This window comes from Ambystoma mexicanum, chromosome 11 (assembly GCF_040938575.1).
Source record: "Ambystoma mexicanum isolate Mex_15411 chromosome 11, UKY_AmexF1_1, whole genome shotgun sequence".
Taxonomy (NCBI): Eukaryota; Metazoa; Chordata; class Amphibia; order Caudata; family Ambystomatidae; genus Ambystoma; species Ambystoma mexicanum.
In genome coordinates, this window is record NC_090934.1 from 1,433,254,980 (window position 1) to 1,433,327,068 (window position 72,089).

A 72,089-nucleotide genomic window follows, 5' to 3' on the forward strand; every position below is an offset into this window, starting at 1 on the left:
TTCAGTACTGAGAGAATTGCTTTGCTGTCCTCATTGTCCATCCATGCAGCATTTGGCTCAGCTCCGACCCATATGCTCTCCCTGTTCCGACTCCTAAACTCCTCCTTCTGCTGAGTCCTGGAATAAGAAACAGAAAGACATGGGTGTGGTGATCTTTCATGCCTTGACCACATGCAACATATGTGTTCTCTCCCAACATTGCCAATAGGTCTGCCCCCAGGCTACTGGTATTTATGTGTTATTAGCTCACTTTTTCTTTCCTCACATATAATACTAAACTGCTAAGTTGGGTGGCATAAGTCATCAAGTCCTTTCCCCCTTGCTTTAGGATCAACAACTTGCCCTCTATGGCGAATAAAGAGGACCTATGTTACAAAACGATCCCAAACTTTTTGGAAACTGCCGGATTGTACAATAAGGAAAGAATTCAATTTATCATGGGTGTCACCTATATAGCTATATCTTTGGCTAAACCGACTCCGCAAAAGCCATGCTGGCTTGTGCCCAAGCTCGGACTGGTCTCTAGGTCATTGCCCGAATTCCATAGCCAACATGCTAGAGTGGGCCAGTTTTGTTTGTCAAAATGGACCACTTTCTTGGCCAAAGTGGGCCACTTTGATTAGTTGATTCCCTATGCTGCTAGTGGTGTTTAGCAGTGTTACTGAACACATATCCTTTGAAATGCAGAATTTACAACATATTTGAACAAAAAACTCCTCCGGCCAAACTACTAAAATAGTAGTCTGTCACAAAAGGAATTAATTGCTATTTTCAACCGTGGGCTCTTTTTTATTTGTGTCCAGGCCAGTTTTATGCCCCTGGGGACCATGGTGCTGCCACAGCAAAAGCAGTCCTAGGTGAGAAAAGGAATGGGTTGTATTTACCTAGATCTCTGAGATGCCATTCAAGTAGAGCCTATGGAACCACAACCTCATGAACATCTGTATAGATACAGGGGTTGCCTGAGCTGCTGGGAATGAGAATGTGGCTGGTGAGCCTGGGAATCTACCATGAAATGGCAAGTTCTGGGTAAATGGGGCCTGTTCCTGGGCTCAAAGGCTACTTTGTCTCCCAGGCTGCTGCTAATTCCTCGGCAAAGCTCTGCAACCCATAAATAAGACAGTCATGTCGGCTTGCTGGGTCCATAGATATTTCCAAACCTCAGCAACGGCCGCTTGTGCAAGGGTGGAAATTTAAGATTGCTAGCGTTTAAGGCGGAGACAGGACAAGTGTGGAAATGATAGTGGGGCTAGATGGTGAAACAGAGGACTCTAATTATGTTTGGCCAGCAGGATAGTGCGTGTGCACCCTGCCATTACTGTAGACTGCCACGTTGCTGTCCTCCTTCTCCCATGCGCTGTCTGGCCCAACTACTGCCCATGTGCTGCCACAGATGTGACTCTTGAATGTCTGCCTCTGCTAAATCCTGATGTTGTGACTTACCTTTTCCTTTCTATTCTGCTCAGAATGCTTTTGAGGTCATGGGTGCCTAGTTGTGCAATGTTGAGTGAGTGTTCCTATCTGAGTGCTCTGGGAATGACACCCTAAGTGAGGCTGGCTGAGAGACAGGTTAATAGTGGATGTGTCCCTCATGTACCTGTCTTGTGGATTGTAACTAGTTACCGGTAAACTGAAACTAAGTAAATGTTATTCCGTTTAGCTGGCAACGAGAATGGGGTCAGAACTCAGGGAGTGTTTGGTGCCAGGAAGTAGTCATATCCCCATGCAGTTGACTTGTGTCCCGCTATCCTAAAGAGGAGTTGATATGCAGAGACGTTTTGGAACTGCTCCAGGTTGTGGATGGTGAAGGTGCCAGGGGACAGTGTGAAGAACAGACTGCTATGTCGAAAGTTAGAGGGACTCTCAAGAGGCACTGTGCGGAGTACATTGACTAGGAGGAGTTCCTTCCTGTGTCTGAAAAGGAAAAGGAGTTAGCTCCACATTAGGGGCTCTGCATTTTGCGTGAGCCGTATTTGGAGGTTTCAGAAATTCATGTTTTAAAAGCTTTGCAATAGATGGATCCTCAGTTGTTGGCTTTCTTTGAGGGTATTCAGGTTTAGGCTAGAGAAACTTGACTTACAGGGGCTTCATTTCCAGTATAACCTGTTAGAATGGATTCCTAAACTCTACTCTGGTGAACAGATGTTTAGGAGGCCTCCCTAGTTAGTGTGTAGGAGAGGGGATGCAGGGATACTGTATATGAGGGGCAGGAAGTGAGCCATGACATTATATTCAGGGGAGGCAGTAAGATGAATACAAACATCAAATAGCTGGAACACAGACAGCAAATGGAAGTGCCCATTCACGTTTTAAAATGATCCACTTCATGGTCAATAGGTCATCTGTCCAGTTTGCACTGTGTATATATTAACCCAAACTAACCCACTAACACTTTCCCATTAATTGATAATTTACCTTTAACAAAGCAGTGCAAAATGCTTGAGAGAGGACATGTTAAAAGTAATGTGCTGTTCTGCAGTGGGTTGAAACATGCATGCAGTTTGCTGGCTGTGATTTCATTGCACAAACTGTGAAGGAATATATGTGCTTTGGTGAAAGCACCATTGTACCAAAGGAAATGATTGTTAAAAAACTTTATTTATAAAGTTATGCTTCCAGAGAAACCAGCTCGGACGATGTGTACACGTCAGAATAAAAAGGTAGGTTTTAGTTAGAGTGACAGGGCTAGCATAAACATTTTGGAAATAGAAGGGGTGTGGGCAGATGTGATTCAGAGAAGACCGGGAGTGCAGCTGACAGAAGGGAGAGCAGCAGGCAGAGAGCAGAATCATGTAGTGCAAGATCTTCCAGGAAGCTGGGGCCTTGATGCTGTGTCCTTCGTGGGTGGCTGAGCTTTTGCAGAATCTGCGATACTCCTGCATGCTGATAATCACGTTCATAGGGGTTTCCCATGATAACACCACAGACGTCTCACACATTGGAAGTGAGTATTTGTAAAAGTGAGGAGCATGTATGGATAATTTAGTTTATCTTCATAGTCAGTCAGGATTAAGTGGTCACTTTATGAACAGTGTCTTTTTAGCATTTGAAAACGATAAACGCTGAAGTGTAAATGGAGAAAAGGAAAGTTGGCATGCAGTCATGCTTTTGTTTTTGTTTCTTCTCTTAGACTGTGCATTCTGCTAATTGTGTTGGGACCCAAGGTCTGGGTAAGATAGGAAATGCAGATATTTTGTCATGAACACAGGATGGTCATGTAATCTAATGTAGAGGTGCTATATTGTATTAATGTTCATACTGCATAACCTGTTTTCAGACAATAGTGCACATTATAGAAACATATTTTTAAAACTGAATCAGTTGGGTTGCGTTTTCTGTGTCTAAGTGTATTCAATAACAAAGAAGGTGTGAACTTGCAGGAAGAGCCCCAGTGTGTCAAAATCGGTAACACATTTTAGCATGGTTGGTAAAACAGGAGGTAAAGTTTGGGGTCTTAGCAAGCAAATTTAAAAACGTATGATGCATGTGTGACTGGGGAATCATTCATAATGAAAAGTGTCCTTTGAACAAATCTGTCCAAGACAGTAGTCCAGTCTCGTAGATAAGTGACTGGAGTGACAGTTAGCACTGTTGAGTTCCCACATGTAAAAAGCCCATCATTCTGTGTTTAGAGTTGTCCCTAAGTAGAATACAGGTATTAGAAGGGAGTCTTGTCACACCATATAGGGCATTACCATAACCACTCTATACCACCATTTTACCATGATAATAAAATATCACCAAACTAGGTATAGCATTGCAGAAGGAAAATCGAGAACAAACTCCTGCCCACTCACCCCAGGCACATCAACAGACAGAACAGCAGGAAGAATACGGAGCACACTCATCATTTGCACCAGGATCCAGTACACCCATCGGTGACAAATATGCTGAAAGACACCCACTTCACCAACACTGCAACCTACATGCTACATTAGCCTCAATGCAGAAATACCAGAATCTACAAAACACAAGATTCCTGTTTAAAGGCTTGCAGATGCTCATATGAATTAACCCAATCTAATGGCACAGTGTAAATCCATGTTTTAGGAAAATTATAGCCAAGTACACTTGTCTCACTGAATATCAGCCGCAGTGGGGATTCGTCCTGACTTCAGCAATGTGCCTTGCAAACCCAGCAGCAGCCCAAGGTCTCACAGTTTGATAAGATTCCTTTCCTTGAACAACAGTAAATTCTGGCAGACAAGCATTTTTAATTCTTCACAAATACGAGTAAATCAGAGCAGAACACCCAGGGCCCAGTGTTTTTTCTCTGGGAACAAAAGACATTTTCGCAAGACCCACACATCATTTGAAACATAATTGTAACAAGAATGGCTCAGCTCTGGCCAATGAACGCTGAGGGCCAAGGGGCGAAAAGCCTGTTCAAGCTAAAACTAATGGGAACAAATTCACAATGCAACAATTTTAGAATTAAGTAATGAGGGAGATGCAGTTAAACCAGCCCACTGACACCAAAGTCTAGAGGTCCAATGATCAGGTGTCCTATAAGGAGACTATAGGTTACCTATCAGCTTAGCAGCCAATCTCAGAATGAGATAGGTTTCTGGGAGCTGGTCCAATTCTGTGATGTCAGCCTGCAGTGTGTTACAAAGCTGGCTTGCAAGCCAGCCACGGGGGAGACGGTGCATGGATTTTCTCTGTGCACAAAGCCCTCTGTGTGTTGTTTTTTTTTTTTTTGCCCAGAAATAAACGCAGTTTGGAACATGTTGCTGCCTGCTTGGAACTCTGCTGCATTTCTTTGGCCAAAATGGGAGGTGTTGGGGCCTCCCATAGCTGGGACCCCCAGAAGCCCTGGTGGTGGTCCAACTTCTCCCCAACAAGTTGGTGCCCTCTGTGAGGCTCATTGTAGGACATTGGTGTATGGGCATTGCCTGCACAAGCCCTGCATTGAACTTTCCTCCCTGCCGCTGACCCAAGGAAGCTGTGGGACCCTCGCCTGCACATGAAGACCACCGGAAGATGCATTTACCGGGTAAAGGCATCGGGGGGCCACTTGGAAATACCCCGCTTAAGGGCAAGTGGGAGCCAGGCAGAAGAAGGGGTCAGGTGAAGCGCCTTGATGAGGGGTCCGGTAGCAGAGCAAGTGTCAGTGCAACATAGGAAATGTAAGTACAAGTCCAAGCGACCAGCAACATGGGTTTTGAGGGGAGGGTGTGATTGTGTGGGGTAACAATGGGCAAATGTTTTAAGTATTAGGAAGTATTGTTGAACAGTATGTTGTAGAAGTGTTACATTGTTTTGTCTGGATAGGGACTGGAGCTTTTGTGTGTAGGGAGTGTTCGGTCTTCGAGGTTAAAAGGTTCTGGTGAATAACCAGGACTATAGACTTGACAGGCTTGGACTGCAGAAGTATGTAAATAGAGATATACCTGTGAGTCGGGCGTTGTAGTCTGGATCATGGATGATGTATTCCCGTAGTGATTGGTTAGCTGGAGCTATCCTAGATTGCGGAAGGTGTTTGACTGCTTAAGTCTCCTGGAGAGAGGCGTATCATTCGTGAGGCGACACCACGGGTGCAGTTTAAAACAAACACAAGGGAATAAAGAGGATACCCCATCCTGGTGTGTGGGAAGACAGCTGTGGGGGGAGGTATTGTGAATAGGGTGACGGGTGATTGTACATTGTCGCAAATGTCGGCGTATCGGTTGTGATCGGCATGTGAATTGTAGTTGGGACTGGAGCGGTGGTAGTGGTCCCTTCTTGTGTTTATGAGGATATTGGGTGGGGTAGTGACTCCCCACGTATCGGCAGAGTGCCGCGCTGGTTAGTCTGGATGGCAATTACATGTACGGGGGTGTGGCTTTCATACAAATTGATGTTGTAGATCAATGAGTAGATGAGGATCCCTACTGGTTGAGCATTTTAGCTCGGTGGGTAGATGATTTTTTCCCGCAGGAGGTAGCTAGATTGTTCCTGAGTGCGGAAGATAATTGGCTGGTTCAGCTCCCCTGGAGAGGGGGCATATCACATGTGAGGCGACGCAGCGCGCGCAGTCCGGTTATAATAAGTCATTGGTTGTTGATTACTCGACTCCAGACGAAGTGGGAAGACAGCTGTGGGGAGTGTGGGGTTTAATTTTGGGATCTTTGTGGGGTTTTGTGTGGGGTTGGAAGTAATGGGTTGTTGTTATGTGTATGCGCATTTGTCTGTTCATTTTTACTGTGTTTTTAGTTTGGTGAAGTCAACTTTAGATTGATGCATAGGATACAGAGTTTTGATGGTGAGGAGCTAGTGGTGTGGATTTGGAGAGGAAGAAGAGGTGACCCAGAGACGGTGTGCGCAAGCGACATGCGCAAGATTGAGGGAGTGTGCCGGAGAAGGCAATGGTTTGGTGAAGATGGGCTGTACATGTAGAACACTGGCTAAGGTGCAGAGCCAAGAAGGCTCATAGAAATTTTAAAATGTTAAATTATCTTCTAACTTTTGCTCCCTGAACAGCGGACTATCGAAATTCTCTACTTGAGGTGAGGTAAAAGGTATCATATAATAGAGAAACGACTCCCCTTTAAATGTTATGTAGGACACAGCCCCCAAGCCAAGATAAATTAGTAAAACATAGTGTACAATGGTTCACAAGTACTGAAGACAAATACATAAGACCATAGCCGCCCACAGGCAGCTTCTCCAGTAGCGTGCAGCAATTGCTAATGACACACATGCATAGCACTTACACAGGAAAGAAGCTGAAAAAGCGCATTGCTACGGTTGAACTGTGGCGCATGATGGAAAGGAAAGTGGTAAGGCGTCAGCAGATGCAGAACCAGCATGAGCAGAGGGAAGAGGGGTCTCACCCTTCTGCACATCAGGGAGTGTAATATTTGATGACACAGATGGTAAGCAAGGAATGCATTCCATGAGAGAACTGAAAGCAGCAGCAAGGACAGATACAGGGATCATTTCAGCAGACACCACAAGCACCAACACAGGCACTGTCACCACTACAGGTACAGACACAGACACAACAAATGACAGCACCGCTACCCCAGGACTTACAAGCATCACAACCCAGGGGCACGGCACAGCAGTCAGCACCCATACAGAACACTGACACAATAGCAACAGTACCGGTTACATGACTGAGAGGGGTCATCTTGGTGGGAAACAACCCTTTCAAAGGAAATGGATTGACATTATACTCTTAATAAGACAGCCCCAGACAAACTTGATTTGTCTCACTATTCCACACACACTGACACACACTCAATCATGCAGAGGACAATTGCATAGGGGTGGTGATAGGTAACAAAACATTTTCCTTTCTGGGTGACAATGGGGCGACTAGGCCATCCATTAGGGAAGGGACATTTGTGACATCATGAGTAGACTGGATATGACCATTTTATTCACAGACAAAGCCATAACTTGTTCAATACCAGGCATACACATGCTGAAAGTAAGGAAGATTGTTTAGGCATAGTTGGGGTGCACGGTACAAAGGGTGGTGCGTAAAGATAGTGCATTGAAAGAGAGTAAATTCAGCTACATTCTGAGCACACATATTTCAGCAAGGAGACTGGGCTCATGCATACACAAATAACACAGAACAATTCAATAAGACACACATGGAGGAGAAAGGTGCACTTGAGGGGGGAGGCGTGCATTTCATTGACGGTTCACTAACTATCGATCAGACTGATGGGGTCAAGAGGTTAGGAAATGCTGTAGTGAGACTGAGGGAAGGCAAGGCAAGTGAGAAGGTTATGGGCGCATGATTGCCAACTAATTATTAAACACACACAGCAAAATTAGTTGCTCTCACACTGGCACTAGAACACAGCACAGAAAACTGAAGGAGAGACACATTGCCCTGAGAGGAGTGAGGAACATGGTGATGTGAGTGGGGTACAACAATACACAAGAGACACACATCACGGAATTGCAGGGAGCTGCACCCCGGGAGGAGAGAACTCTTGGTAAGGGGTGGATGATCCATGTTCCCAACAGACACCCTATTGCGACAAAATAACACTGTGCAAGTAGTCATGCCACTAGCGCTTTTGAACACAGCACTGGCACAAATGCATTAGCCAACACACATAGTGGAAGAGGTCATTGCTTCACGAATTGGAGAATAATGTTGGTATTAAAATATGGGAGTAGATCATGAGGGGAGAAATATATTGTTTAACTGCAACAGTAATGAAAGTAGTGGAGCAATACAATACTAGACGTAAATGAGTAATTAACAGAGTAAATTTTAACAAGTGGACATGGGGTGGGGTACAGAGCATGGGAGTACATTTTGATGGTTAAGATTGAAAGAGAAAAAAAAAAGAAAAAAAGAGATATAAAGAGGGGGGAGATAGTGAATACTTGGTAGCAAATTTCATTAGTACCAGCTTAAAGTGCCTGCAGGTCACTGCGGGCCACGCCCTGAGAAGTTGTGAGAGGAGCCATAGAAGAAAGATCTAAAAACTCTGTGATTCTCTTAATTAAGGAGCATGATCCTTTTAATTTAGAGACAAAGCCACACTATATGACAGATTTACCACCCTGATGTTTCCCTGTTTAGCTTGTCAGCGCCTAATGCCCCCGGGACAAAGGCGCACACTATAAATAGCTTAAGGTAAAGTACAGTAAATACAAAGACTCAAACGCCCATTTGTACACCACCACCTAAATTACGTGTATATGATCCAAGTGTGTCATGAGTATCTTCACCTAAATTAAGTGCAGATGATCCAGATGTGTTAAGGATAGAGCTACAGTACAGTGGTTGTCTACCCATTTTCTGGGTAAATTTCAAATTGTGCAACAATTTATGGTCAGTCTGCCATTGAATGCCCACCAGGTGGTGACAGGATGGTGAACAAATGTACCCTTGGCTCCTCCCACTAGGACACTGAATAGTGTAAGAGTAGTGCAGAGAGGTTAGGTCAAGAAATTGAAGAATATGTCAATTCTCAGGTCTCAAGCGCTTCTTTATAATTTTTCGTCAGATACAAAGGACCCAGGGCAGGCCTGAAGACAACGGACAACTAAAATTCCAATGGCTAGGGACTAGAGTGGGACATTTTGTCCTCCTGACAGACTTTGTCAGATGTGTAAGGCGTCAAGCCCTACAAAGCAGTGGCCACCCTGGCAACGAGGGAGCAATGATCAACAGGGCCAACGCAACAGATTTTCATGAACTGCAAGACAGCACAAACACTCTCGAGTTAGGGAAACTTGGCCATCCTATGGTCCAACGCACACAAGCAGCTAGAATAGGGACCAACACTTTGTGAACACGACAGCTGTAACACTGTTTTGTTATTTCTCTTTTCATCGCAAATGCAGGTTGTTGCGTATGTATGCTGTTAGAATTGTGTAGGAAATTTCCTTAATGTTATCTCCCATTAATCACACTGAGGCCTACTCATTCAACCATTCTGAAGCCTTTCCCACTCAATTTGCCAACTTTGTCAGAAAACTCAGACTCCCTAGAGCACGTCTCTTTGAAGTATATTTCCTCGCTTCCATTGAACACAAAGCCCAAACTTTTCCCCAACTTGAATACAGTGCATATACTGTGCACATTGAGAACCCTCAACAGGAAATGTCCTTGGGGAGGTTTCAGTTTTGCCCTTAGTGATTGTTTAGTTTGCGAAGCTTGAGGTTACTAACAAGTACTAATGTATTAACGCCTTTCTTGCGATTTTCAGGCCGGCAACTTTATCATCTCATCAGCTGCAAGGACCCAGCAGCGTAAGTGGTTATGGGCAAGCCAATACAGACTTTTATCCTCATGATGGGACTGTTAATGATGAACGGAAAATTGTGGGGTGGTCATTTCAAAATAATATGTAATAGTGAGCATTACTGCTGTACCCCGTACTAACATTCCCTAACCCAAGCAGGAAGACTTACGGTGTCAGAGGGTGAGGAAAATACTGCTGCCAAAGTAAGGAGAGATAAGCGCAGTGTAACTGCAGACGCGAAGGGAGAAAAACATACACTTCTCACAAATAGCAGAAGTAACCAACAACATGCACACATGTACAAAATTGGAAGGGACACCACTGGGGAGAGCTGTCCTGACTGCTCTTTAATCACCTATGCCTTGAGTACCTTGAGAGAATTGATTACAATGGAAATACCTACAGCAAAGCACGATGCCCATGTATCTTAAAGTGTTCTAAACGTGAAGAAGATTGCAAGGGAAGACGGCAACATTGAGATTGATGTAAAAAAGAGGCAATCCCATATGAAAGAATATTACATCAAGACACTACCCATGATGAAAAACTACTGGCAGCTCATTGAAGAACAACTGTATGTAGCAAAGGGGCCAGCGAGAGAGAGAGAAGAAACAACTAGCAAATGCACCAGTGAGCAAGCTGCAAGAAAATAAATAAATAAATAAAAATATGATAAGTGCCTAACAGAGTGGGGAAAAAGTGCGAAGATTGTGACATGGGTGGAGAATGAAGAAGGACCTATACTCTGAAGGCACCAGCCTTATGTTACCAGCAAAACAGTGAAAAGAAGTGGACAAACATGCTGGATGCAAGAAAGTTGAGACAAGTAGGGAGATGAGAGCAGGAACATCAGTGCTTATGGACTACTATTGAGCATATGCATCTAAAGCTCAAGAGAAACTACCACCAAATTGGGGAGGCGACTGTTCGTTGGTGCACATCAGCATGCCCTTGTTGGTGATGCCCAAGGAAGATGTGAAGCATGACATATTCCCCAGGATGGAAAACAATAGAAGGAAGAAGAGGTGACTGAACAAAGCACCAAAAGCAGAAACAATGTAAGAAGAGAAACAGACAGAGGAGTGAAAACAGGGGGGAATTACTTCTTGAGCGAGACAGAAGCAACGTTGGATGAAGTACCAGCACACAAAAGACTGTTCAGCAGAAAACACATGTGAACAGAGAAAGACCAGAACTGGCTAGCGTTTCCATGGTCATGGATGCCATCATGACTGGCTGGTGGATTAAAGATGATAATTGAAGCACTAGTACCGAGTGCAGCATCATTGTGCAAGATCAAGATCCATTGCAAGATGCGAGAGAACAGCAGAAGAAGAAATCGGACTGCAAATAAGAGACATGGTGAAAGGAAGAGCCGGACTAAGGGAGAAGATAGCGGTGTGCAACATGTTTCCAGCAGTAATAAAGGTGGACACTCCCTGTGATCCGAGGAAGTACGAAGGGAAGTGAGTGTGATGGAACGCAGAAGGAGAACACTCCTACATGTACTGTTCATCGACAATTATGTGAACAATTATGGACACTTCAGAAAATTGACAAAGATATGCCGAGACAGAAGAAGGTGAATGTTGCTTGGTGGTGTGGTCGACAAGTCGACCAGAGGGGGGAATGAAGAGGGAAAATCGAGATCAAACTCCTTCCCCGTCACCCCAGGCACATCAACAGACAGAACAGCAGGAAGAATAAGGAGCGCACTCATCATTTGCAGCAGGATCCAGTACGCCCATGGGTGACAAATATGCTGAAAGACACCCACTTCACCAACACTGCAACCTACATGCTACATTAGCCTCAATGCAGCAATACCAGAATCTACAAAACACAAGATTCCTGTTTAAAGGCTTGCAGATGCTCATATGAATTAACCTAATCTAATGGCACAGTGTAAAAATTATAGCCAAGTACACTTGTCTCAATGAACACCAGCCGCAGTGGGGATTCGTGCTGACTTCAGCAATGCGCCTCGCAAACCCAGCAGCAGCCCAATGTCTTACAGTAAGATAAGATTCCTTTCCTTGAACGACAGTGAACTCTGGCAGACAAGCGTTTTTAATTCTTCACAAATACGAGTAAATCAGAGCAGAACACCCAGGGCCCAGTATTTTTTCTCTGGGAACGAAAGACATTTTCGCAAGATCCACACATCATTTGAAACATAATTGTAACAAGAATGGCTCATCTCTGGCCAATGAACACTGAGAGCCCAGGGGCGAAAAGCCTGTCCAAGCTATGAGGTTTGGTCCATGGGGGGCAAAGTTATAGGGAGGGTCCCAAAACTTCTTTTTTTCCCATAGACTGAATGGGGAAAAAACTTTGCTCATGCCTACAGCCCAAACCGCTGGACGGATTTTCACCAAATTTGGACCAGGAGCAGCGGCTTGGTCCCAAAAGCGTGCTTTTGCAAATTTGGTGAAAATCCGTCCAGAATTTTTTTTTAAAATGACCAAAAAGTAGGTCACAAACAATTAGTGATATCTATGTTCGGTCCGTGGACAGTGTCCTGATTGGCCAACCGGCTTGCGTCATGTCCGGTCCGCGGACATGCAACGTGTTCGATGATTGGACGGTGAAGAGCGTGAACTGCGTCAGATTTTCGGGAACGCCCACCATCTTGGATTTGCGGATGTCGCGGACAACGCAGTGAAACTTGGTGGAAAAAATACTATTTAGTAGAGTGTGTTGGTGTGTAAAAGTGTTTGGGGAGGGATGGGGAGTAAGGGATGGCTTAAATTGTGTATTTATTTAAGTGGTAGACCCGGCTGTTGTATTCGCTTTGTCCGCGGACAACGCAGATGTTCTAAAATGTTCTAAATAAACTAAATGGGGGTGTTCTCAGGACACTATGCCTGTACGTATTGTTCGCAAGCAAGCTGAAAGTGTTCTAAGAACACTCGCTGTGTCCTGAAATGTTTAAAAATAAACAAAATGGGTGTGTTCTGAGGACGGTAAGCCTGTCCATTTTTTTTTACAGGCAAGTTAAATCTGTTCTAAGAACACAATCTGTGTCCTGGGATGTTCGTCAATAAACAAAATGGGGGTGCCCTGAGGACGGTATGCCTGTCTGTCCTGTTCGCAAGCAAGTTCAAATTGTTCTAAGAACACATGAGGTGTCCTGGGATGTTTGTAAATAAATGAAATGGGGGTGTTCTGAGGACACTACGCCTGTACGTATTGTTCGCAAGCAAGCTGAAAGTGTTCTAAGAACACTCGCAGTGTGCTGAAATGTTTGAAAATAAACAAAATGGGTGTGTTCTGAGGACGGTAAGCCTGTCCGTTTTGTTCGCAGGGAAGTTGAATCTGTTCTAAGAACACATCATGTGTCCTGGGATGTTCGTCAATAAACAAAATGGGGGTGTCGTGAGTACGGTATGCTTGTCCGTACTGTTCGCAAGCAAGTTCAAATTGTTCTAAGAACACATGTTCGCAAGCAAGTTCAAATTGTTCTAAGAACATATGAAGTGTCCTGGGATGTGTGTAAATAAACGAAATGGGGGTGTTCTGAGGACACTACACCTGTACGTATTGTTCGCAAGTAAGTTGAAACTGTTCTAAGAAGACTCGCGGTGTCCTGAAATGTTCGAAAATAAACAAAATGGGTGTGTTCTGAGGACGCTATGCCTGTCCGTTTTGTTTGCAGACAAGTTGAAACTGTTCTAATAACACATGCAGTGTCCTGAAATGTTCGTCAATGGATGAAATGGGGGTGTCCTGAGGACGCTGTCCGTATTGTTCGCTGGCAAGATGAAAGTGTTCTTAGAACACATTATGTGTCCTGGGGTGTTCGTAAATAAACAAAATGGGGGTGTCCTGAGGACGCTATGCCTGTCCGTACTGTTCGTAGGCAAGTTAAAACTGTTCTAAGAACACTCATCATGTCCGCGGACATTAAAAGTGCCAATATGGCATAGTTAAAATGTTTGACTCTATGGGTGTGATATGCTGTGGTGGTTGTGGCCAGGGCATAGAGTCTTGGATTCATGGATTCATGGCCACATGGCCATGCACCCAAGACTCTATGCCCTGGCCACAACCACTTGTTGTACACCATGTGCAATTTCTTTTGTTACTTCTTCAAAAATGCTACGTTGCTCATTGTTTAGTTTTGAGTATAGTTAAGTCTTCTTTATCTTCATACTGACAGATGGTGTTTTCTACTTCTGTCATAGCTAATTCTGACTCATTTGTTATTAGTGGCTCTCCCAGTGGTTCTTGGCTTCCTGTTACAGAAGGTTGACTACTGTCAGGAGTGTCCTTATCTAGTTGGGCCTGGCGTTCTTCTTCGTGTTGCTGTTCATTGTGCAACATTGTTTTGTACTGTGTAAAGTTTACATCAGTTATAGTGCTTTCATTTGCTTTGAAAGCGTCTTCATAGGAGTCATAGTTATCTAGTATTTCTTCTTCTTTTCTCCATGGTTTAAAGAGTTGTAGCAGGGACATGTAATATAGTTCTTTATGTTGAGGAGTCTTTAAAGACAATTTGATATGATTAATTAAATTTGGTTTGGTGAGTTTTACTAAGCTGCCTTCACAATTTGTCAATCTGTATTTACCTTTTTTTCATCAGGTTTTATATTATTTTTGTATGTGAAGTTTTGGGCTATGTGGTATAGACACATGGTTTCCAAAGTGGTACTTCTGTTTGGGTAGTATGTGTCCAGTAAATTGTTTTTTAAAATGTCTTGGCTTTTGGGATGATGTTTGGCTATTGTTTCTATATCTTCGTATGATTTTAGAACTCTTTTTCTAGATTAACAGGACCAAGACTTAGCCATACTATATTTTCAGATTTTACATACAAAGCAGTACCAGTTAAACGATCTGCTGCTTCATAAGAGCCACATTCTCTATGGGAGAGCATTTTTATGCCCACGCTTTATAATTTCTGAGACAGTGGTTTGTCTGATGACAGGTCATTCGAGAGGTCTTCGAGCTCTGCTTTTTTCTGCTTTGGTTAAGTATGCTGTAACATATTGTGCAACTGCAGTGGAATTGTCTGCAATGTACGGCACATCTTTGTTTGCATTCAGTAAGTGGGCAATGATTGCATTGTAATCATTGATATATTTTTCTTCTTCTGTTCTTTTTATGTAATATGTATTTTAGGTGATTTACCATTAACACTATATCTAACTGAAGACATGAAGTTGTTCACTTGACCTGTTTTTGTAACTTGTCTAGGGAAACCAAAGCGGCATTTGGTGTAGTATTTCCCTTTGTTTTGTATTTGCGATGACAATATTTGCCACATTTGTGTCTTTAAAATTGTAAAATTTGTGCATGAAGATCACTATTTGTTGCTTCTGATGGAATTTCACAAGTGACATATTTTTCAATAAACTGTAAAACAGTGGCATCACTGTCTTGACCAAATTTAGGAGCATCTTTAATCCATAAAAGCATGTGGATATCTGGTACTCCTCTGGCTTGGTTTTCTTTTCTCCAAAAGAAGTGTTGCATTTCTCCGAGGGGGGGAGCAGTTTTATTTCAAATAAAGTGTTGTGTAGCAATGAAGCTATGGTGAAAATATCTTGAAACATTAACGGGATCTAGAGAACAAAGTTCTCCAGGTGTTAGTATATCTATGTTTGTTTTTTTTGTTTGATATGCGTAGAAAATCATGTATATCTTCCCATGCATATTCTGCACAACTTAATGTAACAAACCAAGTGGGTGGGCCAAGGTTTCTTATCATACAACATACATCTCCATGACAACGAAACCAGTACTCTTTAGTAACACGCATATTTACTAATAGATTTGTAATATTTGATTGTTAAACCTCATCTTTTTGTTGCACTTTTTGTAATAATTGTGTAGCTGACATATTTCGAAAGTGGGATCCTGATTTTAATGTGTGTGCAACTCTGTAACATAAAGTTGCTAGTTCACTTTCAAAGAGTAGGTGGAATATGTATTCCACATTTTGTCTAAATCTGGGATGAGCGGTATTCTGATGCTGTTATTTGAATAGGTCTATCATCGTACCTTCCGCCTTTGCCAGTAGGAAAGAGTAGAGGAAAAGCATGTGCTTCTATACTTTTTTCCCATATGCTGATTGGTGATCCTTTTGTTTGACGCATTTGGTATGTTTCTAGTGCATCTTCTACGGTGTCATTAGAGTGCAATGGGTGAATTGTGTAATGGTCTAAAGTATTGGATATTGTAGCAGGATCTAGGAGCTCAAATTGACCAGCTTCTGGTGTCTCTTGAATTATTTCAGTGGTATCCTTCAAGTTTTCTTCAATGTTAATTTCTTTGTAGTATTCATTATTGTCTTTTATAAATTGCAAGGCTTGTCTAACTTTATGTAAATCTACCAGTTGTTGCCAATTTTTTTTGTCTTTTGTAGGTACACCATTTACTAAGATAATTAAAGATTGCACCATTGGACGTTGCACTCCTAGAGTGTGCACATTTTCTTCTAGATCTAATGGCAAATACACTACTTTTCCCCTGAATACCTTTCACTAATTCAGAGAGGTAATTTTGCTGGTTTTTAGTTGATAGCGTATTATTTCTTGAAATGGGTGCTCTGTTTGAATTATGATGTGCTCATATAAATTGAGTTGCTGTAGGGGTTTTGGTAGTGGAAATAATTCCAAATTATTTGTGATAGCACGTGAAGGAGTTTGGTTGTTGTCAAGTTTTGTAGTGCAGTAACTGCAAAGTATTAAGGGGTCAGTTATTTCGTATTTGTTTTCTGCTATAAGGTAGAGAGCTAATTCAAACCATTTAGAATCTTCATTGTCTTCTATTTTGTATGTTAGGTCTACAGTTTTAGTGTTACTTTTATATAAAGTTCTACTGTAACACACACACACATGGTTTGGTATTTCAGCAGATGTACTTTTAAATTTCCGTATTTCTTTTTTGTATGTGTGTAGTAGAAGGATGCCATGCATAGAATTGTTGCTAATTTGCTTTAAAGCTATTTAATTCTGTAAGTGCCTTTCACTTCCAAAATATTTTTTCTGGATATAGTTGATTTCTTCAAGTAGGTCTTTTGCTGTACCATGTAGAAGAATGTTATTTAAATTGGCTAGTGCAAAAACAGGACTTTTAGCATAGTACAGTTTATAGACTAGATTTCTTATAGTTGAATGATGTGTTGATATCATTTTGATATAATGGAAGGTGGTTTTTCAAGCAGGCCCTGAAATGCAGGCCAATGAATGTCCTTGTAGTCCTGTGTACTTGCGCACTGGACAGGTATTCATATTTTGCAGTAGTTTAATTTTGATTTTGTCTTTGCCTTTCACATATTGATTGAGGAATTGGAATAAAGACTTGAACGATTCTTTGGGAATGTTACACATTGACATGCATGGCCATTTGTATACTAGACATTCTGATTCAGTTGAATGGAGAGGTAATTCTAAGTTTTCTGGGGAAATTTTGTAAGCTGTATTTCTTGTTCCATTATGGTATTATTAACTTTTTCATAACCTCGTCCACTGCTATGTATGTCAATTGTATTTGTTTGCTTTTGTTTGTATGCTTCTTCCTTAAAGTATGGTTCTGTGCTCCTAGTGTGACTCCATTCACCTCCACAGATATTTAAGAAGTTATTTCTGTTGACATTTCGTTTATTGATAAGTCTTTTTTGTAATTTAGTCATTCGTTTTGTTAGTGGTTTCATTTTGTTTGACACTAAAATAAATAACTTTCTTTTGAGAGGATTGCACTGTCTATAAATGCTTCTAAGATTAATTTCCTATGATAGGTTTCAAGGGCTGAGCTTGATTTCTCTCCTGTTTTTATAAGATTTTGAAGGACTCTGTGATGGAAATATTTGCTAAAATACTTTTTCTGGTATGCTTAGTTTGCACTATATCAAGATTTATAGGAGCAGTTTTATCTGTAGTGGTAGCTGATTTTTTGTTAATTGTTTTGTGGTTTGTTTTACATTTTGATAGAGGAGGCAAAGTTTCTGTAGATGAAGTTTATTTTTTTTTTTGCTAAATAACTGTACTAGCTGTTTTGTTTTAACTTTTTTTTACAAATTCTGCTCGAGGTGGATGCTTGTTTTGGACACTTCTATTTTCATTTGCTCCACTTCTCCTTTGCTTTCTATGGACTTGATTTTTGGTAGGCATTCTTTAGGGTCTGTTGAAAAAAACAATAAGGTATGGGTTGGGGTGTTCTTAATGTATGTGTGCTGTGTGCATGAGTGTCTGAGTAAGATGATAAAGATGTATGTAATGGTGTGTGATTGTGCATTGGGCAACTACAACTAGTTGGGATGGGTATTCTTGAATTTATGTGCTACTAAACTGGGGTTCAGATGATAGTAGAAAGTAAGCTGTGGTGTGGAGAAGTAGAAATAGTAAATCTAATGGTATACAATTAAAACAGTTGTTTGTTCTATAATATCAAAATTCTAGGGGCTGAGTTAGATCATTTGTGTGTCGAAAAATAAGAAATTGTGTGTCATTCTGCCTGTAAATCTCTGTTTAAGAAATGGGGATTTGTAGACAGAATGGTGCACAATGTCTTTTTTTAGGCAAAGAAATAGCATGAATTAACCTTACAGTGTGTTTGAATAATAGTACAAATAAAATGGTGGTATCAACTTACTTTTTTTTTCTAAAATGAGCAGGTTACTTCTTAGTTGTTCTTTGTACTTCAAATTCGGCTGCTTCTTTTCAGGAGAATGGTCTTCACTGCAATTGTAAAGAAAACAAATATGTAATTTTGTTTGTATATAGCAATGTTTTTAATTTAGACATTGATTTTTTTAATTGACATTGACCCTCAGAGCCTTCCTCAAAATCTTGAAAACTATCTTATTTACATAAGATGTGTCCCACCAGTTGAATACATATCATATGTTCTTAATGCATAAACTCTATAGTAATTACTAACTGTACCAACCAAAATATCATTTGTATGCATTGTGGAATTCATAATGTACCACTGAATACCACTATTTCCGTAACTAAGCTCTTGTAAGTAACAGCGCCTCAATGCCATGGGCTGCTTGCGCAGTATATAAATATAAGTAAATAAATGTTTATGTTTTTGTACAAGTATTGTTGTTTGATATTTGAACATGCTGTGTGCATGCAATTTTGTTTGAGTATGTTAACTCTTCATATTGTACTTTAAATATGTTAGTTCAACATGCTTTGAAAATGTGTATGTAAAAAGAAATTAAATAGCAGATAGGTTTGGAAGTGACAGTTAATTTTAGCAGATGGAAAAAATGACAGTAAATTAATTGTATAGATTATACAAGCTAAACGTCAGTTAATCTGTTTATATGAATCTATAAGAATTGTACATGTACTATATAGAACATATGCATACCTGTAGTTCGTGTTCATGCATATGGATATGCATGCAGCTGCAAGTAGAAATCTTGGAGACTTGTACAGTATTTCTGGTAGAAGGTGCTTTTCAATGATATGACACTTGTACTGAGAGAGATTAACAGTACATTTAAAGTGCTGATCTATGATGATGCAGTTAGGTGTAGAGGTCTTGGATGTGATTGGTGGATGTTCATCTGACTTCTTAGCTATATCCAATGAGGGACTGGCACAGAAAGTGAAATGTAAATGGTAGAAGGACTGTCCATGTTAAGATATGTCCGCGGACATGGCGGTAGTCCGCGGACATCGGGTGTTACATCCGGGGATTTTGGTTTGGGGAGCCATGCAAATGAGAATCAGCAGAGAAAGGGATTGGTCAGGAAAGTTTAGTGGGTGTGTTGTGCCAGGAGATAGTTTCTCAGATACTCTTTTTGCTGAGAGAAGAACAGATAGCTAAGGCTGTGTGTTTCAGAAAACAGATTTTTGGGATTTTGGGAGACTCGTGGATACATTGGTTGAAGGTGCATGCAGAAAGCTGTGGAGTAGCTGTAGATATTGGATTCCCACATGTGGAAGTACACTGGCATGGAGTACGTGGAATGAAGTGGTTGGACTTGCTACCTCTCTGTGCTACTTTGGAGACAGAGCAACATCCAGACATAATTGTAATTCATTGTGGAGAGAACAGTTTAGGACATGTGTCTAGAATTTCTTTGCAATTTGCAATGAAAGAAGGACTTGGGAAGGTCATGGACATGTTTCCAAATTCTCAAGTAATTTTTTCACGGATTGCGCAGAGACAAATGTGGCTTCGTTCTTCTTCATGTGGTCCACAAATGGAGAAAGCAAGGCACAATGTCAATAAGCCTGTTTGTGCCTTTCTAAGAGATTTTGGCATGTCCTCTTTTCACAATGAAAATATTATGTTTCGCAGTACATACATTTTTCGCAGAGATGGAGTCCATCTCACTTATGCTGGCAATCAGATTTTTCTGAGAAAGGTACAAAATGCATTGCAACCTTTTTTGGAATTACAGCATCCATTTTGTAGTCGGTGTTGAGCATTTCAGATTTTTCAAACACAAACACCACTAAAAGGCTCTTTTCAGGGCCACCACTTCCTCAAAGATAAAACTGCAATGGTTATGATAGGGTAGCACCCCACAATTTTAGATGTCCGCAGACTTCTAAAAAATACACAGGGACCTGCTTCATTTATGTTCACTTCTATTTCTTAACTGTGAAAGACAGCTCTGAAAAGAGTCTTTTTTTATTTTTGTTGTTTATATTTGTTTGTTTTTTTATACAAGACACACTAGGAGAGGAGGGGAAAGGAGGGTAAGAGGGGGACACCAACCACGGGGATAAGAAAGGGCAAGCTGAGAGAGGAAGATGTAAAGTGGGTTTTACTTGGCTAGTGAGCAAACCTTCTCGTGCTCTGAGACGATAGCCTCAAAAGCACTACGAAGTCTCTCCCCCCTGCACAGTAATGCATCGCAGTACACACACACAACTGTGACCCTTGAAAGGTAAGGGTCATCAGTATTGCGTATGGCCTGTGAGGCGGCTTGAGGAATACGCTGTCCCACAGGAGTGTTCCTTGTGGTGACAGGATCGGAAACAGAGGATGAAGTAGAGGAAGTCAACCTGCTACGCTCCTCGCAAGGTACAACCTTGCGAATGGCCCCAGAGTGGAATGACTTTAGGTGTCGCTTCATGGTAGTTGTCCCAAAGCTGTATGAACCATGCCTCCCGCGACTGAGTACCATTTTGCACTAGTTGCAGGTGACTTGGTTTGCACGTGCCTTAGGACCCTTACCACGAATGGTAAATAACCGCCACACCCAAGACTCACGCCGAGTGCAGGAAGTAGGGACTTCCACTACCTCATTTTCGTCATCCTCTTCATCCTCCTGTGCATCCTCACTCCTGTTCCCCTCTTCAGGCCCTTGGGAAGGTGGTGGTGGTGGAGGGGGTGGGGTGGTGCTGAGGCAGATGCAGCACCAGGTGGCATGAGTGGAGCCATGGAAGCCAGCAGCTTGGAGTTGAAAATCTGCAAATTGGCCGCAAAATTCGCTGTGCTCTGTAGGATAGCCAAAAACACAATGAGAATGAGCTCTAGGGCGTGGTCTTTTATAGGGGTGCTTGTGCGCGGTTCGCAGACATGCACGCTATCCGCGGACAGATCAAACAGAAAAAAGGGTTCAAAAAGTCACAAAAAGTATGTAGAAACTCAGGATTACTATGTGGGACTTGTTCTATGGTGAGTTTTTATTGAAAAATATTGTAGATTACTTGAAAATGTAGTTTTAAATTGTTTAGGGACACGAACAGTGTTCGCAATCAGAACATACACTGATCGTGGGTGCGGTCACATGATAGTTTCACGAACATGTTCGTGAAGGGAGCGGGTGTCCGCAGGACACCAAATGCACTGAATCTGTTTTGCGCATGCTTGTTAGTGTTCTACCGACACTATTCGGTTCCTGAAGTGATTAAAAGTGCATCACAAGTGAAACGAAGAGTTACGGACAGGCGTTTGTTCTTAGAACAGTTCCAACTTGCCCCCGAACAATACGGACAGGCAAAGGGTCCTCAGGACACCCCCATTTTGTTTATTTATGAACATCGCAGGACACTTGATGTGTTCTTAGAACAGTTTCAACCTGCCTACGAACAGTACGGACAGGCATAGCGTCCTCAGGACACCCCCATTTTGTTTATTTACGAACATTTCAGGACACAGCCTGTGTTCTTAGAACAGTTTCAACTTGCCTGCGAACAATACGGACAGGCATAGGGTCCTCAGGACACCCCTATTTTGTTTCTTTACGAACATTTCAGGACACCGCGTGTGTTCTTAGAACAGTTTCAACTTGCTAGCGAACAGTACGGACAGATATAGTATTCTTAGGACACCTCCATTTTTGTTTCTTCACGGACATTCCGGACACCCGCGCTCTCTGCGGACACCTCAACTGCTTTAAAAAAAAAAAAAAAAGAAATTAATTAGGACACAATATAATAATGTTACTTTATTTTACATGTATGTTAAATTTATGACAGAGAAGGTGAGGCAGAAACTGAAACAAAAACAGAAGAATTGGGGGTTTCAATAGGATTTATATGAGGTGAAGAAGGGATGGAAGTCTCATCAAAACGTTTTGGTTCATGGAGAGGGTTTGGGGATAATTGAGTGGGATATGGTGAGGGGGACAGGTACGTGTGGGACAATGGTATGTAATTGTTTGTTTGAAGTGATCCTCTACAAAGTTTTTTAAATTATTAAAATTTGCCAAGAGTAGGTCAATTTTTTCTTCTATGTGCTGAAGAGTCTTATCCAATACTGCTTTTTCTTTAGTATTTTCAATTTTTGTATGGTCTGCACAAAAAAAATATATATGTTAAATGTATATAAAATAATATTTATTAATTGGTTTATATAGTAAAGTGTCTACCATTAGGTTCACTATCTTCTGACATTTCCTCACGTGGGAAATGCTCCTCTAGCCACTCCAGAGTACTAGACATTTCTGTGAGAAAAAAAACATAATATCATTTTTTTTGTATCTAATACAGAAATGTTTTTTATGAGTAAAATGCAGTAAACTTACTATTTCAGGTAAGGTGTGTTCTGAGTGGTCTGTAGATCTGCTGTTGCTCTTAGTTGTGGAGTTTCTGTGAGGTAATCATGTTAGAAGCCTATCTTTCTTCTTTTGGTATATTCCATTTTAGAACATATTTTATTTAAATGAATGGTTAATGTGTTATATATATATGGGTTACAATTCTTATTTTTTACTACATATGTGCTGGTTTGTGAATTCGTAAAATGTTCATATGTTCTGATATAACAATTAAACATACCCCCCAGACTTTTTGGGTATGTGGTGCTGTTGTCCGCACATGTCCGCGGACATTAAAAGAGTTTGCGGACATCCAATTCAGTAGAGGGGGTTCAGTATGTTCTATGTTACTTGTACATAAAGTCAGAGTTATTATTGTTAAGTTGCGCTATTAAAAACCTATGAAATTCAGTAAAAAAACTTTGTTAAAGGACGTTATGGTTAAGTTGCGCTACTAAAAACCTATGAAATTCAGTGAAAAAACTTTGTCAAAGGGATGTTATGGTTCCAAGTAAAACCGAAAAACCCATGAAATTCGCCAGTTATGGAAACCTAAGCAACCATAACTCGCGCCACCACCGTGAACTGCTAAGACTAACACCCACGACACCCACGACATCAAAGATGACATCACAAATGTCATTGATGACATCACTGATGACATCACATATGCATTTACTTTTCATGAAATGTCTGTATAAGGGATTCTTATTATAATGTTGAGAAAAAAGTGTCAAGGACCATTGGAATAAATATCATGAGCTAATTAGTGCATTAAGCAATGCATTGATATAATTAGCATTCTATTATAATGTTCTATCCAGTATACTAAGCTACTCATGCAGAAACCTAGGCATTGTGTGCAGCATACATGAGGAAGGTATAATAATCATAATGTTGATATGTTGAATAATTTAATGATAACTGTTTTTTATTAGAGTTTTATGTACTGTGAAATATGTAATAAGTAGCTAATAAAACCCACGTATTACATAATTGCATTATTACAGACAAAACACAAAGACACAATAACACATACCAATATGTGTATATACAGGGAAAGTGAAGTAAGCAAAAAAGCAGAAGGAGTAGCAGAAACAATTCATAACCTAACTGATTATCTTTATGCTAATAAATAAATGATTACTCTGTTGCAAAGCTGCTATTTATCCTATGTATATGTATCACATGATGTGACTGGACCCTAAGGAAAGTAGTGTGAGTACAATGTATACAAATATGAACATATACAGGGAAAGTATAGTATAGTAATTTAAAAAAACAACAGAACTATCAGAAAGTGCTGATAACTCTACTGATTATTTTCATGCACAGAAAGGATTGCTGCCTTTCAAGATTTTGTCTTCCCCTATGTATATGTTTCATATGCTATGAATGGACCCTAAGAGAATTACTGTAAGAACATACTTGAAGGATAAGTCTACAAATATAGTATGTTTCCAATTTTTAATTCCTGACTGTTACTGAAGTAAACCATGTGGCCTAGATGTGTCAGTAAAGGAAAAAAGAGGGAGACAGACATGTGATATCATCAGTGATGTCATCAATTACATTTGTGATGTCATCTTTGATGTTGTTGGTGTTAGTCTTAGCAGTGCACGGTGGTGGCGCGAGTTATGGTTGCTAAGCTTACCATAACTGGCGAATTTCAGGGGGTTTTCGGTTTTACTTGGAACCATAACGTCCCTTTAACAAAGTGTTTTCACTGAATTTCACAGGTTTTTAGTAGCACAACTTAACAATAACATCCCTTTAACAAAGTTTTTTCTCATTACAAGTTGGGTGGTGTGGTACAAAAAATAGCAATAATCCATTTACCACTTTTTTTGGGTGGTTACGAAATTACCACCAGTTTTACTGCACCTTCAAATTCTGAATTTGATCTTGAAGTGGAGCATTTAACTCCACCATCATGCCGGAGTTAAATCTACAACTTTAAGGTAAACATTCAGCAGGATTACCCTGGATGAATTACACTTTGCAGTCATTCCCCCAAATCCCCCATTGAGTCGTATGAACTACAAACGTGGGGATCTGCACCGCCCTACTACCACTGATAATCCTGTGGTAAACCCACAGGACTCAGTGGCAGTAATGGATTTACCGCCAAACTAGTATTAAGGCCCGGATTTTCTAAGAAAGATATTATATTTTCAAGATTCCTTAGTTTCTATTAGCTTTTTTTGCGGAGTTTCACGTTGCTAGCAGAGTATTGACCCAACATTTCAGAAAAAAGTCAGTGCAAGGCCCTCATAACTGAAGAAAGAATATTGTTGGATATTTTGTGTAGATTTGGGGTCTGGCGGTATTTTCTTACCACCAAAAATAATGGTAATTTGGTGATGACTACTCCTTGCATTTAGATTGGGTTTGGCCTTATTTCCTTTCAGTGACCATTCCTTATTACATTATATGGAATGATTTAGTGGTATACATTATTGTGGGTGGTTTAGTAGTGAGCATAATTTTTCTGTTTTATTTGTGGCCCCAATATACACAAAACCCTTCTTATTCTTAGACTGTACTTGTGATCTATAGAGGCCTCGGACCTCCATTCAGAAACACCACAGTTTCACATATAGCATTCTCAATAACCTGTGGTATTATCACTAATTTATATACATTAGTGAACTATGTTTCCATAGGCCTCTTTGCTGGTTCATGGACCCCCAGCAATATATATTGTATTAAATTCCACTCAGACACCATGCACTGAGTGGACACAGGCACACAGCTATTTATCACTGCTAGTGCTATTATTCCATCTGCATGGGAAACATGACACATGTATTACCTAAAAATCTTCCCCCTTTTCCGAGATATTATTCTAAATGCACCAAGAAAAGACAAAAGCAAAAACACTCTACACAATTTGTGTACATATCATTTGTATTATAAACAGTTGCATTTCAAAATAACATCTTACCCTCTTTACTGCCGTATTATCTATAATAAACAGAAGAGAAAAAAATACAGAAACAAGAAGAAATTCACTCTGCATTATTTGTAACAAGAAGAAGAAAAAATTACAGCGACAGAACAAACTTCACTTTGTCAATTAAACACAGGGGATTCCCTTGGCTACTCTCCCTCCCTGATATTTATAGAAGGTCATCCATACAGCACACAATAACCTCAATTCACTTGGATATTTGCCAATTTCCTGTCCCCCACGTGACCTCCCTTTGCTCGCCTCTGAGGAATGGGCACAGGGTTGTCTTCGTAATCTTGAAAGCTTGAGGTGCACAGCGAGAACATGCAGTTATCTGCATGTTCTCGAGCTGGTGCTAAGTGAGACTGGGAATTCCTCCTCACAGCCCAGTATCAGATGGTCCGTGTCAGCAGCTCAGCAAAAAGTAATCTGAATTTATTTTCTGCCATACTTTTCCAGCAAACCTCTATTGCTTACGTGGAACCACTGTAGATACTTTGCACCAATCAAATTAAAAAGACCGTATCACCCTACCCTTCCTTCCACAAGAGCTCAATGTTTACAATAAGAAACTGTAACTAAAATCATTTCCTGGCATGCAGATTCTGCTTTCTGCAAACAAAGTGAACAAAGAGAGAAGAAAAAAAAAACAAGTGCACGTTTGAAAAACAAATTTCAGAACATGTATTTCTACCTCATTTTCCACATGGAGAGCACATTATACTGTTAATGAGTTAGTACTAATGATCAGTATTTGTTAATTAAGTCAGTCAATTAGATAGCTAATGTAGTCTCCTGTGAATGAGGCATTTCAAGTAAGAGAACAAGAATATATATATATATATATATATATATATATATATATATATATATATATATATATATATATATATATATATATATATATATTCTGGTGTACTTTTAAACCTGCAGTCTGTCTCCGTTTGCATACCCATATGTTATGCTAGCAACATAGGGCTGGCTATAGGTGTCCCACATTATTGCTGGCAATTGGTTATCACATTCAGTGAAACGCTATAAATTATACTACATTATCCCTCCTTTTCTGAGAATTTGGCAGTGGTCCAAGCCACAATTGGAAGAAACCCAACTTGCGCCCCTTTTTTTCTTTTTCATCATAGCAATTCAACAAAATGAATATTCACACATTTCACAATAAATCACTGTTCAACCACCGTAACATTGAAATTCATCCCTGAGTCCATCAGTCCTCATAAAATATTTTACATATATCTTCCCAATTGAGGTGTTTATAGTCCAGTGTCTTGATCTTATACTTGAAGTCAATCATAAAACAATAAAATAAAATAAATAATTAAAACAAATAATTAACATAACAAATTAAAATAATTAATTAAAACAATAAAGATGTGGAACTCCATACTCCAGGACACATCGGAATTCATGCACCAACAATGCTGCAAGTTCATTGTTCTTCTACTGTTGTCTGCCTCTGAGACGTCCCGATCAGCAACATCCCATCATCTGGTTCATTTGTGGCACTCTTTCATCCTGACACTCTTGGATGCTTTTTCCATAGGAGTCATCTCTTTTGGCATCCCAGTTACTTTGTCTTCACCTCCACCCGGAGGCAGGTATCACTTGATCTTCATCCAGGGGACTCCAGGACTCCATCGTCTCCCGTGTCCTCCAGTCCCGTGACCTCAGACCAAAGATTTGTTAGTGTTCTAAATCAAATAGTAAAGAAACAAATTAAGTATATAGCACAATACTAATTTTACCCTTTTGCCAAAAAAAAATATCCATGTGCTTTTGCAAAACCTTTTGCCCTTTTCTTTTCGCCTTCTGAAATTAAGCACATGATAGAGAGAAAACAAACATACATGAAGCATCATTGATCATTTAACATATTTCAACTTTGTAAAAATAATATTACTAGTTTCAACCCTCTTTTAATGATCATCACATATAGTTTCTTTTTTACTCACATCTATTCTATTACAACCATCACGTCTATTTTTATTTCTCTGTCATTGCCCTATGAATAGACTCATGTATCCTCTTTCATGTATTTAAGGGGCTTTATCTGTTTCTACACGCTCAAGCCTTTTTACCTCATGTTTGTGGTGCCACAGTTTAATTTGATTTACGTGAACAAACTGTTCTGTTACTGTTTCACCTTTAGTTTTCAAAACTTTGTACACCACGGGAGATATCTTATCTATAATTCGAAATGGCCCCTGCCAGGCTGCCAGAAATTTAGAATTCTTCTGTTTACCTTTTCCAAAATGAAATTTATACACCTGATCCCCCACACAATATTCTTTCAACGATGTCTCTTTATCATAGTATGACTTTGCACTGTCAGCAGCCCTTTCTAGATTCCGCTGCACAAAATCAAATGCATGTTGTAAATGCTTCCTCAGCTCATCCATGTATTCATGAACTGTAGATGCACTTACAAGTGTCTGCTCATGTGTTCTGTATAGCAGGTATTGTGGCAACACCATTTTCCTACCTGTCAATACTTCATGAGGGCTAATACCTGTTGCTTTGGCAGGAGTTGATCTGATTGCCATCAAAACAAAAGGTAAATGCAAATCCCATCTGGAACCTGCCTCTGCTACGAATTTCTTTAATATATCCACAACAGATCTATTACAGCGTTCAACTTCCACAGAAGAAGAAGGTCTATATGCAATGTGTAATTTTCTTTTCACTCCCAGTATTTCCCATACCTTACTCATTAGAGCGCTTGTGAAATTACTTCCTCTGTCTGATTCTATTCTTTGTGGTAACCCAAATCTTGAAAATATATGATTTACCAGTAATGTAGCTGCTGTTTGCGCACTACAATCTGGTGCAGGAATGCACTCTATCCATTTTGACATTAAACAGAACACACTCAAAATATACCGGTTCCCCCTGCTCGACCTCTTTACAGGCCCTACATAGTATATTTGCAAATCTGACCATGGAAGAGTTAAGCCTCTTTTCATTAATAGGGCTCTATGCATTGGTGAAGCAGGTTTAAATTGGGCACATACTAGACATCCTCTAGTATATAATTCCACATCTTGGGACATATGTGGCCAGTAAGCATAATCTTTCAGTATCTCCAATGTTTTTTGTGAACCTCTGTGGCCTGCAGTTACTGCATCATGTGCATGGTGTAGCATTAGCCCTCTGAATGAAAGGGGTACCACCCACTGTATTTGTCCTGTTATGGACTCTCCAATCATGAGCCCTTCCTGTAGTCTAATTCGTTTTTTATTCTTTAATAGCACCCTCAACTCTTCTTTTCCCACACAATCATTTTCTGTTAAAGGGTTTTGTTCAGGGTCTATCAAATGATTATAAAAGATTTCCAAAATTAGATCATCCTTTTGTGCCTTAATCAGATCTTGATCTGGTGTATCATAACCCTATTACTACTGGTTGATCCACCTCTTGTGGAGCTTTAGAGCGTGTTACTGCATCAATTTGTATTTCTCCAAGTAAATGTTCAATAGGTAGCACCTCTCCCATCACAGCCCCAATCTTAGCTAAGTGATCTGCCTTATAATTTCCTTCCTTATCCTCTCCTGGAGTTTTTAAATGACCACACATTTTTCTCCAGTATATTGTCAAATCATTCTCCGACACCAATTTGTCTATGGCTTGTATAATTTCTCCATGTTTAAGTGGCTTTTTATTGTATGTAATCATGACTCTCGCTTTCCAGCCAGGTAAATATTCCACAAAGCTATTTCGCACATAATCAGAATCAGCCACCAGGACAATTTCACTAAATTTATTATCAACTGCAGTAGTAATTGCTTTATAAATGGCTGCCAATTCCGCTACTTGACTGCTCCTAGCTCCAAATCTCATCCATATACTGGGAATGTCATTTCAACCAGACATTTCCTATTCCTGACACCAATTGTTTATTACTGTCATTTTCAATGTGAAAAGCACAACCGTCGACATATACAGTCGGCAAATCCTTGTATGTCTTTTCATAAAAAGCTTTGTGTGGTGATTGCCCAAATTCCTGTAAACTAGATTCCACTTCTACTTTGTTTGATACATGTTCAGCAGCACAGTCATGTAGATCTGCCAAACCTTGAGCAACTGGGCTCTTTTTATTTTGGCCATATCTCACTTCTACAGGAAAACCCTGTAATGCCAGTGTTCATGAAGTGATTCTGGACTGTGCTAGGTTACCTGACCTAATTCTTTTACTCTCTAAAAACTGCAAAGGTTGATGATTTTTCTCAATAATCACCTTTTCTCCCTGAACAATGGGGTGGAAATGCTGTAGCGCCCACACAGTGGTCAATAGGGCATTTTCACATTCACTGAATTTAATTTCAACTTGGGAAAATGCCTTACTTGCATAAGCAATGGTTTTGTGATTCAAATCATGTTTTTGTGGTAATACTGCTGACATACAATGTTCAGAGAGACATATTTCTATAAAGAAATCCCTATCCTTTATGGGGAATGCTAAACATGGTGCCTTTACAAGACATTCCTTTAATTTAGCCACTGCCTCAGACTGTTCTTTTTCCCATTTCCAGGGTGTATTCAGCTTTAGCAGTTTAGTCAATGGTTGAGTAATTTCAGCATAATTTTCAATGAACTACCTGTTATAGCCCATCATTCCTAATAAACTTTTTAACCCTTTCACACTTTTAGGGTCTTTTCGTTTTTGTATCGCTACTACTTTTTCTTTTGTGGGTTTTTATTCCATGTTCAGTCACTTCATGGCCTAGAAAATTCACTTTTTTCTTGCACCATTGTGCCTTTTGTAAAGATACTTTGGCGCCTGCTTTTTGCAATTGGCCAAGAACATGTCTTATTTCGTCAAAATGGCTTTTCAAGCTTTCATTTTTTCTCAGGACATCTTCCACGTAACTATGGTTCCCCTTTCCGCTGCATCAGGCATGGCCTTTCTCAAAAATATTCCAAATTCACTCACACAATTGACATACCCAAATGGAACTCTAAGCCATGCGTATTGGGTCTTATCAAATGAAAATGTAAATAAATTCTGGATCTCCTCTGCCAATGGCACGCACCAATATCCAGAGGTGAGATCTAACGTGGTAAAGACTTTTGAGCCATGTACCTGAGCCAGAGCTTGATCAATGAATGGCAGTGGCCATCTGGATACTGGAACTCTTTTATTTAATTCCCTCAAATCTGCACATAGCCGCCATTGACAATTTGGCTTTAACACACCTAAAATAGGTGTGTTGGATGTGCTATGAATAGGCCTGATGATTCCCCGAGGCTCCAATTTTTTTATTATCTCTGCCAATGACTCTAAACATGGCAGTGGTAACCTATACTGGTGCACAAATACTGGGATTCTACTACATCCTTCCGGCAGCATGGCCACCTGTAAATCAGTTAGGCCGCAATCATAAGCATCTTTAGCAAAGACATCTTTAAACTCCATAAATATTTTCCTCAATTCATTTCTATCCTCATCACTGTCGCATGCATCTGCTGATAAAATCTGCTCCTCTACCATTTTTGAAAATTCTGGGACATCTTCCAGTGGAGGAATCTCTGTGCTTTCCTCTAACTGTGTGGCTGTGTCTCTCTATAATGCTGCCACTTTTAAATATTTTGGTATATCAGCTTCCACTTCAATGGGCTGATTTTCTGTTTCATTTTAATTTAAGTCAAATATTATATAATCCTCTTGATGACAGCACACTGTCTCATTTGAATCATACGGGTACACAGAATGAATTTTAAATATTCCTTTGGGCTGAGAATCCAGGTATTCTGGCAACTCACCCCTGGCATCCACATACTTTTCAGGGATATTTCCAATCACCATGTTATTTAGATCTGCAGTATAATGTGATTTTAGTATGGCCATTCCTAATGAAAAATGTTCCTCTAAATGAATATCTTGACACCCTTTATTATTCAGTTTTATTATTCAATATATAGACACAAAGAGGTTGAGGGAAAAAGGTGAGTTGCAAGCAAACCCTCACATAAAGGGCGGAACCCTTGTCAAATAACAAAACGGCTTGTGACTCCAAACTAAACCGCTATCTTAACAGAGAGGGAGTGAACCAGCCTTCATCCTCAAAATACAAGACCAACATCAAAAGTTCAGGGCAACAGAGTAGAAAAAGTCCCAAAGTTTCTATTTTTTACATAAAAAAGGTTTATTTCAAACACATATGCATTATATCAGTTTGATGCACAAGCAGTTCCATTTCCCTCTCATGGATTTAATCAAAAGAGAGAAAAAATGTAATAAAAAAGTTTAAACAGAAACATTACAAAAAGTCACATTGTGCGGGGCCGAGGTAGCGTGATTCCACAATTAGGTCCCGCACACAAGAACGGTCTACATGGTTCAAGGCCTCTACATAAATGATCATACAGTATCAGTAATTCATTAAATGTTCACCCACTCATGACATTCATACCACTCATGAAATGTTATTCATTCATCCACACAAAGATACATTTCAACATTTAATTTAAAACAAGTCTTTATTAGTCACCATCATTTTTACAGACCCTTCACCAACATCTATCAATGGAATGTATTCATAATCCAGGCCTTGCTGTTTTATGGATTCATTCAAGCACACAAATGCATCAGAATCCTTCATCTGCTGTCAATTTTTGCACTTAAGCGTTATTGCAAACTGCTTGGTGAATGCAGGGATAATAGTATCCTTCCTCAGCTGGAATTCAATTGCATATGGGACCAGCTGTGCGCAATGATAAGCCCTTCTTTTCTTTTCAAGTTCAGGTGTCGGCCCTCCTAGGCGTGACCATATTGTTTGATTAAGGAAATCTAACACCATACACATTCTGTGCATGATATCATGCTCATGTAAAAGTCATTTTGTGTCCCACTCACTATCCAAACATTATGGTGAATTGTTTTTTGTCCAATACTAATCTTCAGCATGCATCTGCCTGCAATTCGGTTTCAAAGTCTGGACTGTCCAAACCAGAGACATATTGGTTTTTAATTTTAAATTTCGGGATCTCCTGCCTCTCCCTTATTTTTTGCAGCAATTTCTCATTAATAAAGCTTCTTTCCTGTTCAAGCATGTGAAAATGATAGACAGGAGACAAAACTCGTGCTGCAGTAATCTTTATTATTACCGTATGGTTGATCAGGAAAGAGTCAATAACTGAGGTGTGGTAAATCAATAATAAACTGAAAGTTCTGGCGGTTGCTTCACCGTGGGGTTTTTCCTTCCCCAATTGCCCTTGGGATAAGGCTGTGGTCCTCTAACTCGGGTTATCTGGGTAGGCCCGCCACTCGGGGTTGCCTGCGTGCTCCTCGGTGTCCTGTGAAAATAACAGACAGCCTTGTTTAGAAAAGGCGGGCCTTTATATACTTCACTGGGTTCAAATCCCCACCAATGAGCAGACGTCTTGCCTAGCTCGTCTGTTATTGGTTGGGAAGGTTTGGCCCCGCCTCCCTTAAGACCGGGTTTCCCTGCCGTCAGTTTCGCCTGCCCCTGTAGCATGGGGACTGTTCCTGAAGCGTTTCCGTCAGCGGCATCCATGCGGCGCCGGGACTTGGGTACATAGGGGTGGCCTCTGATGTCGGGGTTCTTACTCCTCCTCGGCCGCGGGCCGCGGCCTGCATCCTGACAAGGTTCCCGCCCCCTACCCAGTCCGGGTCGGCGACTCCAGTAAGGTGAGTAGCTAACCCCGCTGTAGCGTTCATCTGGGCCGGTTCCGCTCCCGTCAGGATCGCCGAGTTCGTCCGATGTGTGCGAGTTGGTGGCTTTTCCCAAGGCCGCTGCCGGCACCTCTTCACAAAGCGCTAAAGTGGCTTTTATTATTTTAGAATAGTCATTTATGACCAATGTGTACCCATGGTTACTCATCTTCCATGTGTATTTCAGCAAGAGTGGTGATGTGTTTCTCTGTATCTGTTTTAGGAGCAGTATTCTGTTTGCATGTCTTTTCTTTTAAATAAAAACGTAATGTGTGCTCATCTATGGCAGTTTGCCGTTGTTTCCTTGGGTCTAAATATATTTGTACAGATTGTTTCTCCTCTTCACTCTGCATTTTATCTTGACACATCAAGCTAACAGTGACGCTAGGTATACCGCTATTCTGGAGATATACCTCCACTGCATCGTTTGTTTTGGCAACGGTGTGACATTAATTTATATTGCTGTTTTGTGATTTTAGTTTCTTAGGTCTCAATTCATTTTTGGTTAAGGACCACAGTACTCCATTCACCCCATCTATGAGAGGAGACAATCTTTTCAGGCAATCTGTCCCCATCAGAAATGGAATTTCACAAATAGATGTGATCAATACCTCCTGTTTCATTCTGTGTTTTCCTATTTTTATGTCAACCTTGGTAACACCTATAATAGGCACCTCCTCCCCGTTAAAATTATGCACTGGACCTTCATTTTGCTTTACTGTGATCTGATTCAGTGGGGATCTCCCTTCATTGATGCTCTTTACCAATTTGTTGGACATAATTGTGGCCTGTGCACCAGTGTCAATCATTGCAAATGAATTGCATTTCTCTTCTATAGTGATGGGAGCATAATACCTGTCTTCAACTGTCACGACCTTATCCCCTTCTTGGGGTCACGGGCCCTTAAGGACCTCATTTGGCTCGCCTCGGATTCCCTGGAGCCAGTCTTGGCGTTGCTGGCATAGGAGACGCTTGCAGGAACGGGGTTTCAATGAGCATTGGACCAGCATGGCCGCCCCCAGGTGGAATACAGGAAAACTGCATCCTGCGGTCTAGCTTCCAGGCTGGGGCTCGCCCCAAAGACACCTGGGAGACTGCCCTGCTATTTAAACCACGCCCGTCTTGAGGCACGCGCTTCGCGTTAATCTGCTTTAGCAGCGTGATGCTCATCTGGTCCTGTCCAGCATACCTCCGGCTTCGTCGACATCCAAGGCCCGAATCTTCTCCATCCTTACCTGCATCTCTGCATCCGTCAGCTAGACGGTGTCCCCCGGCTTCGTCGACGTACAAGACCAGTCTCTTCTTCATCCTTCCCTGCACAGCTGCATCCACCGCCTGGGCAGTACTCTCTCCTCACGGATTTTCGAGGACAATTCACCTGCGGGCCACCCTCGCCTGCAAGATAAGGCAAATCGCAGGTTAGCCATTTGCAAGGATGCTTCTGCGCCACTTGGCGTTCACTTACCTGTTCGGACTCGCCTTCGGCTACTTCACAGCATCATCACCTGCAACAATAGTAAAAAGGTTACTACCGGCAAATTCATCATGGCAAAACCCCCACCCAAAGACATTGTTCCATCAATCAAGACTCACCTGAATACTTACCTGGATAGGAGTTGCAGCGGCCTGAACTCCGGCCCTTGCCAGTGAAGTAACTCAGCGATACGGTGCCACATCGACGCGCCCCTGCCCATCGTGGCAGGATGGAAAGTGCATCTTTACATTATACAAGGTGAGAGCCGTCACTTGGGGGAAACTACAGGGGGAACCGGGTAGAGGGTCTCGAAGAAGGAGTAGTTTCTAAATCGCCCCTCCTGTCTTCCAGTGTTACCTCTACCGATTCCAGGGGCAGGCGAAGGGTTCCGAAGAACTTCCCGGTTATCGAGAGGCGCCCCCCATGGAGACACAAGGTGAGCATTACAGAACGCAAAGCCCTAACTTAATAATCCACCTGCGCGTCTAGGATGGAAACTTCAGAAACAGATCAGCTAGCCCAGTTGTTGGGACAGTTGCGTGAGGAAGTCCATTCCGCGCGGCAGGAGACCAATGCGTTACGAAGGGAACTGATTGTCGCCGAAGAGAGGACGGAGGACTTAGGGCGGCAGCTTCTTCAGTCCCAGGCAGGACAGGCTTGTTTCATCGGGGTCTTCGTGGAGAGCTAAAGGACGTATTGGCCCAAGTGGTGGACCCGCCCCAGAATTGTGCTGAATTCATCAGTCTGTTGGTACAACTGGATCGTCGCCTACAGGATAGGAAGAGTGACCGTGGGAGATCGGATTCGCGTCCCTTGTTCTTACGTCCCAAGGAACACTCCTCGCAAGGCCCTGAGGGAAACAGTGAACCCATGCAGATAGGAGGCACCAGACCACTGTTAACCAAGGCCGAGAGAGAGAAAAGAAGGGAGATGCAGTTGTTTTCTCTACTGTGGCAAAGCAGGCCACTTCTTGAAGGAATGCCCGGTTAAGCCCCCCAGACGAGCACTCGGTTCCACCGATAAGGAAACTCTGGAAGAGGAATCGGGAAACGACCAAGCCCGGCAATTGTAGGGGTCCAATTGTCGAGCCGAGAAACCCAGCTTCAGACCTCCCATTTTACGCTACCGGTGAACTTAATTCCCCACCAGCAGTCGACCAAAATGCATTCACTGGAAGCTTACCTCGACAGCGGGGCAGTGGGGAACTATATCGATCAGGACCTTGCGGTAAAGATGGGCCTAGCCCTGTGCTCCAAACCAACTGCAGAGACTGTTACCACGGTTGATGGCACCGAGATTGCTTCAGGCCCCATCTCAGAGTGCACCACTGAACTTACCCTTCTGTGCGAAGATGGGCATCGTGAAAGCATAGCCATTGATTTAATTAAGGTGCCCCAATTCTGGCTGATCCTGGGAATGCCTTGGTTAGTGGCTCACAATCCTCGAATTTACTGGCGAGCTCGGGAACTGGTTTTCGCCCATAGCTGTACACATACCTGTTACCCAAAGGGACGGAAGGCCAAACTCGCAAGTGCACCGGGTCGAGAGGGACTGGCTCACACCTTTAGAGGGGTCGTGACCCTGCCTGCTCATTACCAAGACTTCCATGACGTTTACCAGAAGGAACAGGCAAACACGTTGCCTCCCCATAGACCTTATGATTGCCAAATCGACCTGCTGCCCGGAGCCCAGATTACGTGTGGGTGCATTTATGTGCTCACTGAGCCTGAAATCAACATTTTAAGGCATATTTGAAGCAACACCTGGCCAATGGCTTCATCCGCCCGTCCAAGTCTGCAGCCACGGCGCCGTTATTCTTTGTACCAAAAAAGGAAGGTGAACTGAGAACATGCATCGATTATCGTGCATTGAACCAAGTGACTGTCAAAAACCGCTATCCATTGCCCTTGATTCCAGAGCTACTGGACCAGGTTAAGGAAGCCCATATTTACACAAAGTTGGACCTAAGAGGGGCCTATCATCTGGTGCGCATCAGAGAAGGGGACGAGTGGAAGACGGCATTCCGTACGAAGTACGACTTATTCCAGTACCAAGTAATGCCGTTTGGCCTCTGCAACGCCACAGCCACGTTCCAATACTTCATGAAGGAAGTCCTCCGAGAGTTCATTGATGTCTGTGCTCTTGTATACATTGATGACATCCTGGTGTATTCCACGTCCAAGCAGGAGCATATAGGGCACGTGCGGGCGGTCCTGACTAAGCTTCGCGAGCACCACCTTTATGCGAAACTGGAAAAGAGCTCGTTCCATGTTACGGAAGTGGAGTTCCTGGGCTTTGTTCTTTCCCCCAAGGCATTTGAATGGACACACATAAGGTGGATGGAGTCCTCAATTGGCCAGCCCCTACCTCAATCAAGGGAGTCCAAAGCATGCTGGGGTTTGCGAACTTCTATCGTCTCTTCATCCCAGGTTTTTCTCAGATCGTGCACCCAATCACCTTGTTGCTCAGAAAATGCAACAAGACTTTTACCTGGACCGAAGAAGCGGAAAAGACCTTCCAAGAATTCAAGACAAGGCTCATCTCAGCCCCATTTTACGTCATCCGCGTCCAGAGCTCCCCTACGTGGTGGAAACTGATGCCTCCAGTCTACCCATGGGGGCAGTTTGTCCCAAAGGGATCTGTTAACTGGTCAGCTACACCCAGTAACCTTTTGGTCGTGCAAGTTCACGCCGGCCGAACTCAACTACGCAATTACCGATAAGGAGTTATTGGCCATAAAGGCGGCTTTCAAGGCCTGGCGGCACTACCTACTGGGGGCCCGAGACACCATCACAGTGATAACGGACCACAGGAACCTCCAATACTTGAAAGGGGCAAAGGCCCAATCTTCACGGCAGCTCTGCTGGGCTCTATTCTTCACAGAATACGACTTTGTAATAACATATCGACCTGGTGTCAAGAACGGCAAAGCGGACGCTCTCTCACGCATAGGCACAGACGAGTTGGCACATACGCCGCCTGATCCAGTGGCTATCATACCAGAGAATCGGAACCTGGGCATTACTACTACTATGACCCAGAGTGAACTTCTGTATGAAATCCAACAGGTTCCCACCCAGGAGCAGCTACAAGAGTGGGCCTCCAGAGGAAAGAACTACAGTGTCAAGAACCAACTGCCATATTATCGTGAATGGTTATTCATCCTGGTGAAGGAATTACAAGAGCGGGTCATCTCCAGGCATCATGATTCCCTTATGGAAGGCCATCCAGAAATCGCCAAGACTCTAGCCAAAATCAAAAGGAACTACTGGTGGCCCACCTGGCGGAAGGATGTGATCGAATTTGTGGCCTTGTGTGGAGTGTGCGCCCAAAACAAGTCCAGCAAGCAAAGACCAGCCAGACTCCTTCAGCCCCTGGCCATCCCACCAGCCCCGTGGCACACATTGTCGCTGGATTTCATCACCGACCTTCCCCCGTGTCAAGGCTTCGATACCATCTTGGTGATTGTGGACTTATTTTCCAAAATGGCCCACTTCATCCCCTTTAAGGGACTCCCAACTGCCTCCGGTCTCGCCAAAGTCTTCTTGGAACAAGTCGTGCGCCTGCATGGATTTCCGTCGGACTTAGTATCTGATCGGGGAACTCAGTTCGTGTCCAGCTTCAGGAAAAAGTGCTGCTCCTTGGCCCAGATAGACATCCGTCTATCCACCAGTCACCACCCTCAAACCGACGGCCAGACCGAGAGGACAAATCAGACTCTTGAGCAGTATCTGTGCTGCATGCTTCACCAGGGAGAAGGGGATTGGAGAGAGTTCCTATGGATCGCGGAGTACGCATATAATAACTCGTTACACAGCAGCATGGGGCAAACCCCATTCTTCACGATCTACGGTTGGCACCCACGGACATCCGAACTAGACATCCCTACCACCCTGCAAATGCCAGCAGACGAGACTCTGCATACGACCATCACCCAAGCTTTCACCAAGACTCAGGAACATCTACGACAAGCCAAGGCACGCTAGAAGAAGTGCGTGGACCAGCATCGTTCAGAAGCTCCTGTCTATCAGGTGGGAGACATGGTGTGGCTTGCTTCCAAGCATGTACCAATCAATGGAAAGCTAACATTTCGTCCACGGTTCTTGGGACCGTACCCAGTGGAAGCTATCATTAATCCAGCAGCGGTGAGGCTGTCGTTACCAGCCAACATGCGTATACAGCCAGTTTTCCATGTTTCTCTCCTGAAACCCTTAAGACTGGGAACCCGTGTAACAACCCCACCTGACCCAATCATCATCCAAGGAGAACCCAAGTACGAGGTAAAAGACATCCTGGACTCCAAGGAGGTAGGGTCAAAGCTTTACTACCTGGTGGACTGGAAGGGGTATGGACCTCAGGATAGGATGTGGGAGCCTAGTGAGCATGTTCATGCCCCTCGTTTGCTCCAACGCTTTCATCGGACATTTCCCTCTAAACCCGGACCTGGCCGGAGAAGTACCCTGAGAGGGGCCTTAGGGGGGAGTGCTGTCACGACCTTATCCCCTTCTAGGGGTCACGGGCCCTTAAGGACCTCATTTGGCTCGCCTTGGATGCCCTGGAGCCAGTCTTGCTGTTGCTGGCATAGGAGACGCTTGCAGGAACGGGGTTTCAATGAGCATTGGACCAGCATGGCCACCCCCAGGTGGAATACAGGAGAAATGGATCCTGCGGTCTAGCTTCCAGGGTGGGGCTCGCCCCAAAGACACCTGGGAGACCGCCTTGCTATTTAAACCACGCCCGTCTTGAGGCACGCGCTTCGCGTTAACCTGCTTTAGCAGCGTGACGCTCATCTGGTCCTGTCCAGCATACCTCCGGCTTCATCGACATCCAAGGCCTGAATCTTCTCCATCCTTACCTGCATCTTTGCATCCGTCAGCTAGACAGTGTCCTCCGGCTTCGTCAACGTCCAAGACTACTCTCTTCTTCATCCTTACCTGCATCTCTGCATCCGTCGGCTAGACAGTGTCCTCCGGCTTCGTAGACTTCCAAGACAAGTCTCGTCTTCATCCTTCCCTGCACAGCTGCATCCAGCGCCTGGGCAGTACCTTCTCCTCCTGGATTTTGAAGGACAATTCACCTCCGGGCCGCCCTGGCCTGCAAGATAAAGCAAATCACAGGTTAGCCATTTGCTGGGACGCTTCCGCGCCGCTTAGCGTTCACTTACCTGTTCGGACTCGCCTTCGGCTACTTCGCAGCATCATCACCTGCAACAATAGTAAGAAGGTTACTACCGGCAAATTCATCACGGCAAAACCCCCACCCAAAGACATTGTTCCACCAATCAAGACTCACCTGAATACTTATCTGGATAGGAGTTGCAGCCGGCCTGAACTCCGGCCCTTGCCAGTTAAGTAACTTGGCGATACGGTGCCACATCGATGCACCCCTGCGCAGCGTGGCAATACGGAGAGCGCATATTTACATTATACAAGGTGAGAGCCGTCACTGGGGGAAAACTATAGGGGGAACCCAGATGGAGGGTCTCAAAGAAGGAGTAGTTTCTAAATCACCCCTCCTGTCTTCCAGTGTTACCTCTACCGATTCCAGGGGCAGGCGAAGGGTTCCGAAGAACTTCCCGGTTATCAAGAGACGCCCCCGTGGAGACACAAGGTGAGTGTTACATCAACTTCCTCTAACACACAGAAGAAGTGCGAATTCTTACTCATTTCAGAACTCACCTTTCTCAGGCCTTTTTCACTTTGGCTAAGCACATTGGTAAATGGAAAGATATTTTTCCCTCCTTTCTGTCCATTTCTGTGTGAGAGACTTGTGTGAGAGACTTTATTCATTTCCCCATGTTAAGAGGTTTTTTGGAGTGTGGCCACTGTTTGCCCATCCATCCAGGTATCATCAGAGGTCACATTACAATCCTCCAACTGAACATGTATAACAACATCACTTGGCAATTTGTCATTGTCTAATTCTGTGTATTTATAGTTACTTAGTATGGTACCAGTCCTTTTAACTTCTTCAAAAATATGTGGCTCAAAGAATTCTTCAGGTGATTGATCTGTACCCTCCTTTTGAGTATTTCTTTTTTCCGCCTGTGTTTGGTTATTGTTCTGATTGCCCAGGGAAGGAGTTATAGCATCCCCACTTACTCCCTGTTCACTGGTATTCCCCATGCATGAGTCATTTTTCTTAAATTTGTCCCTTTTTTCTTTTGGAATTTTAGGTTTTCCTGTTTCATTTGTACAAATCTCCAATGTTTGATTTTGTTCTAGGTTAAACCGAACTTCTTTTTTAAAGGCTTTCTGTCACATGTTCATATCTTTATTTTTGAATCTTTAGACATCTGAGAGTCATTATGGAAAATCACATCAGAACAATCTGTTTTCTTGGCACTGCAGGTATTATAAGTACTTTTCACTTTTCAGAAACCACCCAGTCATTGCTTTGGCCTTCTGCCCCCTCCTTTCATGACTGTTTTTGTGCTGTACAGAGCTTTCCTATTTGCTCAGCTAACATTTTCTCTTGGGCCTCGAGACACTCTCAGGGGAATGATATCTACTGGGATCGTTCCTGAACTCTGGATTCATATGTGGAAGGGAGCGGGGTGCACCCATACTTTGGTTGTAGTGCTCTGGTGGGGAATCATTGTACTGACGTGGAGCGTAATTCATATTCTGCCTCATGTCCTGTCTCTCATGTTGTGGGTACTGACTCCTATGTTGATTCCCATTATCAGTAAATCGATCCACATATCGGGGTCTATCCTGATTAGCATATATCATGGTGTTGGGATCAGATCTGATCTGTGTCCCCAATGTCTGGTAGGGACCATTATTTCTTTGATCCTGATTTTGTCTCTGGTTCATACCTGACATATCTGGCCGATATCCTGCCATGGTCTATCTCCTAAATACCTAAGGCTGATGTAGCTCTCCCTTATTACTAGGATCATGTGATTGAAACATTGGTACAGGAAGTGACAACCTTTGTTGATTACCCCTTTGTTCAGGTGTCATATTATTTTTACCTGGACTTTGAGCAGACTCAAGGGACATTTTGGCTGACCTGATTTCCATCACTGTTGCTGAGGGTTCTTTAGCTTTTGGTCTAGTGTCTTTCATTTTATCACTTTCTCTACCCTGACAATAGAGTACTTCATATAGTTTTGTGCTTTGGTGTACAATCCACTCAAGGGACTTGTCACGATCAAATTCACGGACCAACTGTGATATGATGTCTTTCTGTAGCCCATAGAAGTAGGCAGTTTTAAATTCATTAGAATTGGGGTCAAAAGATACATCAAAGCGAGAAAATGCTCTTTTTAAGTCTTGTAAAAACTGGCGAGGGGATGTATTAGGCCCAGCAGTGATTGTGTTAGCAACTTTCTTTGCCTCCTGCAATGACTGGAAAGGAGAAAAATGACACCTAATCTCTTTTTCAAACTCTGCCTATGTCATATTCTGCTGTTCATTCAATCCCCTTATGATACTGGCTGTGGGAGCATCTAGAGTTAAATGAAAATACTCTATGTATTGTTCCTTAAGTATCTGGAGGGCTTTCAATATGTCCTCTATACAACATTCCCCTCCCTTTTTAAATGGTTTGATCAGGGCTTTCATGATGGATTTCATTATTTTTATGGGGCTACTTGTTGCTATATATGAAATTGCACTACTTGGTGATTCAACCCTGGTTCCAGGTATATGGTATTGGTGGCGGCCCCCAATGGGTGTATCAAATCCGCCAAGGGCGCTGCAACCAATTTCAGTCACCGGCCCAATCACTAGGGCACTAGCTCTTTGGGTACAAATAGGATTCACCTCAACTCCATTGAATGTGGTGCCCTGCCGTCTATCCTGGGACCTGGGAAAGCACATTTACTGTTCCAAGTCCTTACACTTCTTAAGGAGCCTGTCTGCCTCATTTTGCAAATAGTTGCATTTGGCATTCATTGAATTATTTGTTTCTCTTGTCTCTTTCTTGAAACATTGTAACCATTTCCTGTTCTGCATTTTGGAGATCACTTTCTTTTTCATAATGTTCTTTTTTGTAAAATCTGCATTTCCGAAACAATCTCATCTTTATCTTGTCTAATGTCGTCTACCAACACTTGTAAGTGTACCAATTCTTGTTCAATGTCCTCAAACTGTTTCTTGCTTTTGGACAATTGAATATCAAGATCTCTATATTTTAACTGCATGTCTTTTTGACATCCTTCTATTTCTGCTCTTAACATTTCCTCCTTTTTACTTGCCCCATCTAGGTCGGCCTTTAACCTGTTAATCAGCTTAGCATCATTTTCTTGCATTCGCAGGGACCTATTCAAAATAAACCACGTCTTGGCGCATAGCCGTATCAGACAATCTTTCTCTGCATGTTTATCAGCTGCATTTAATAATTTCAGAAGGCAGACCTGAATTATGCTGCCTTCTGCAAAAATGTTGTCTAGTGGTTCTTTCTGCACTTCACCATAAATGCGGTTGTGTCATTATGTGGCATTATTCGATGACCATGTCACATGTGCATATAACTTTGCCTCTGAATATTGCACTAGTTCTGAGAATGTAGCTTCTATTTGAGACATTCTGAAATTCGTTTTTAGTGACACACTGCTATTATGAAATGGGTTCCCTCTAATGTACAGATGGTAGTGTGAGACACACTTGCCACACCCAGTAGGTGCTCTATGATCACTTTCCCGGCCTGCAACGCACCACAAATATGTTGGATATTTTGTGTAGATTTGGGGTCTGGTGGTATTTTCTTACTGCCAAAAATAATTGTAATTTGGTGATGACTACTCCTTGCATTTAGATTGGGTTTGGCCTTATTTCCTTTCAGTGACCATTCCTTATTACATTATATGGAATGATTTAGTGGTATACATTATTGTCGGTGGTTTAGTAGTGAGCATAATTTTTCTGTTTTATTTGTGACCCCAATATACAGAAAACCCTTCTTATTCTTAGACTGTTCTTGTGATCTATAGAGGCCTCGGACCTACATTCAGAAACACCACAGTTTCACATATAGCATTCTCAATAACCTGTGGTATTATCACTAATTTATATACATTAGTGAACTATGTTTCTATAGGCCTCTTTGCTGGTTCATGGACCCCCAGCGATGTCTATTGTATTAAATTCCACTCAGACATCATGCACTGAGTGGACACAGGCACACAGCTATTTATCACTGCTAGTGCTATTATTCCATCTGCATGGGAAACATGACACATATATTACCTAAAAATCTTCCCCCTTTTCCGAGATATTATTATAAATGCACCAAGAAAAGACAAAAGCAAAAACACTCTACACAATTTGTGTACATATCATTTGTATTATAAACAGTTGCATTTCGAAATAACATCTTACCCTCTTTATTGCAGCATTATCTATAATAAACAAAAGAGAAAGAAATACAGCAACAAGACGAAATTCACTCCGCGTTATTTGTAACAAGAAGAAGAAAAAATTACAGCGCGACAGAACAAACTTCACTTTGTCAGTTAAATGCAGGGGATTCCCTTGGCTACTCTCCCGCCCTGATATTTATAGAAGGTCATCCGTACAGCACACAATAACCTCAATTCACTTGGATAATGTTCTGTCCCCCACGTGACCTCCCTTCGCTCAAATCCGAGGAATGGGCCCAGGGTTGTCTTCATAATCTTGAAAGCTTGAAGTGCACAGCGAGAACATGCAGTTATCTGCATGTTCTCGAGCCGGTGCTAAGTGAAACTGGGAATTCCTCCTCACAACCCAGTCTCAGATGGTCCGTGTCAGCAACTCAGCAAAAAGTAATCCGAACTTTTTTTCTGTCATACTTTTCCAGCAAACCTCTGTTGCTTATGTGAAACCACTGTAGATACTTTGCACCAATCAAATTAAAAAGACCGTATCACCCTACGCTTCCTTCCACAATAGCTCAATTTTTACAGTCGAAACTGTAACTAAAATCATTTCCCGGCATGTAGATTCTGCTTTCTGCAATCACAGTGAACAAAGAGAGAAGAAAAGAAAAACAAGTGCACGTTTTTTTTTAAAACGAATTTCCGAACATGTATTTCTACCTCATTTTCCACATGGAGAGCACATTATAGTGTTAATGAGTTAGTACTAGTGATCAGTATTTGTTAATTAAGTCAGTCAATTAGATAGCTAATGTAGTCTCCTGTGAATGAGGCATTTCAAGTAAGAGAAAAAGAAAAAAAAAAGAAAAAAAAAAAAAATATATATATATATATATATATATATATATATATATATATATATATATATATATATATATATATATATATATATATATATTCTGGTGTACTTTTAAACCTGCGGCCTGTCTCCATTCACATACCCATATGTTATGCTAGCAACATAGGGCTGGCTATAGGTGTGCCACATTATTGCTGGCAATAGGTTATCACATTCAGTGAAGCGCTATAAATTATACTACACCACCAAACTAGTATTAAGGCCCGGTTTTCTAAGAACGATATTATATTTTCAAGGTTCCTTAGTATCTATTAGCTTTTTTGTGGCGTTTCACGTTGCTAGCAGAGTATTGACCCAACGTTTCAGAAAAAAGTCAGTGCAAGGCCCTCATAACTGAAGAAAGAATATTGTACATCATTAAGAATGTGGCAGTGTAATTGTATTACCACCACTTTACCGCCACATCACCGCACTGCCCTCCTGCTAATTTTTGCAGTAAGGTGCAGTACATACCTCCAGCAATAAATTGCAATTAAATCATCCACCTGACTCCCAAAAATTGACGGATTTACTGTCCACAATTGCTGCGCACAATACATCCAAGAACCCCCATGGAGTCTACTGGACTACAAAACTGGATTTACAATGCCATATCACCACTAGTAATCCCGTGGTGAAACCATAGGCCCCAGTGGTGGTAACATTAAACGATTTTGCAAGTAAAATGGCAAATTTACAGCCGATTTACCACCAAACTCGTAATAAGGTCTACTTGTTTTTTTTTATTTCAAATATTTATTGTAATTTATAAAAGTGCAGTGGTGTTTTATCGAAACACGTGCAGATTATGTGATGTGCCAGAATAGAAATATAGGGGTTCATTACCAGTTATGCCTGGGTATATAAAGGGGCAAATGCTAATGCAAAACATTTGCCATTCTAATCACCTGCTCTGTTTCCAACTTGTGTGACCTCTCGATTAATTCCAATAGGATAGCTCGCAGAGCAGCAAAGGAATAGAAATGAAGATTTGGGGGTGACTTACTGATAATGTATTCAAAAAAGGAATCAAAAGCAAAATGGAGGAGGGAACAAGTGAAATAAAACAATAAACGCTCCTACTCGTCATTCTGACATTCGGATTGTGCAAGTGCAGTAAAGAGTAGTGCAAGATGAGGAGGAGGGAAGGAGGAACAGCATACTGGGCAGAGGGCCGGGGGACGGGGGTCCCAGGGGCTGGGAAGTGCTGAAGGGTGCTCAGGGGGGTAAGTGCCGGAGGTGAGATCACTGACTAAGTGTGAGGACAGGGGAGGACTAGACTCAGGAGGAAAGCTGGTCAGGGAGGGGGTCTCGGGAGGGCAGTGGTGGTGAGGAGTGCTGGTAAGACTGGTCAGGGAGGGCCTGGTGACCTGTAAGACTCATGAGGGGCCAGGCACAGTGGCAGAAGTGGAATTAGCAGTAGCAACCTACCGGTTGTACACAGCCCCTACCGGCAAACTCAGAGTGTGCCAGTCTGGTAAAAATGCCAGAGGCAGTACTAGCAGCATTTTTACTGGACTAGCACACTCAGTAATGAGCCCGTGGGACTGGCTACTGGTATAGTATATCAGCTGCCTTTTAGGCTAGCAACAAAGCATTCATATGGAGATTTGTCCAGGCAAAAATAAACTGTGTTTGTGAGCAAAAGCACAGAGCTGGAGTAATCAAGCCGAAAGAGAAGGAGATTGTCGGTGATAGGCTGAGATCTAGCCCACCTTTCCCTAGTGGTACCAGTCAATGCATTGTTCAGGAGACCTCCTGGGCTAACTGGGGTCATTGATTTCATAACCAATGTGGATATCGGTGCGCAGGTTCCGGGAGATGTTATATTTGCAAGGTGTGGAGTGATAATTGCAACAGCCAATAGGGGCAATTGCTGTTTTATGTGTACATAAACTACACACGATCTGGTAATCCGTGAATATGGTTATAGCTAAAACTTTCAGTAAAACTAATTTGTGGAAAATGACATGCTGATTAAGAGAAAAATGTGAACAAAAGATGAACTAAGGTTCTCATGCCATTTCAAAGAAAGTCTAGTTTAGAACTTGTTTGGGACAGATACACTATTCACCATTCAGAAAAGTAGATGCTGCATAGAAGATAATTCCCTGCAAAGCTGAGAATGTTAGCACCGGATGGAATACAGCAGATCCGGTTTTGGGCATTCCTCCTATGTAATTCTCATGAAAACATAATTTGCAAATGTGGAGGAAGTTGTTGGTGGCAATGCTGGTTCTTTTCAATGGGGAAGTTGGGCAAGCGATAGGTTGAGACGTGCATTCCTTAGACGTTCTGTCATTGATGGACCCTGCGCAGCCTCCACAGAGCCACAGAGCTGCACCACACATCAGTTTTACCGTTGCTGCGTCTTCTTCTGCAGTAATACTGAATCTCTAGTGGCTTCTGTGCTGTCCTGGCTGATTAAAGAATGTCCAGAAGCTGATCTGACACTGCTATGGAGAATCAGGCCTTGCCATCGCTGACTCAAAACCTGGTTATTCCCTACAGCAACTTGAAGAACGTGCCTCTCGCTCACTTACCTCATGACACCTAGGCATGGTCACAGTTGGTGTCCCCACAGTTTACTCTATGGAGCAAGGTAAAGTGCGATTCCTGGAGCAGACAGGATGACTCAGAACATGCAGCCACACCAAAGGCAAAGCTTCAATCTGAGCCTCAAGGTACGTAGGCAAGCACCACTTTGGTGGATACCAGTCGCAGGCACGGCTACCCACTTGCACGCATTCACATCCATATACCAAACTAATACATGAAGCACAGCATCTCTGCCATCAGAATGCAGCAATAACCTATGACAACATTTGGTCTAGCTGGACACATAATGAGCCTCTTGCACTCACGCACTCTTCTAACCACCCCCAGGGCTGGACTGCCCGACACGGGAGCCCGGGACATCCCCAGGTAAGCCTCTGGGCATAGGGCCTCTTTCTTTCGCACAGAAGGATACGTGTTTAGTGTGAATCCGCCTGGGTGGTTTTGCATGAATTGACTGCTGCCACCACCGACGGCTGGCGCTGGCGCTGCCTGCACATTTCTTTTTTTTCAGAGCGCCTGTGCATGAGGGTCTGGGCTGACCCCTGGCCAGGGAACCGAAACCACACGTGTCCTGCACAAACATTGTGCAGCAGTGCAGGTCAGGTGCAGGGCAGGCTGCAGCGCAGGAGCCGGGCAAAGTCAAGTGTTTGCAATGCCACTGCCAGGGCAGCGGTGGTGAGGCCTTCGCTATGGCATGATCACTGTGATGTCGAAGGTAAGCAGATAAACCGGGGACCCTTAGTATTCTACTGCCTTCCCATTGCCCAGTAATGAGGTGCCAGCCAAAGTCTCACTGAACCCAAAGGAGTCTCCCTGAATGATTAACAGTCTCCCTGGTGCTTTTTCGATCCCCGAAGCCCCATAACGTCACTTTAGGTTGTAAATACCCATTGGGGGCTAATAAGGTAAGGTAAGTGGTCTTACATAGCGCCCTCTGCCAATAACACTGCCTCGGTGTGCATGGCTCTGTGAGAAAGGCAGGTGTGGTGTGCTAGTCGGTTACTGGGAAGGCTGAGGTGAAAACCTGTGGCTTAGCTTACATTAAACATGGGGAAATGATTGTTGTGTGGCGATGCGTAGAGTAGAAGAACACTAAACCTGAAAGAGCATAAAATACCCCATGCACCCGTAAAATATACATGAATATATGGAATGAGACAAAAGGTGCCTTGTCCAATGGGTGGAGTGGAAGAGTCTGTGGTACACTCCGGGAAAGGGGGAGGGGCTGGCTACTGAGCGGGGAGTGAACACTGCCACCCCAGGAGAGCTCTGCCAATGATATTGAGCCCCAAGCGGCTAGAAGGGAGGGGGGAGGGGTGGGAAAGAGTCAAAAATGTACGCTAGCTCGGCGGGTAGAGGCTGCTGTGGCAGAAATCTGCGCCCAACTTCTGGTTGGCAGGTTTGAAAAATCAGCGGCGCCAACTCCATTTTTTATTTTCTGAGATGTATGGGGTTCTTTGGATGTTTGAAACAGATGAAAGGTGGAGCCAGGCAAAAATACCTGCACTGACAAAAAATATGAGGGAGGTCATGGCATGCCAGAAAGAAATGGGGAGCCTGGCGGATGTACAGCTCCACACTTGTCACAAGCCATTGATGAGGAGGCGCTTCCACGTCAACAAGGGTCTGGAACCCGTGGAGCCGACTTATGCCTTCATCAGTTGTGGGTCCCTAATTTGGTGCCACAAACCTGAGTAATAATCATGGAAAGTCTAAACACCTGTTACCAAGCACTCTGAAGCTGTTAACTCAGGTATGAGGCGCTATAGAAAACGATAAATATTTTATTGTGTAGAGTGCCCTCAGCCCCTCTTCTTACCTTGCTCTGTGCTCTCTCCGGGGGTAACTTCACACCACCAACAGCGGGCAGCTTTCTTCACTTCCCCACACCCGCAGCTGACTAACAGGCCAGCCCGAAAGAATGGCTCTTTAAAGTGCTGAACCCTGAGCATATGCTGCCAGTCAGAGGAGGGCTTCCGTGTTGACCACCCACTCAGCCCCCACCAATCAAGGAGGCTGCAGTGCGTGGAAGAGTAACATGGGTCCAACACAAGGCCCCATTGAGTGCATCAAGGCGGAAGAGTAAAAAATACCCCTGTGGACAATGGGCTCAGGAGGACAACTGTGCCCCTCGCCCCCACTCCACAGTGCCAAGTTTCCATTGGAAAAATGCAGAATCCAGCGCCTTCCCAAAATATAGGCAAAGGAAGAGCATCATATGTTCCAAAGCAAAATGATACAAGGCCTGGATTTCCAGGTACAAAGCATGTGTTTGTTTATATAGCGCTAACAAGCTGCTTGCAGCGTCTTCTGAGCACTTTTAAAAACCACAGCACTCAGCAAAGGAGGAAGAAGGGCAATTTCCCAAATTAGTCAATTTCGGCTGCTTTCTCTCCACCTGAAACTTTCCTTCAAAGCACTTCCCTCAGCATTCAGGAGAGCTGGCCTTCATATAGCCCTGGGTTGGTCCAAGTGCCATAGATGGAAAAAAGACTCTGGATGTCTGTTTTCCCCTTTTTAAATATTTTCTCACTTTACAGATGCGGACTCAAATAATATGGGTAGTACAGCTACAGACAGAGAAGGACCAAACTGCAGAATGTGTGCTCAGAAGATGCCAGCTGTGACTGACTACCCCAGTAAAAAGCAAGGAGATGCTGCAGTAACAGGTCTATTGGAGATCCCGAGAAGTCTTGCAAATGGGAATAACTGGGAACACCATTCTGTGGAACCCCAGCAATGCGGCATCAGCCATTGGCAGCCACCGCTAACCACAAGGGATACCAGGTATCGTGAAAACTTGCATCGATCCGGCCCTCAAGGCCTGGAGTTGGACAACCCTGCTTTAGATCTACCACCATTAAAATGTTCGAGTATGCTTAGGGTCTGCATTTAATTGCTTACTGCATCTTTTTTCTGTGCATAGAGGATTTGAAACCTGTGTTCCATTGGGACTCATAATTCACAACGTGGCTTGTTCCCTGCAGACTTCAAGTGTAATTCCCTTGCTTTCAACTTAATTGTGTATGTATGAGGAGAAAACAGTGCTAGATACATTTAAGCCTACCCAACTCAGAGTTGGGAGCTAGTTAAAAAGGGCATTCATTGTATAGGCCCAGCTGCCTTAGAACAACATATCTAGGTACCGGGCAGCGAGAGCTCTACGTCAGTTTGGGTGTGCCTTTGGTGTAATGCAAAACAATACTGCAGGGCTGTATTAACACAGTTTACTCCTTAATCATTAAATTCTCAAAGGCTGTAATCATCTGAACACATGTTTACATTTCTAGCATTTTCACAGATTTCTTTTGAATATGTATTATTTATTATTAACTGTTTTACAGTTCTGAGTTTTCACAGATTTCTGTTACTTATGCGTTACAACCCATGCTTTATTTGACATGTTTCTTATGTTTATTGAGACTGACATTGCATTCGTGGTTTGTCCATCTATCATCGAAGATCTACTTTGTGAGATCATGAACTCATAAAACATGATTTTGTTTTAATCCATATATGATTTAAACACGGTTTAAATGCACACATTTTGACTCACTTTATTCAACATCTTCTTGGGGAATACTCGCAATCCCCTCATAGAACGTTTGGGATCACGCGTTGTACTTGATCCTTTCGGGAAATATGGGGCTTTAAAAAAAAAAGAATCCAGGGCCACTTTTGGTTCCCAGTCCAGCCCTGCCACCACCCCCCGGCAACCTTCCACACACCGGACCGTCATGGGTAGCATACTGGGTTATGGCCAGCCCATCTAACTCCCTATCTAAGCCTAATGTGCACTCGCATAATATTCCTTCTGACAATTTCATACATTGGACTCGGTCCCTGAGGGTGTTCACCCCAACAAGCACGTTGAGGCCATACTAATGGGACAAAGCCGCTGTATTAATGATAAACTATTACTACCGCTACTACTTAAGCCCTTCACTGAACTCAAGCATTTACTGGCTGCAATCAGAAACTGCCAAAGATTAGACCAGGATATTCCCCACACTGGAGATCACCTATGGAACGTCATCGGGATGGCCCAGTTAAAGGTCCTTTCTTTAGTGTTGTACCAATCTGAAAATGAAAAGGATATCTGCCCTGGATGTTCGCAGCACTTGTCCCTCCTAAAGAAAGGCATCAGGGTCCCCAGAGCTAGGCCCTCTCTTAGCCCAATACTTAATGTTGGCCTATTTCTCTTACTGGGGGATTTCACAGCAACAGAACAAGTGTCCTCCTTGACTAATCAGAACCCTCTATCCCCAAATATTTCCCATGGAAGACTTGCCTGCTGATCAGTGAATAAATGCCATATTGGACCAATTAGTCGTTTTATGATAATCTTCTATTTCTAATGCAAAGGTTGACATATTTGTTGACCCTTATTACTAGCAGCTCCAAGACTGAGGACCCTTCCAACTTAAAGACTCAAGGCTTTCTAAACCCAAATTAATCACATGAAGCAGCACCTACAATCTCCCCTACGCTTTTTGGGGATAAAGTGCATTATTATGTGTGCACATTGCATCATTCAAATTTGTTTTATAGGCAGAGATGCTAGGTAATCATGGGGCCAGGAAAAGTGGTTTTACTATATGGAAAAGGCCATTATCCATGCTGGCCACTGGTGACTATACGAGAGACAACCTTTTATGTTTGGCCCCACCATTCCATTAACTGTTCCGCCACTGGACACGCTGCCATCACCTTAACCCCCAGTATTTATCTACAGAGCATTCTGCAATCATTGAGTAACCTACCTGCCAGTATGGTCTCTGATTGAACCCCCATGTACACTGCAGCCAAAAACATGGAAAAGGATTTTCTAACAAAGTAAACAATTCCCTTTTCTATGTCTATGGCATCCCTCTTAGTAGGTTTATTCAAAGGGATTTGGTGTGTGTGATCCACATGATGTCCTACTCCATTAAAAACAAGCATTGGGAATGCCAAGAAGTTTTGCCTTTGTGTAGGCTACGGAAAGGCATTTGCCAGGAACTGCCGAAGTGATATTAACTGGCCATTGTTGGTAGCAGCTGCAAAAAGGTGTGAGTACCTGGGAATATACAAACAGTGTCTGGCAAATGCCTTAAACTTATACACAAGCCAACACTGTTGGATTTACCAATGCTTGTTTTTTAACAGGACTTCAGTGAAAGAACACGCATGGTCCTTACAAATCGAGTGGCTGAAGACAGACCTGGTTAAGACATTTCTATTCCACTGTTAACATATTTACAGCTAACAATTACGGCAATAACTCTTAGAAGACTGCTTTGAAGAAACACTGGCAGGCACTTTGAGCACAAAGTTTGATGATAAGTTTAGCTCATAAAGATCCCAAGAGGATGTATTTCGGGCACGAACAGGCAGGAAGTGAGAGGAATGGTCATAGGGATTAGCATGGCCATGCAAAGTCAATGAGTGGGTACAGCTCCTGCAAACTTTTTGTCCTACTTCATATGCCATTTATCCCTAGCTGTACTCTAATGCAATAGTTTTATCTTACGTGGCATTTTAGAAACACTGAATAGAAAAAACTAAAATGACATTAGACTCCTGTTCACAAGACTAGGGTGCTAGTAACTATTTGTACCTTGGATGAGGGTTTTACCATCTGATATTGACCTGTGCAAGCTTTAACCACCACACTTCTCTCACGTCGGTAACGTGGGCCCTTGGATGATATTGGCGTGTAAAATACTCCTCTTTGGCACATATTGTTTAATTAATCCTGGTCTACCCTGTCTTGTTGTCTACCTTTATCAATTCTCGAGAGCCAACCTTGATCTCTTGACAATACCTTCACTAGATGAACAAAGGAAAGTTCATTATTTTCTTACAAAGTTGTCGTTATATACCCTGATAATTTGTAAAAATGTTCTGTTCATAGACGCTTTGAGCACTATTCCTCTCCAATGATAAGTATTTTAGTAAAACAATGCTTCTTTTGATGCTGTCAATTTTTAATCACCTGACTCCAAATCTTGTCCCTTTAGATCTATATATTTTTTCCAAGTTACATTGTCATTTTTGTATTTAGTCCAATCGATATGTAAGATATCATTTGGTCAGTTTATATGTAGTAAGACAGGTGGGCAATCCTGATCTAATACCCCCTTATTATACAGTTCCACCCAAAATTCTCAGCAAGAAAAAGGCAGTTGTATCAAATGTAATTAAAAAAATAATTTAAAGGTGAAGTCAAGGCAAAGGTGGTCTCCAGCTTTATGCAGGGAAAGTAACCACAATGTTGCACATTCACAGATAGCTGGTCTACAAATGCGGAAATGACCTTCCTGCATTTATCTAAATATGTCTCTCACAAAATCCATTTACATAATCAATAATACATATATATTTGATTTTAAATTATGATAAATCTGCTAATTTTCCTTCTGGACACATGAAGTTGCATTTGGATATTATGCACCACCTTGCTTTCACAATGACACCATTGTTGCTTCTTGCATTAGAATTCGGCAGGTTTTGGGTTAGAGAAGTATTGTTTTCAATTTAGAATGCACACATTATATTTTTCAGATTGTAGTGAACCAATATAAATACCCCTCCACTTTCAATTCAAATATGAATCGCACTGTGCAATTTCAGATGAGGGGTTTCATGGGATCTACATTTGCACTATTTGTATGGGAATGCAAATGACTCTGTTAAACTTGCTCTCATCTCCCATTGCATATTAGATAACTATGGGCTTCACAGAATGCACATTATCAAACATATCTTTGTTAGGCTCTGCTATGAATTTCTTCATATCACAGCCCGACGTTAACTATTTCTGTGAAAACACCTTGAGGCTAGGGAGGAGAACCCACTCAAGAAGACCCCCATTAAGGGTCTGGGCTAGTGGAACCTCACTGGGAATGCCTCACCACTTGGGGACAAGGACTCCCATTCCGATAAGGGACTCCCAGTCCAGAATACATTGTCTGCCTACATGGGATTTGGAAAGACTGTTTTGACTCCTCCTACCAGTGACGTTCCTTCCATCTGTTTGGCTTCAGTTAATGCTGGATTTCATCTGAGCACCACTGTAAAAGAAGAAGGAAACACCCTTTTCATTTGTGGTGATGTACATAAAATCAGGAGGAACTGTGAATGGAGTGAAAACTCCAAGGCAGGGAGGAGAGTGACACCTATGCAGAGGTGAGCCTCTGTGGGGATGATGTCCAAGACTACAGAACCAGTGGTGGCATGGAGAGCAAGCAAATCGCTAGCCGGACACTGAAAGGCTGATGTGCAGACTGATAAGGGAGCCTAGGTCGGGAACAAGGTGGTGTGATTACACAGGAGTTGTGGTGCGCCTGGGGCCTGGTTACCAATGCCGAGACTAGACTGCAGAGGGGAGCCCAGCTCCCTGAGCTCCACACAAAAAGTACATTTGCTGGTGAGATGCGCAACAGCAGGGAAGTGAACACTCCTGCTGAGAGGACACAGTTAAGAACTTTGACTGCCAAGGCTGGGGAAGCTGAGTAGGTTATGGGAACCTGATAAACCTGTGCTTAGAGAAAGCAAGCCTGTCAAAGGACCACAGGGCGTCAGAGAGCCCAAGAAACTTTGAGATTGCCCAGGCTGGGGACACCAACCAGGTTACAGAAGCCTGACAAACCCAAGAGGCCAGGTGCCGGTAATTCCAGCAGTTCTTTGCCGGTGGTGGCCTGATTTACCTCGAGGCCTCTGCTGGAGGTAAATCAGTGACCCACACATTTAGCAGTATTTTTTCCCACATCAGGAAACTTACAATGGCCCCCTTAGTAAAGGGGAGGTAAAATGATACATCTGATTTGATTTAGGGTATTTGTATACTTACTTCAGGGTAATTCATTAGTTCATGGAACCTGCACCAGTTAGGCATCTGTACCCCTGGTCTCTAGACCCCACTGGCCCAATTGAAAGCTGTCACCACCAGCTTCAGTATCCTTCTTGGAAAAGGGTCCTCATTTACAGATATTCCCTTCTCTGCAACCTTCTAGTTTGAAAAGGTAGCCCTTTGAAGCAGCTTTTCCAATGTCAGAATCCCACAACATCTGTGTGAGCCATTTTTAAAGTGATGAAAATTCCCACACTTATGTCCTAATTATGTCACACTATTTGATTGGCCTGATCCTACTATTGGCGTATCCAATAGTCAGACAATTCAATTGAATACACTTCTCCAATCCTCAATGCATTTTTAACATTTCTACTTTTTTTACATGGAAAATGGAGGAGGCGTTTTTCTGTTCTATACTGCTAAATTATATTTTATTTAATGGCTATGTGACATTACTGTTTGGCATATTGTTTCATACAGTTATGAATTTGGTCAATTTTAATATGTTCTGATTAATATACAAAATTTGAATTTGGTGTTATGTTAACAAGTTGTTTCTGATCTTCAAAATGCACTTTTATATTCCCGGCTCATCTAGTTCCAGAACTATGAATAATACTTGATTTTGCATGTAGCAGTAATGGTAAATAGGATGTGCTGTTTTAAAACAAGAAAAATGTACATATTTAGACATGCCCTGTAATTCAACTTGGATCCTATGCTCAGTACATGAGTTGTGTAAACAGTTCTTTCCACTACCTTTGTTAATTATTGATCAGGTATTTTTGACAGACCCCAATGCTATCACTGCTTTACTCCCAGCAAATGACTGCTTTTTAAGAGGGAGGCACGCCAAAAAGGTGCCAACTAAGTGCAAGGAAAATGTTTGATGTTTGGATAGAAAGAAGAAAAGTTTTCTATATTATTTTTTTACCAGAAGATGTTACTCTCTACACACACACTGCAAACCTCAAGCTATTGGAATTCAAAGTTATTTTTGGAGTCACCTGGAAAATATTCCCAAACGTAGTGGGCTAGTCCACTCCGAATTGAAGCTCGGGTCACGTCAAGTTGGCACAATAGCAGGCTGAATCAAACACCAATGTTATTAAAAATAACTGAAAAAATTACTGCTTTTCACCATATTGATGCTGTATAATATGATTTAAGGCCACTAAATGATTTCACTTTCATCTTTACACTTTTATAAAAATGAAGTTAAACTAGTGCATTCTGCATCTTTTGTTTTCACTTGATGTTAGTAAAAACCCACTTGTTTGGTCGAATGTACTCAAAGGTCCAATCTTTCAAGTGTGATCTCTGTGGTGTGCAGTTGATTACCTGCATCCGTAGGTGCAACTTTGCCGTGGTAGCAAATAATAGATGGAAATCATCATCAAAATGATGCATTTGTATGGCACTCTATAACTTAAACGTGAAAAATCGTCATTGGTCTTTGATTGTATCCACACTGAGGCATATGCCTCACACTTACAAGGAGCAGTGAAGTTCAATGTTTTTTCAGCATCAGTTTGATATAGGGAAATAGTCTTGGGCACCATTTACATTGACAGATCCATGTCCGATTGTTTCAAGGGTTGTTTATTCTTGGTAATAAGAAATAGATTCTTCTGGCAATGGGGTCCACATCAGCTCGAAAAAGAGGATAAGCCTTCTAGCATGTCTTCTTTCTAGAATCTTGAGTGTTCTCGGCTCGATGATAAGGATGTTTCAATTTGTTCTTGATTTTTGGGTAGGAATACTGAGATTCCATCACTTTCCCTCCATTGGGATGATCGTTTGACACCTTTCCTCTGTCTTCCTTCTCCCTTTGCCTATATTCGTCTAGGGGTGAAAATTATTTTTAATTAGTTCAACTAGAGAGATGGTTAGGAAAACTGATTCACTATAACAAAAAAACAGTTTTTAAAATTATATTCCTTATGCTTCATATCTCTCATATCCACTACTCTAATTTTTACATTGAATACTGCATATATAATTTAAATTTTATTTCAAACATCATCCAATACTTAACATTTTACAGAGATTCCTTTTCGTTCAAAGGTCATTTAATTGGGTTGAGGAAATTATTCCACAATCTGATAAGGTGTGTTCTGGCAAGGACAGATTTTCAGCTGGTTCACAGGGATTCAGTGCTTCTCTGTCTGTTCCCCTTTAGGTATTTTTATGCGGTACATAACAGGGGAGATATTATATGAAATCATAAAAGCCCTGCAACTGCTGGGAAGGAATGTGTGCTCTTTAAATCGGTTCTCCCGGAAACTATAGAGGTAAACTTGATTACCTGCCATGTACCCCTTTTTTGTAAGTCTGTAGGTCAAAGTCGGTCTTTATACAGAACACAGCCTTCTCAAGATTCCTCTGTGCATAGGCAAAAGCGTGTTAGAGATGTTTTTGCAGGGTCTCTGCATATTCCAAGTGGTAGAGGCATTAATCAAAGTATTTCCTGTGTTCAAAACAACAGATGTCAGGCAGGCTATTGTTCTACCAGCCATGAGTTCAAAAGGAAATATCTTAGTTGATGAAATTTGGGTAGACGTCCGAGCCATCAGAACTAGTGGTAAACCTAAGTCCTAACTGGGTCCAGAATCCACCTCAAGCATCATTAATATTCCCACAATTATCTTGGTATATCGCTCCACTGTCTACCCCGGAGGAAGATGGGTGTTGGACAATATACAATTTGCTTTTGGCACATCAGTTCCCCACATCTTATTCATTACCTCACTGTGTAAAGGACTATTCTGGTCAGCTTCAATCTTTCAAGGGAGGCAGAAGTTAGAAAAATGTTTTGATCAATAATATGTCTGCTGGTTTTGCCTTGTAATTCTGGTACAGGTATACATTCAACCAACTTCATTAAGAGGCATTTAACGGTAAACATGTATTTCATCAGGAATGAAAGTATGCCCCATGCAGGAATTATTACAAATACTGAGACAAGTTGAATGATTACTAAAAAGATAACAATTGACTTTGATACGGACAATGTAAGGAAAACAGATTCCAATACGGTGTTGACCTGTGATGGTCCTACACTTCTAAGATTAACAATCTAGTGTTTCAGTGACTTTCATGCAGCCATTTCAAAATGGATATAAACATACAGAAAAAGAGAGACAGTTTTGCAAAGATTTTCTGAAGTCCAGTTAACCATTCTAAAGATAGATTGGAGGACGTAAAAGGAGTTTTGAAACTGAAGTACATTGTACACTAGAAGTCATATTGGTTATGGAATATTTTAATTGTGGCTTTTCAAACACCTTTTAGGAGTTAGGTGAAGACACTAGCTGCCTTACATTTAGGTAGGAGAGTGATAGTGGTATTTTCCTATGAGAGAAATTAGATTTTCGGGGATTCTGAATGGTATATTATTTTTGCAGCGATTTGAGAGAGAGATTATGTATCTCTTAATTAAAGTAAATGAAAGTCCCACTCCTCAGTGATACATCTAAGGGATTTTGGCTGTGCAAGATATGATTGACACAAGGTTAGAAATAAAAGGTGTTGTTGGAGCATTATTTGAGATATTAGCAATTGATATGAAGGATAGTAACGGTTGGTTACACTTATTATTTTAGATGGGTTACCAAGAAATTGGTGGTCTGCATTCATGATAAAGGGTAATGCCCGAAACAAGTAGAAGAAACAAAGGACATCTGTTTTGTTAAAACTCTTTTCACATAAAGATTTAATGTCAAGAAGAATGCTTGCTTGTTTGATTTTGGCAATTATGATATTTGTGTAGATCTAATACATAAAATGGTATTACTTAAAGGATTGCAATTACATTAACCATATGAATTTGTTTGTACTAAAATAGTATATGATCGAAGAATATGAAGTGATATTAATTGTTTAAATTGTGTTCCAGAATGTATTTAAAGAATATACAAATATCAATAATGTTCATATCTAGGTATGATTTTAGTGTAAATTAATGTTGAGTAACTGTTCTTTTGTTGTATGAATTAGATTGAATTTAACAGAATTTAACATTGGGGTTTTTCTGTCTAACATTTGCATTATTTTGATGGGAATGGAAATGATAGCTTTGATCTAAGCTCCCATTTTCAAATTTAGCTAATGTAACTGTGGCCTTCATATTATCACACTGATCATCATTAGGCCATGTTTCAGTGCACTTTCAAGCCATGATATAATGGTTGTTGACATCTGTGAAAACACTTTGGGTACTTTATGAATATCCCTGCAAAATGCTACAGTGTCTGTGCTGGGAATGTTCCTTAATTTGCACAGCCCTCACCACAGAGAAAGCAGTTATGTATTTATTTGAATGTGATCTCCTTCACCACTAGATAATGTGAAAACGGGCTTTAACTCACACTAGCAAACAACAATAAAATGTTTCTCTTTTCTAAGAATAATAATTTGGCAATCCCTCACTATATGTGCAGGAATGCTATGTTTTCTATACACATCAACTCTCTCTGGGCCGTCATAGGGATGAAGGAGCCATGCATTTTATCACAATTCTACTAAGGTATCCTGTTGGGAAAGACCACCTCTGGTGGCAGCTATCACCCCCTCCCGAACATAGCACAGAAGAGGCTGAAGGGCAAATCTGATTTGCTATGGGGCATTTTTATATTTACTTCAAGGCCCTTATTTTAGTTCATGTAAGCAGCATCAATTAGTCATCTGGTCCCCAGTGGCACAGTTGAAATCTGTCACCACCAGCTTCAGCCTCCCTCTTGGACAAGGCTCCTCATTTAAAGATATTTCTAGCTTAGTGCCCTCCTAGTTGGGCAGGCAGCTTTGGTTAATTGTAAAATGTTGTCCTTTCTAATAGCTTTTTCCAATGTCAGAATGATCTCTCTGTGCTCTCACTGCCTTTAAAAGTCCCCACCTTACGTCAACAGTATGCGACTGTCCATGATCTTCCATTGGCCTACCTCATGGTTCGACATCGTGGTGAATATGAGAACCTCAGTCTTCATTAGATGAATATTATTTCTATATTTCTCGTCAGAAAGCAGTGGGGAACAAAAACACACTTAATACCTTTGACAACACACGGATTTTTCTTTCATAATACCTTCCAGCAACAGACCAACTGAATGAAACAGAGATGATTGGAATATGTGTTTGCAGGCACACCTGTGGAGGTGTGACATGGCTGTCAGAGATAACAAGATAAATGTGCTGTGCACCTCTGTCACTTAAACATGAAACATTCTCATTGGTGTTTGAGTCTCCCTACATTGCACCATTTGCCTCACACTTAGCAGCACATGTCAAAGTTTTCTGGCCTCAGATTACTTCATTGAAATAGTCTTAAACTCCATTTATGCAATGCCTTATTGGTGTCTATGTAAGCCACGCTTGCAATTTTTCAAATCCACACCAACCTGCAAATTGTGTATGAAATGCCATTTGGTGTGCAATAAAGGACCAAGGTCCCTTGGAAATCTCAGATCAGTGAAAACACTATGAGAAAGCCCCTGATGCTACAAAGCTACATAAATGCATAATTCAAAAGGCTCATAACAGTGACAAAGGATCTATGTTAAGTAATGAGCTGTCATCCATTGTAGCACAGTAAATGATAGAGAACACATTGAATAAAAAAATGCAATTAGGGAATTTGATTTTGATTTATGATCTGTCTCCTCTTGCTCATGTCTGGACTGCTTTGACTGTAGTGGAAAAATATTGATATGATATGATATGTCTGGTTATTTATAACACGATTAATACCCAGAGGTTTCTAAGCATGGACGCAAGGATCAAACCTGTGTTGCTCCGTGTCGTCTTGCCTCCAATGACAGCAGCATCATTGTGAACTGAGTTTCGTGAAGGTAGCCATAGAATTACGGATTCTGCTGTTCTCCTCGTTGTATAGAGTGTGTTAGTGCCAGAGTAGCCTGGTCTTGAGAACGCGGTTCCACAACAGGTGCCGTGTGATTATGGACAGAACCATCCCTAGAAATTACGCAGAACAAGTATGCGTTTGTTGTTTGAAGGCGGAGGATCATTTCATGAACTTTTTCAATTTATCGAACCCTTGGCATAGAGATTACAAGCTAACATGTCCTTCTTCCTTACCAACACTGTCTATGTTCATGAAGATTGAATTTACGAAATGAATTGAATAATTAATAAACCGACGTTCTATATAGTAAATGTTTCAGATGTATTTTATTGTCTTGGAAGGATAGCTCAGGGGCAAACTGACTGCTTAGAAACCTCTTGGTATTAAGCGCGTTATAAATAACCTATCTTATCATGAGCCCCAAAAAAGCCCAACCTGCATATTAAGCATCGTCCAAAGATTCACATGTATTATCATTATTATGAATGACACTCCATCAACTGCAGCAAACGAGGACCGGCCAAGTGCACCGCTTGGCATTTCTTTCCTATCATCTGTTTTGCTGCATTGTTATTTGTATTTGCATTTCTTTATTTATATAGCGCGCCTGGCCCAAAGGCATCTGGACCTCAGACGGGTGGCATAGGTATGCCGCCCCCTCCCTTTTATAATGTTATGACATTTGCAGAGCCACTTCCCCAAAAGGCAATAGAGAGTTATTGGATTCCAAACAGCCTGTTCTTCTAGTGATGCAGTTTTGTATTTTTAAGCATTTTGCCATCAGAATGAAACCGTAGAAAATATATCTAAAAACATCTAAAACCCATCTCTTTGATGTGCTTTCAAATGTAAAATCAATAACTGCCATACAACAGTTTGCGCCAGTGTCAAACTGAGTTTTTGCGCCAGTGTCAAACTGAGTTTTTTAATTGGTTGTCCGTTCGTTGTCCATTAGCAGTTGTCCATTAGCAACATGTGTTTCGGCCAAGGGCCTTCTTCATAGCCAGACATTTAGTGCTCATTTACACAACCATCACTAGAAGTTAGCCAAAGTTAATCTTTCAGCAAAGTCCTTTGGAGCAACAGTTTATGGGTATAATCCCTTTACCTCATTCACGGAGTTCAGTCTTCCTCCTGCATTAGTCAGTCTCTCCTTTCAAATGTAAGAGATCCATCATGAACAATTACACTGCAGCAAAATGTTTTTAATGGGTAACGAAAGAAGTGTCTATTCACCCCCCAGAAGATCTATCTAGACAAAGAAGGAGGATTTATTCTACTGAAATATTATCAAGTGCAAGTGCTAACACAGGAAACCTCCTGGAGGGAGAGGGGGGGCGTGGACCGCAAAAACGCAAACAAACCCAACAAAAAAACAAAGCAAAACAAATTATGACAGATTTCACTTGACCTCTGGAGCTGGAACATACTTTTTACTGTGATGTGTGTGTTAATAAAAGCGACAGGTGACCCCCTAATGTCTGCGATTCTTCCTATCGCTATTGGTGGTGTCCCTGAAATGTTGGCTAACTTACACTCTGGGAGAGTTCTTGTTGTCACTCTCTCAGTCCCACTTAGTGTTCTAAGGGAGTTTTCAGGATGGTGCCTTCTCCCACAAAGTGTCACTTGCTCTCCACATATGCACTGAGCATCTCCAGCTGACCCTCTACTACCCTGCTGTCCTAAGTTGTTCTGATGCCCAGCACACTTCTATTCCTCTCACTCCCCCACTCCACCTTCCTACCTCCGCTCTTTGATGTTACTTCTCTTCTAATTCCTTATCAATGCTCTGCTTCCTTGTCACTACTTCCTCTCTGCTGCTACTACCAACGTTCTGCTCTTACCACTATTCCCACTCCACTACGATTTCTCATCACTACTGCCTCTCTACTGCCACTACCACTACCACTCAATGCTACCACTACTCCCCTTTACTGCTACTGCTAGATCTATCTCTACTTCCATTACTACACTCGAATACTGCTACTAACAATGGCGACTACCTCTCCCTCCCACTACTTCTCAGCTACTCCCACTACCACTAGATCCACTCCCAACTACTACTGCCTTCTTCTCTCTACTCATATACTACCTCACTAGCCCTCCTCACTCTCATGCACAAACACTCCACAGACCTGCTCTGTAATAACCTCCACACTATTTTCATTCTCTCCTCCTCGGCTCTCAAAGACACCCCCTTCCATTTCCTGTCCTCACCCAACTAACCCACAAGAATTCCTCTCCATATTACCCTTTATATAGCCCACCCCTCCCAGAATCAGTCAATTTACCCCAGCCAAACATTTACCTAATATCCATGGGCTGTGGCACGGGAAGGGTTTGGGGAGGCTCATAAGGGCTTTCAAGCCATTCAAGCCCCATCCTCTTTCTCACATGGTGATGCCACATTCCTTACACAGAAACTGCCATAGGTGGTATGAGGAGGCTGTTTGTCTCTATCACCATGGACTCCTTTTATCGAGGCAATCCATGATGGTTTAGTGGGTCTTATATGTTGTACATGGCCCCCCTGGTGGATTTCTATTACAGAATATCCCTGGTGGTTTAGTGGTGGTTTTCCTCGAGTGCAAGTTCCAACAGTTGCTGTCTGTTGGAGCTCTGCATCGCTCCAGGCACCGGCATCATTTTCACCACCGCAGCAGCCTTTCTCATGCTGGCCCCCTAGTGTGCAGGCTCCAGCAGACTCTCTCTACTGGAGCTGCACTCCTCATAGCTCCCTGGTCGTGTTGCCCTCCTCAACAGCGTATCACTGCTTTAGCACTGGACCGGCTCCCCTAGCCTAGATCCTCTGCATTCCTTTTGTGGTGATGCTGCCACCTTGCCACGCATGCCCCGGCTCCGCTCCTCACTCACTGAATCTCATTGCACCACTGCATTCTCAATTGTCGCTGCGTTGCTGCCGCCATCCAAGCAGCTAAGGAGGAGGGAGGCAATGATGGGGCTGAAGTTGAGAAATATGCAGGGACCTTCATGCTCATTGGGAAGTGGATCTCTCGCACAGTATATTCAGAATTGGTCAGAAGAAATGGGCCAAGAGACATGGAAAAACAGACTAAAAAAGCAAGCTTGACCTCAAGATAAAGCTGTTACAGCACACAATTCTTCCTGGTAACCTAACTTGATATTTAAGGTAGGAATGAGCAGTCCAGACTGATGCAGATCCTGCAAGTTTTCAGAGGCAAGCTTGATGAACATTCTCCTGTGGAGGAAAGAGACTGCGTTCTCAGAGAATGTGCAGGAAAGAATTCCATTGGTTGTGCAGAAGCAGGTGCACCTGGAGCCCATTATGGTACTTTTTAGGTCAATATGCTCTCTCCAGGTCTTCCGAAAATGAGTGGTTTTGTGGGCATTCTAGACAAGCAACTGTGCTGAGCTTATAATGTTATGACGGTGAAAAGCATAGACAAGTCTAAACATCCACATGTGTATTGTAGACTTCTTCAGATTAACAGAATTGGAAACAAAATCATCAACCCAGGAAGGAACCTAGGGATGAAATGAACGGATTTGACCAATCTTCACAGAACTGTAGCTGTTAAATTTTTACGTTAAAGGTATTTATATCGTGCACCGTCACCAACGGAGTTGGTCCCCATAGGTGCCCAGGCGGATCTGTAAAACAAAAAAGGCGGGCGGGTTAGGTTAGTCAGATGAAGAGGGAGTAGGAGAGTGAGAGAAATTATGTGCTGTTGGCGGCTTCAGTTCGGTTTCCACCATGCGCTGAGCTTTGCTGTGTGTGTCGGACCGGAGAGTGACCTTGGGTGCTGTTGGTGCGGTTTATGTGTTGTTTGTTTGTTGTTGTTGTGGTGTGGTGAAGCGCGTGCGGTTTGCTGGGCGAGAAATGGTTGTGTGGTTTTCGGGTGAATTAGGTATGCAGAGATTTGAAGTTGGGTTTGTGGGTTGTATGTCCTGGTTCTAGCAGATCTTGTTCGATTTGACTAGCATTCCTGTAGGTAGGCTTAGTTGCTACTTTCCTTTCTTGAGCATCTAACTGTTGTGGGTGATGGAGCAGCATGATCCTGGTTGTATTGTATTTGAATTTAGGATGATGGGATTGGGTATGTCTAGTTCCCCCCTCTGGTTTTGGGGCTGTGGAATAATTGCTCCTGCTTTGATGTCCAACAACTGTACATGACAGTGAATCCATTGTCCCCTTAACCTCTAGCCCTTAGCTCCCCCCACTCTTCTTCTCCCCAGACCTCTCCACTTCCCGTTTTCCACGTTTCTAACCCTGACTCTTCCACACCTCTCCTCCTCCCTTCTAGCCGTTCCTGCATCCTACCTCCATAACTTGCTTTTCCCTAGATAGACATTTGGGTGTATTTATTTTTCTCTTAAAGTTTTGTTGAAAATGGACTTTGAAGGAATGAGTTTGTGCATAGTTTGAAAATTGTTTGTTCTATCTGCCTATAATACATCTTCAATAAATGTTGTTCAATACATTTTGAAATTAACAACATCATAATTGATTGAATGAAACATTAACAGATGAATACAGTAAAAACCAACAAAGTTCTTGATCAGGTAAGTCCTACAATAAATGGGGGATCCCAGATTTGCACAAGATACGCTTCTTATAAATTGGTCTTAAATTAATTCCTAGCCCCCAGTTTGCCGGTCCGGGAACTACGGTACCGGCAAGCTTACCGGTACCGTAGTTCCCAGACCGGCAAACTTATAATGAGGCCCACTGACTTTTATCGTGGGCTAGAAGATGATCTCAAGTATGTTCTAAATTAAGTCAACCACTGCTGTGGGGCATTTTGTAAAAAAGAAGAGCCTTGCCTGGATAAATTGAGAAGGGCCTTGTTGGCATAACTTATGCATGTTATGTGTGAAATCCTGAGCTTAAAATATCAAGTGTAGGATGTGTAATTTCCGGGTGCAGCTTTGAAAAGCGAGAACTGTAATTTTCTAAATGAACTGCCTGTTCCTTCCAAAATGACCCATTACATGTGCAAGGCACACCCAGAATTAAAGTAGTTACTTTGCAGGAAACACTGCAAGCCATTTCATCAAAGGTTTACACTTGTCTTTCTTCATATGACTTTCCAATGTGAATAGCATATGTAAAACAGATGTCATTACAGCAAAGGTGCATTCCAATCAATTCGAGATTTAGTCTATAATGTATTCTTTTATCATTCTAGTTTAGGTATTTATTCAGTCTATTTTTTTTTTAAATACAAGAATAGGAATAGGAATATAAATGCTTTGAATTTTATTTTGATTTATGATGTACATTAAAAAGACAGGTCTGCATTAGTAAATGAGAAAATGAAACCCAAGGAAGATGGAATTAAAGAACAGAAAAGAATAGCATTTTAAGTTATGTTCCAACTTCTAGAATACATTCAAAATAATAATTGCATTTCATAGTTAGGCCATATAGCCCTTAAGACAACTTTAAAATGCCCTTTCATAGGATAAAAGACAAGTTTCAAAGCAGATTAGCTACATAAATCTACTTTAGGCTCCCATTAATGAACACAAGGCTTCAATTACAAAGAGAATCTGTTACCACTTCATCCTCCATTAATGTACATTATGTAATAGCCTGCGTGACGACAATGTAAGGGTTCACTGCACACAGACTCATGGCATTAGCCAACTGCATTGGATTAGTCAAGATTAAAGGTTCCTGAAGATATTTACAGCCAAGACCCTTTACTGAGAATAACAATGACTTGGAGAAAGAATATTTAGATGACATGTTTTTTATACCCTCTTCAATAACAGACCAAAGAAATCCCAATGCATTTAAATGAACAAAAATCTCACTTAAAGTGGAAAATAGAAATGAAGCTCCGATTGATTTGAAATGTTGATATATTGTGGATAAAAGAAAGTGAAATCTGAACACTGAAATTGAATTATATGTTGTCATTTTGGAAATGGCCTGAATTCCATCATGTAATATGTCAGAATGTTAGACTCTGCATTCAGAAACTAAAAATGTAAGTTTTATCAAGGTAGACTAGATAAATCAGAAATTAGAGAATAGAAATGAAGTAAGCTTGTCTGACTTAGGAGGACATTCCTCCCACCCTTGTAACTAGAATGCCACACCTTTGACCCACTAGAGGTGGAGTGAAAGGGGAATATAATGACATACAGATATGAAAGAAGACTAAGAAGGGGAACAAACTGGAAACAAAATGACTGATGTGACCAGAGGAAAGATGTGTCTATTGAGAGAAGGAAGGCAGAGCAGTCCATAGAGTGGTGACCAGCTGGCACATTGTGACTGATTCTATAAACGACAACCAGAATGGAGGGTATGCCGACAGGATGGTGTCTGGCTCACTGGGTCCCTAACTGGTTATTCCAAAATCAGAAGTTACATCTTAAAAGGTAAATCAAACAAACCCTTACATGTTCCCTAAAATTGTCCAACTTTGATCAGGCTACACTCTGGGAAGGGAATAAGACTGGGAAATGCAAAGGGGATGCAATCAGAATTAGGGGTACAGGAGCTAGCATTCCACTGTTCTGTTTATCTTTTATATATCAAATACAAATGAGATGTGGTTTCCTTTAGGCCTATTGCACTTACAAACATGCCCATTTTAAAACTGGGCAAGTTACTGGATATAAAGGAATCTATTATTGTGCAAGGAAAGCCACATATCCAAAGGGAACGGCACCCACACATGCATGAAACATTGTACATGTGGTCAAATAACTGATTATATAGATTCCCTAGGGCAGTATATGTGAATTCAAACTTACATGAGCCACTGCAGCTGTCTTTTGCATGTACATTATTTAAAACATAGCCATATGTATGCTGGTCCTTGCCTATATGTCAAGTGGCCTCTACATTGCTAATGCATTCACTACCTTCCATGTACACAGGGGAGTAGGTGCATAGGTATTTCTGAACGTGAGTGATGTCAATTTCTCCAACACCATACTTGTTTTGATGACAAAGAAAATCAAATGTTTTTTCCTGATTTTTCTTATGTGAATGTTCCATTGAAATGTAGTAATGTTCATAGAGAAACCCATGATAAGTATAATGTTAGTAAAGTGGATTTATCAGCCATCCAGATCGATAAACTGTGTGGGCATATGACCGAGGCGGAGACTAGGATAAGTGAGGGGGGAGATATAGTGATAGCCCTGCAGCACGAATTCTCCCAGTTGCAACAGACTGTCAAGAAAGAAAATTGCAGCAATGAACAATGACTTGAAGTGGTACTCTCCGGGGAACAATATGCACATCCTCAGGGTGCCCGAGTCCACGCCCACCATCAACATGGAGTGATTTGTTGAAACTTTAATGTCGCGCTGACACTAGATATGTACAGGTCTTCAACATCCCAAACAACCCTTTCCAGGACAGTCCATACCTGGCTAGATATAGCTAATTACCATGCACTAAATGACGTCTGATGGTCGATGCACCCCAATAGACGAGAGTATACTGTCAAATCTGGGTCATCAATAGCTCTACTAGAATTGATTATGTGATGATGCAGTCGGAACTGTTACACAGGGTTGGGGCAATAGAGATCGTTCCCTGCACTCTTTTGGATCACTCCACATGTTGGTCTGATTTCAGGCCCCTCCTCGGCCCCCTAAGCAGTTGGGCTGGCGGTTTCGAGCCTGCGTGATTCAAGACGACTCCTTTTGGGATGGTATTGCTCTTGGCATAGACACCTTCTTCCAGGCCAATGTAGGGTTGGTCCCTGAAAATGGGGTAGTATGGGAAACATTTAAGAGATACATACAGAGATGCTGTATGTCATGTGAGGTATGTTGAAGAATTCCCCCCACTTCCCTAAATGCGTGAAGGTTTTTAAAATAGTCCTTTGAGGCCTGGACTCTGGTTCTTCTCTGTCTGCAAATCAGACTAGGTGGTGCTTGCTTCACACACATGTTCCCTTAACTTTTAATTTTCTAGCCTCCTGTCAGACAGTTCCTGTGAACAAAAAACACTTTTCTCCATGTCCGTCCTTAACTGATGCACTTCCTGAAACATAGTACTTTTCTCCTGACACAATTTGGTATTTTCTTCCCTCAACTGCTCTCTCTGCTGTTTCAAAGTGTTCAGATCTTGTTGGAATTCCCCCCTGAGAATTGACATCCCTAATGACTAACTTGCTATTTTCAGCTCTGAGTTGTTTAATCTGAGTTTGAAATGCATATAATTTCCTCTTAGCAGGCTCTATTGTGAACAACCTGCTCACTTAATTTGTGAGGACTCACGCTCAGGTTTTCAACACATTCTTGATACTCCACTTGCAGCGCAGAAAATTGAGCTGCTCGCTCTAATTTAATTTGCTGTTGTGGCACTAACTCATCTTTTAGCTGCTGCATAATATTTTTTGATTTTAACGCTTTCTGTGCTTGGTCCAAAATCTTAGACTGGATTTGCATAGATCCTACGATATACTGGTATCTTTCTTTCATGATAATCATATGGAAGTACATATATGCTGTGAGATTTAGCCATTTAAATTTGTTCATCTCTGCTGTTTTGTGTCATAAAAGGTTGTGAGGGCCTGATGTAACAGCCCATTATCCTGCCACATATCAACATATTCAGAGGTAACCTCCTGCATCATTCTAGCCTGCCATGTTTCATGCTCTTGTTCTACCCATTCACCTTTAATAAACAATTTGGATAATAGGTGCTTCCTGGCCATATTGATTTCTACCATGCTCATTCCAAAGTGTGTTCTGCACCTAATATGCTCTCCATTCAAGGGCAAAAATCTCAACCCTGTTCCTGCTTAATTTGCACTCACAATGACAACGCAAATCAACACTGTTTTATCTATACACCACCCTGGAACCCAGGGTACAGTTCTGAGTGGCACCTTCACAATGCAACAAAACTTTCTATCCACTGCAATCCAATTAAACCCAAATTAATAATCTGCTTCTACTGCACTGTCACAATTGAAGAATCTCTACCAATCTCGGCATGAACTCGCAGTTTTGTTGTTGTTTATTATGCCGTCACACTCAACCCAGGGATTTCCTTTCCCCGCAAGCAAGTTGGCACACAACAAAGCACTGTTTGTTTTATTTTAGGATGAGTTTGGTGAGGCCTCCAACCCGTCTCGCACCCAACCCCAACAAATACCCTGTGTCGCAATGGACTATGAACCTGGTTGTTGTGTAGTAAAAATATATATATGTATTAATTCATTGAATCCAGATTTGACAAACAGACTAACATCAGCCGCCAATGCTTTGGCAACAACCAAAATCACAATTTATGACTCAGTTATATAAAATTAAAAAGGTGACATTTTGAAACATGCAATGATAACTTACGCCAGATTGAATTTTGATTTAACCAATGAAAAGAATTTGCAATACAATACAAAATCCACAGAACTGACTTAATTTGAAACAATACTTTTCTCCCACCAACCCCCACCATCCAGTACTCAATTTAACATGGCCCCTTTGATTGAAAGGTAAGATACAGGGGGTGAGGACACAATGGAAAAATCGTTTTGCTGCTGATTTATTTAAAAAGGCGCTGTTTGGGAAAGGAGTTCAATGTGAAAAATCGTTTTGGGCTTATTATTAAAAGGCAAGGTTGGGAAAAAGCAACTCAAATGGAAATTGTTTTTCAACACACTTGACAATAAAAAGCAGGACTTGATAGTTTGAGGTAAGAGAAAAATTAAAGCAAAAGAACAATTTTGTTTTTCAACACACATGCATATGAGATACAATACTTCACAATTCTGGTTTAAAATAAATGAAGAATTTTGTTGTACACCCTCCACACTGACTTGCAAGGTGGTATTTTATGGATTACCTCTTTTCGGAATGATTGACACTCCCACTTTCTATGTGGGAGTCAAGGATTTCAGAGATTTCAGGATTTCAGAGACAGTCAACCAAGTCGTTATAGGCTATACCAGTTCTAACACACTGGGCATGAGATATTGTTAGTTTCAAATTCTAACAACCCTCATCCCATGATCTTCTATGTGGGAATTAATTGATTTACTTTAATCAAATGTGCTAAGGATCTGCACAGTTTCCCCCTTCCCTACACTTTAATGGAAATGTTTAAGGATGGCTTTTCCAATACAATGCAATTTCAACAGAAGTTTTGTAATGGGGAAATAAATTGGATTAAGATTTAATAAATTGTGCAAAGGGCCTACCCAGGTTCACCCCCTCTACCCACTAATGGAAAGAGATAAAGGCAGGTGGCTCCGCACACAATTGATGGCTTTGGGATCACCACTAGAGCTCACCTAGCTCACCTTCTGGCTGAAACACTGTTGTGTTGACCTTATGTATTTTGTGTGTTATTGCTGTTCAACCCTACATTGTTTTGACGTATTGTCTGCGGCTAAATGTGCTATCACCTCACTAAGTCCGCTAGTCTCCTTCCCAAGGACACCTCAGTGGACGTAGAAGCAATAGATTGATAGCACAAATATTCAGCATTTGTTCCCTACAAACTGGGTACTAAACCTTGAAAATGTACACCGGCTGATGTATCTTTTGTTCCAGATTATGTGTATTGAAACACCCACTGCAATTTAAATAAAACCCTATTGCAGCCCACAGAATTGTCTTATCAAATATTTGTCACAACTATTGATATTAGTTTACACTAGAGCTGTACCGAACTTCAGCTTCAAGTCCATATTCTACCGAAGTTCGGCTGAAATACAGCTATCCGGCTTCGGCAGAATAGTTTCTGTTTAGGGACTCGAAGCCGAAGTCCACTTTCTATGATTAGCTGCCCTCTCCCTGTTTCGGAGATGACAGCCAATCATAGAAAGTTTGACAGTGTTCAGGCTGCAGAAGCCAAACAAGCTGTTTGCCTATTGGCTTC